We start from the raw sequence: 72,089 nt of genomic DNA, 5'->3' as shown, positions 1-72,089 counted from the left end.
TATACAAACTCTTTGTATAGGACGCCCCCGCTCGCATGTCCCCTACATGAATGATCAGAATCAGACCATTTGTGACAAGTCACAACACTTGTAACTTATCCATAAAGCGGGACGCATCCGTAGTGTTACCAGGATAAGGTTTCCCTCCTATATCCATATACTACAGACTATTTTGGTTATCACTTAAGACATGATCCACTTGTATGTCACCACATACATGCTTAAGTTACATAAAGATAAACAGGAATTTTAGTTTATTGGTTTGTGGTAAAACAAATAAAACATTCATATGAGTAAAATCAAGAAGTGAAGTAAATATTATATATTATACATCACAAGTGTTCGTACAAACTAAACTACAGGACATGATACTTTAGAGCATCAACCCCAACAATCTCCCACTTGTCCTAAAGCGAAGTGTGATGTACAAAAACAAGTACAAAACAATAAACTAGGGCATAAAAGCCCAGTACAAGAAAATCCCCCACTTGCCCTAGTCCAGCCGCGGGTGGTCCTGTAGAACCCATGCTCTGAAGGTGATCCTCAAACACTGTAGCCGTGAGAACCTTCATAAACAGGTCAGCAACATTGTGCTCCAAAGCGATCTTCGTGACGATCACGTCCCCTCGATGCACTATCTCACAGATCAAGTGATACTTCCGCTCTATGCGTTTGTCGCGCCTGTGACTCTTAGGCTCTTTGGAGTTCGCCACAGCCCCACTATTGTCACAATAGAGAGTGATTGGCCTAGACATATCTGGAACAACTTCCAGTTCTATCAAGAACTTTCTGAGCCAGATAGCCTCTTTAACAGCTTTGCAAGCCGCTACGTACTCCGCCTCCATAGCGGAGTCGGCGATGCACCCCTGCTTAATGCTTCACCAAACTACTTCTCCTCTATTAAAAGTAAAGATTGACCTTGACGTGGACTTGCGAGAGTCCCTATCAGTCTGAAAGTCAGAATCCGTGTATCCAGTAAGGATCAAATCCCTAGATTCATACATGAGCATGTAGTCCCTCGTTCTTCAAAGATACTTGAGGATGTTCTTCACTGTTGTCCAGTGACCCTAGCCTGGATTAGACTGATACATATTGACTATGCCCATAGCGTAGCAGATGTCTGGTCGAGTATAGAGCATCGCGTACATCACACTACCAACGGTAAATGCATATGGGACCCGTCTCATTTCTTTGTCCTGACTGGATGTCGTATTTTCTTCTTTAATTGTTTCTCCAAGTTCATAGCATGCAGGTGGATTTCGACATCGAGCACCCATGGCACATAAATATTGTCATTAATGTTAAGGGCTGCGAATTCTAATTTCGTAAGATTTGCTATGACAACACTATCACGAAACATTGTATTTATATTAGAAATTCTATGTACTAAATATGCAAAATAACATTTAATTTATTAATTATAATAAAGAGGAAAAAAATTGACTTACCTTTAGCAAAGGAAGTGACAAGAGCTCGTGTTGATAACATGTTGTAAAATTGAGAAGTACAACGAAAATAAGGATATAGATAAAAAATATATATATATATATATAAGAATAAAATAACTAAATTATAAAATTATGGAAATAGGAATAGTGGCAATAGAAAATTTATAAAATTCTCTTTTTATTCTCACCAATATGTATATCTTTTTAAACCTGCAAATGTCATTATTTATAGGCAATTTGACAAGTAAGATGTGGACTTACATAACAAGAAGCATGAAGAATTACAAGACACATGGACAACATGAAGAACGACACATAACTTTTAGGACACTAGGCATTAGACACTACCTTTGACGTCTACTTCCTCGTAGCTACACCTACTGCATCTCCCTCATTGTCGGCTTCCACTACTCCGTTTGTCTACGCCTTCAACTTCACTACCTCCTCTACCTTGTACTAGCCCTTCGTCTTCTTCGATTGGTTATAGACTAAAGCCTCTGACTTCTCATTCTTCATCCACTCCATCAAAGAAGTCTTCTTCATCTATATTTCAAGCGGATTTTTCGTCGAAATTGCAATTGGTGGAGTGGTAATTGTTGTACTGCTAAGTATATTATGCCTCTTTTGTATGAAGATAGTGTAATTAAGTGGGGTATTGAAAACGTGTGTCAGATGTTGTATAAAGGCAATATAATCAAGTATAACACCGGATTGAATCAAAATTTTAATTGATACCGTTACTGGTTTACATAATAACAAAATTTAGATTGATCCAAACTTTGTAACAATTACTTTTTGGCGAAAAAAAAGTGGATCTAACACAAAATATGATGTCAAGCACGATACCACAAACAATATGTATGATAAGTGGCCAATATGAAAACAAACAGAAATTAGTCATCCAATTCGGTGCAAAAACACCTACATTTGGAGGCATTGTACCTGGTGGAACGAAGCTCCACTATAAAGAGTTTAGCAATTACAACGAAAGTACTTATCTAATATACTCCCTCTTCAGTGACTCACATATAACTTCCTCTTCAATTTCAACTTAGGTTTCCCTAAGTTTGAGCTCCCCTTACTTTCACAATAATGCTTCTTCAAGTTTTGTATGAGATCCCTTCAATACAACATACTTAGACTCCCTCTAAAAGTGAGATTCCCTCACATTCATCATATTTAGGCTCCCCTAAATATGAGCTTTCATCATATTCAACGTACTAAGGCTCCCATAAATACAATATCAAATCAAACTCCTCTTGATTTCTACAATGGTTGGCAAATAAAAAAGGTCTCAATGACAAATATAAAGATATTTAATAACAATACATGGAGGTTAAGACTTAGACAAACCCTAAACTCAAAACTCTCAATACACACTTTTCTAATTAGGCATCTAACCCTAAAAATGAATAAGAGTACAATATAAATAAGACTAGCTATGGGAATATATTTCTTGAGTGAATAAATATTATCTGCAGGAAAATAAGAAAGATAGATACGAAAATCTACAAATTATGCAGACAGATATGGAAAAGATATTCTGCAGAATCTGCTGCCAGACATGTAACAATATTTATGATAATGTCTTTGACATGTTGCATGACATGTTACTCAAATTTTGTCTATAATAAAATCATCCAAGAAGTCTTATGATAATATCAGCCAATCACACTACAAACTTTATCAAATAATTTTTAAACACAATTTAGTTGCAATTTAAATCATATAACTATAAAAAAAAATAAAATAAAATACATTTTCATTGAATGTATATAAATAGGGTTGGCAAAATTCTCCACGGGGTCCCACCTCGATCGGGGCAGGGAATTCCCGGTTAGACCGTAGATGGGGTCAAATCGAGGACCCCTTTAGGGTCCCAAATTGGGGATGGAGAGGGTATCCTCGCCTTGTCCCTGTCTTTATCCCCAACCCTGCCCTGATTAAGATTTTAAATATATATATATGTATGTATTATGTATTTAACTTTTTACATTTAGCCTAATTTTTAATTTGGCCCAATCTAAATACAATAAAGTGTCCATGCCCAAAACAAATAGAATTTTAGGGGGAAATTTTTTTAAAAAAAAAAAAGAAAGAAAAAAGGAAAACGAGGAATGGGTCCCCGCGGGACCTGTTTCCCGACGGGGAATCCCTGTCCCCATTTCCGTCTTCAAATTGCAGGGACGGAGACGGGAATGGGGTAAAATCTCCCAACGGAGACGGGGACGTGGAATTCTCCCCTACTCGCCCCGTTACCCACCCTACACTTAAAAGACAAGTAAAAATAACATATTTCAAATTAAAATTGACCCAAAGGTAATATTATTTCTATCAACTTTAACTGTACTCATCTCACTTCAAATTCAAGTGGATGAAATTGAAATTTTCAGGTAAAATACGATATAATAAATTTAGATAAAAAAAAATCCCCACTTTTGTTTTATTTTTCTTTTATGATGAAGCAACTGTTTTTTTCCTTTTGTTTTGTTTTTTAGACTTAAAATTGTAAAAATTAAAATCAAGTTTAAGATTTTGGATAACTTGTTATATAATATAATAGAAACAACCGTGGATATCTTTCAAATCAAAATTATAATTAAGCTGGCTGATCTCACCTTTGAAAAAAATAAACTAATTTGTTTTGAGAATTTTTAATGATACAAATTTGACTCTATTTTTAAATAGGTTTTCTAGTTCAATAAAATAAAGTAATTCGAATCACATATCTCTTTATTGTCAACACATCTTAATGTCCATCGAGTTAGATTCATTTTAGCTTTGTAAATAGATTTCAGGTGTCCCATATATTTACTAAAATTTTTTACAACAATCTTATTATGACCATTGATCTTTAATATGGTCATCACGAAAATTTTTCTAGTATTACGAGAGTACCCATACTCTCCTTGTTCACACCATAAAGTTAATTTGTGGACTCTAATTTAATGTCATTATATTCCACCTTATTTTTAAAAGCAAAGTACTATAGAAAAAATTTTCGAGACTTTTGTATCGATAACCTCTTCTCAAGAACATTTATGATTAATAACTGACCTCAGAACAAACTCATGAAATCTAACTTTCTGCTAACGTTATAGATGACAACTTTATCTTAATCTCAACATGATGATCGTCTCAATCACGATTTATTTTTATCACTGTTTATTATGATTTTTCATGAATATAGGATGAGAAGATTAATAGATGAACATCACGATCATGTTAAAACTACGATAGACATGATCATTCTAATACATAGTCTCTGAAAAATCCAGGTCATCATACGCACGCTATTCCTTCTAGCACGTATATGTTGGAATCTTGATATTATATATAATCAACAGGTCTGTGGAGGCAGTCAACTTTGAAAAGGCAAGGTATTTTGAACGCGCAAAGTCTGTAAACAAACAAACAAACCAACCACTATATTCCAAAGTTAAAAAAAACTTAAAAAGTTACACAGAAGCAAGCCTCTGCTGGCAGTCGTTGGCCAACCCCTAATCTCCATCCTTCATAATATCCCTCTCCACTCTTCCCCAAATCCCTCAACAACAACATGAAATTCCTCTTAATTTCACTCTCCCTATTGCTTTTGGCCTATCCCATCTCTGCCCATATCTTCCCCAATGTCTCTTCAATCCCCTCTTGGCTCAACAAAACCAACTGCGCTTGGAACCAATTCCAGAAACTCAAAGGCTGCCGCCCTGGTGATCGCCTCAACGGCCTCTCTAACCTCAAAACTTACCTCAAACAGTTTGGCTACATTCCCCCTTCTCCTAATTTCACCGATCTCTTCGACCCTCTTCTTCAATCCGCCCTCCAAACTTACCAAACCAATTTCAATCTCAACGTTACCGGCCTTCTCGACGACCAAACTCTCGCTCAAATTCAGCTTCCCCGATGCGGCATCCCCGACATAATCAACAATTCCAGTTCTATGAATTCCGGCAAACCAACGGGGCATTCCGCCACTCATTTTCACTCCGTTTCTCATTACTCTTTCTTCCCTGGTCGACCCACCTGGCCGTCCCACCGTCGCCATTTGACGTATGCCTTTGCGCCGGAGAACCCTCTTTCCGATGAGGTCAAAGGGGTTTTCGCTAGGGCTTTTGCTCGTTGGGCGGCTGTTACGCCTTTGACATTCTCTCCGGTTGAGTCATTTCGTACGGCGGATATACGGATTGGATTTTACGCTGGGGATCACGGCGATGGGGAGCCGTTCGATGGGGTTTTGGGGACTTTGGCTCATGCCTTTTCGCCGCCTAGTGGGCATTTTCATTTGGATGGTGATGAGAGCTGGGTGGTTTCCGGTGACCTAAGATCGGCTCCTATGGCGGCGATTGATTTGGAATCGGTGGCGGTTCATGAGATTGGGCATTTGTTAGGGCTTGGTCATTCCTCTGTTGAAGAATCGATTATGTTTCCGACGATTACTTCCAGGACGAGGAAGGTGGATTTGGCTGCCGACGACATCAACGGAATTCAAGAATTGTACGGCGGAAACCCTGACGGAAACCTCACGCCACCATCGACGCCGTCACCTCCGTCCGTACAGGAGAGAGATATGTCTAGAAACGGAGCTGCTCCCAGGCTGTTGAGCTTCTGGTGGAGCCCACTTTTAATCGCTGCCGTTGAATTTTTCTTGATCAGATAATATTATTCCTTGTGGTTATTTATTTATTTTTATTATCATTTTTTTTTTTCACGATTCATTTTTTCTATTTTTACACTAGGCGTAGGCATACACCTATGTTTTTCAATGCCTACCAAATAACGTTAGCCTAATTTATAATGATTGTTTTTTTATTTTGTTTTCCTTTTGGGATGTATAGACATACCATTTACTTTGTACAAACTATTCTTCTTTGTTTCATTATTTTCATCCATCATCTATTTTAAATCTTATTTTGATCTTTGAATTTTGATTTTTGTTCTATTTTAGTCACTCAATCGTTTATTTATTACCTTTTGTTTTCGTTGATGGATTCATAGAATGATGATGTGAGTTATATATTTAGATCACCAGACAATTATGTAACATAGATAATTGTCAAATACACAAGTCAATATTAGATTGAAAAATTAGAACTTCAGTTTGGATCAAATATCTGTCTTAATACCAAAAATATGCATGCATTTTCAGGCCTAAACTAGGGGACCAAGCAAATTTTGATTTCAAGTTCTTTACTCACTTCTAATCTTGTTCGAACCGCGATGAGGCAAATGTAAAAAATTGTGTTTCAAAGTGAAAAAGAATCATGAAACAATTGAGAGTTAGGCTCGGTTTAAAATCTTGAGAAATTCTGAAGTATGACCAAAAGAAATGCACAATAAAAATAAATAAATTTAAAAAAAAATAAAAAAAAAAAACCAACTTGTTAGTCTCTTCACAAAAAGACAGAATAGAATTTAGAAAATTTTATTTTGTTTGTCCTTGAATTTTCATCTAGTTTCCATTTCATCCATAAATTTTTAAAAGTTGTATTTTTAATTTTTAAATTTTGAATTTTATTTTCTTAATTAGTTATTTAATAATGAAACTATATCTCGAAAGAAATGAAATGGTTGATTAGTGAAATCAAATATTTTACTTTATTAATCTCGAAGGGAAAAAGAGAAAAAGAGCATATCGAATCATTTTACAAACCAACATCATTTTATTTATTTATTTATTCTTTTTGGATTAGTATTATCCTAATTCTTATAAGCGAATTGAAAATTTCAATGTATTATTGGAAAAGTGAAAATTTATTTTCATGACCTTTTCAAGAATATTAGCAAGCTTATATGAAATATTAGATTAAATTCATTAAATGAATTATACGACATAAATATTTATACGTAATAAAATCACACATCAACTTCTATAAAAAAAAAAAAGTTATATTTTTATAATTTATAGCACGAGCATCACACGTAGTAATAAACTAATAATTTTAAGTCAATGAGTTCAATTGACAAAATGTTTATATTATTTAACGAAGCCGGTTTGATTACCCTACTCCACATATTGTAAAAAAAGCATGATAAAAATATATACATCGAGTCCTTAATCCCCATTTTCATTTACGGTCTGTTTGAATTCTTTTAATTGTTTAAATAAGTGCTTATAAGTGAAAAAAAAATATTTAAAAAGTCAATTCAAACAACCTTAAATTATTGTGGTTTTGGCTACTACAATTTTAGGAAGTTCGTGGAGGTCTTTTTAGACCAACCCATTTGTTCAAATGGTAAATTTCTTCGATCCAAATAACCCTTGAAATGAACTCAACCTAACTCAATCATGAAATATCTAGGTTGAGTTGATTCGGATTGCTTCGGTTATTTATTTAAAATTTTGTTTTAAAATGAAGTAAAATGTAAATACGTAAAAATCTAATTTAACTATTTTCATATATTAAATTAAGATTAATAACTCAATTTTAATTTATATAATAAAAATTTTCTATTCAAAATGCTAAAAAAATATTTTTAAGAATTGTTGGATAATAAATTATTAAAAAACAATAAAATTATATAAATAATTATATTATAAGTAAAAAAAAATATTTTTTAAAATTAATAATAAATTTAAATATTTTTAAATTATATTAGATGAACTCATGAACCAATTCAATTCATAAAATTTTTATTTATTTGAACACTTCTAATCTGATTCCTCTCCTTCGGATTTTGTTCGATTGCATCTGCATAAGCGCATTGCATACGTATGTTGAACTAAAAACCGCCCTAGTAGGAGAATTAAACGACCTATAATAAATGGACACGTGGCTGGCTATAATGTCCTAGCGTTGTTTAGACTGTACAGGAAAGTCTAGAAGGAAGAAAATTCAAAATGCAACCCCAATATAATTATCTAACTACTTTTTTTCATTTTTCATTTTTCTTTTAATGTTTACTTGTTCCAACTTGGGACTCTTTATTTATCACCCAACACAACTAACTAAACCAAACCAAAACAGAACACAAACATGCGTCTTCTTTTACTTAACATTCAAATCATTGGCTGCCCATCTTGGACACCTAATATATTCTTTGACTTTGACTACATCTATATTTATTATTTTGCCTTTCCAAGTCCCTCTATTCTTTAATTTGGTTACATATTCTATTTTTTTTTTTTTTAATTTTCCAATCTAATTTTTAAGTCATAGTAATCAAAACGCCGTTTGAATTAAATAATCAAATACCGTCGTACCTTATTTTTATATGACTTTTTGTATTTTGTTAATGTTTAATGTCTATTTTACCTCTATCTAAGTTTGACGATAAAACGATATACTACAAATTGAAAAATTAGTTTTTTTTTTTTTTTTTTTTGAAGTTTTAACTTTTATTTTAGTAGTTTACCTAGTTAATATTATTAACATAACACACAACTTGATTAACAAGTAATGATTTAATAAAATAGGAGTAGTTGTAATACCTCTATTGGTTTTCTTAAAAAAATCCAATTCATTATAGTATGTACATTCATAATGTTTTTTTCAAAGGCACAAATGGTAGCTCTATCTAATACAAACTTGAAACTCATATTGATGTTAAAGTTTTAGATGGGTGAATCCGACATGCGCCATATCTACGTGACCTCAACAAAAATTTTGGGAGAACACTACTTGCAAGATAAGGATACACAGTTAGTGGTGCTATACACTTTGATGCTTAAATATGTTAAAACGGAGGGGATTGGAATTCCCACAACAAAAGCAAACGAATGCCCTATGTCTCGATTTCGTTTTACATGACTTGAAATTATAGAGGTGATGGAAATAGGATAAATAAAAATAAACCTAAGCATGCTATCACCGCAAAATTAGAGTGGAGAAAGGGAAAACGAAACTAACCCTTGACGAAACACTTTCTTCATGTTTCCTCTCCATAGCAAGGAATCACGAATCAAACTCCTCCTTCTTGATCTCAAGCACCACGAACATTGATTATCGAACAGCACCACAAGAACTTCCTCGTTATTCTCTAAGTGAGAATCACAGAGAGTTATGAGTTTCTGTACATTAATTTTGATGTTAGGAAGGGAGAATTTTTCTTTGAGAGAAAAATGCAGAGGAGAAAGAAGATCTTTGAGAGAGGGAGTGCTCTTTCAAAAAAATTGATTTCATGTTCCACACTTTCCCTTTCTCTGTCTTTCACGTATATGAGAGAGAGTTGAAACAACTCCCTTCCTTAACTGAAATTAACTCCACTTGAATATATTAATATATATTAACTAATTTAATATATATCAATATTAAATCATATGTTATATCACATATAACATATAACCTATAGTTTATACTATATCACATATAATATAACCTATAGTTTATAATTCTCCCATATAGCCTATAGTATTAATATGAATCATATTCATATCAATTTTAACATGTAGTTTTTATATAAAGCACACTCATATAATTAATATTTGAATCATATTCAGATATTTATTTCTCTCATTAAAACTTTATATATAATATAACACTTACATTATATTAATTGTATCATATATAACTAATTCCTTTTAACTAATTCAAACAATTCAAATTAAACCAAAATTAATTTGATTCTCATTAATCCTTATTGAACTAATAAGGGGATCTTATGAACCTACAGATTGAAGCTCTAATTATACAAGATTAATTAATTAAACTCTTTAATTAAATTAATCCTCATTCATTAATTGCCAGTCACTCCATTAAAGATCGACAGCTGACAGCTATAGTCTTCGTGTTGTAGATATATTTTTGTGTCTATTGGATATAATCAATCAACAGCGCGATGACCCTTCATAAATTGCTCGTAAGTACAGTTGGGTCAAAATTATTGTTTTACCCCTGTAGTTACATCTAACTCCTTAAGTACCATTGATTTCTCTAATGAATAATTAGTCATAGTCCAACTATAACTGAACCCCTCTCGGGGCAGGAGAGGGTATGGCGCCACATTATTCAAGATCCGGAATCAACCCTTAAAGGAGCAATTTATCTACTTACCCCAACAATTAGTGATAAGTGAAGTTCTTCTTGTGTAGCTGTGTTCCCAACTCCCCACTAGGACAAGTCTCCAAAATGATAGGCATATTGAATTAATGAATCTAGCCACTCTCACTCATGCAAATCAAAGGGTTGCCCTCATAGGCAGGAGTTCACAACTCACTCAAGATTAAGGGTAAGTCATCTATGATCATCCTAGTGAAATGTAAGTATCTTCTAGCAATAGTGTTATAAAGAGAGACTATTCATTTTGTGGTCTGGTATCATATAAACTCTTTATATAGGATACCTTCTCTCACATGTATCCACATGAATGATCAGGATCAGATCATTTGCAACACTTCACATCAGTTGTAACAATCACAAAGCGAGTTGTATCCGTAGTGTCACAAGGATACGGTACCCAGCCTTATCCATCTACTACAGACTGTTCAAGTTATTACTTAAACATTATCCACCCATATGTCTCCACATACATGTTTGAGCTTAATCAAATACTTTAATATCTTTAGTATAGTAGAAGTAACCACCCCTTGCTCTCTTGGGATGGCCTACAAATAGACATATTTCTTGAACGAGGTTCCAATTTTTTAGGATTGGCCTCAAGCACGTGTGTTGGTCAACCCCAAATACTGAAATAGCGTAAACTACTTTTACGATCATTCCATAATTTCAAAGGTGTTTTAGAGACACTCTTAGATGAAACTTCATAACTCCAAAACAAATCAGGTAATTAAGCATAACTCATCATAGACCGAACCATGTCACATAAGGTTCTATTTCTCCTTTATGATATACCATTCTACTGAGGTATACCAAGTGCTGAGATTGGGATGCGATTCCATGTTCTATCAAATAGTCTTGGAATCTTGAATCCATATATTCTCCACCTTGATTGGTTCAAAATCTCTTAATTGTTTTACATAATGTATTCTCAACATCAACCTTATACGCCTTGAACCTTTCAAGTGTTTTAAACTTATGTTGCATTAGGTAAACATATCCATACCTAGAATAATCATCTATAAAAAACATGAAATGTTCAAACCCTTCTCTTGCCTTAACATTCATAGGACCACATAAGTCCAAATATACAAGTTCTAAGGGTTCTTTGGCTCTATGACCTTTTCTAGTAAAAAGGTCTTTTAGTAATTTTACCTTCAAGGTATGACTTATATACCGGAAAATAATCTTCTTCTAACTTATTTAGAAGTCCATTCCTAACCAACTTCTCAATTTTATTGAGATTTACGTGGCCTAATCTTAGGTGCCAAAGTTGGCCCTTTTTTTTAGGAGAAACCTTTTATCTTTTATTTTGAGTTATTGTAGTTTTGAACATTTCAGTATTAAGAAAGGCCTTAGATGCTGATAGCGTTAGCACATGAAGAATACTTTGTAAATTTTCAGAACATATTTGAACATCATGCTTGTAAATAAACACTTTATGTTAAAGTTTAAAGTATAAGATAAAGGACTGTGAGGTCCATAGCGGAAGTGGGGATCATTCCCAATTCTCAAATCTCATAGAATTAAAAAACAAAACAAAGATCTCAAATTATGAAAATTACCGAATTTTACAGGATGCATCTAAAGGAGGAATTAAGGTTAGAAATATGCTTACCCTTGAAGAACCGATTCTTTACGATAATCCTTCTCGAACAGCCACGAAAAATCTCCTCTTGATAACAAACAAGTACAGTAACCCAAAATTGCCACCATCAAGAGGTAATCCTCTGTATTCTCCATAGAGGTTGAGAATTAGCAAGAGGTGTGGGCTTTGCTAATTTTTTGGGAGAGGGAGAGAATTTGAGAGGAGAGGAAATTTTGCAGAAAAGAAATTTTGTTGGGAAAAGACACAGTAATCTTCTATGAAGAAGATGAAATGAAAATCCATACAACTCCCACTTCCACGTTTGAATGAGGAGAGAAAATAGGAGGAGGGAGTTATAACTCCCTCAAAAAATTAAATTTAATAAAAGTTTAATATATATATATATATGATAACCAACTTATCATATAATATATATCAAAATAGATGTTATATCAAATATAATACATAACCTATAGTTTTTATATTGTATCAAATACAATATAACCTATAGTTTGAATTCTCTCAATCAATCATGGTATTTAATGTAAGTCAAATTTATATTAAATTTAATTATATGAATCCAATCCATATAATTAGTATTTGAATTATATTCAAATATTTGATTTCTCTCAAAACAAATTTTATATTATAATGTAACAAATATATTAAATTAATTATAACATATATAATTAATTCTCTCAATTAATTTGAACAATTTAAATTAATCCAAAATTAATTATCAATAATCCCAGTTAAGCTATAGAGGGGACTTTATGAATATGTAGATTGAAGCTTCAATGGTACTTGAATAATTAATTAAACTTCTTTAATTAAATTACTCAACATCCATGAACTGTCAGCCACTCCACTAAAGACCAACAGCTGCACGTTTCGCACTACAGATATATTTTTGTGTCCATTATTTATAACCAGTCTATAGAGCGATGACCCTTCACAAATCGCTTGTAAGTACAGATGGGCCAAAATTATCGTTTTGCTCCTATAGTTACATCTAACTTCTTAAGTACCACCAATCCCTCTAATGAACAATAAGTCATAGTCTAACAATGACCAAATCTCTCTCGAGCTAAGAGAGGGTGTGGCACCATATTATTCAAGCCCTAGAATCAGTCTTTAAAAGAGTAATTTATCTACTTACCCCGACATTAGGGAATGAGTGAATTTCGTCTTGTGTAGTTGTGTTCCCAACTCTCTAATTAGACGAATACCCAAAATGGTATGCTTATTGAGTCGTGATCTGGTCACTCTCCCCCATGCAAATCAAAGGACCACTGTCATAAGCAGAAGTTCACAACTCTCTCAGGATTTAGGTCATGTCACCTATGGCCATCCTAGTGAAGTGTAAGTCTCTATTATTAATGACTTTGTATAATGAGACTATTCATTTCGTGGTGTGGTCTTATACAAACCCTTTTGTATAGAACATCTTCGCTCACATGTATTTACATGAATGATCAAGATCAAATCATTTGTAGAACTTTACAATAATTGTATCGTATTTGTAAATGTCACCAGAATAAGGTACCCAGCCTTATCCATCTACTACAAACTATTTAGGTTATCACTTAAACATGACCCGTACATGTTTAAGCTATAGAAGATAACCTTGTATGTTAGTTTATTAGTTTTGTGGGTTAATGCTGCTAGATATCAAATAAAATACCTCAGGTTTTATTAAATAAATAAATCATTTGTACATTACAATTACAAACTACAAAACCCATGAGATTTAGGACATCAACTCCAACATAAGATTGTTCAAGCAAACATTTTACAAAAATCAAGTTTTTCTTCAGACTAGGAACTACATATACATTATCTAATAACAAATATGATTTCTGTAACACTAATCATAGGCTCCCCATTGCCATAACTGAGACGACTTGCCCAGTTCCAACCTGCATAGTCATCTCGCTAGCCTTGAGCTACTGCTAGGAACTAATTCCTTGAAAAGAAGAACAAACATGATTAGTGGTGGTTGAATCATTATCCAGGTAGAATCATCATTCTCCATTAAGTGTAGGTTTCCAAAACTAGTAAATCATATTTACCTTATTTGGCTTTCTTTTTCTCTGCTAATTAATTGGACAGTTTTGTTCTTAGTGTCCCTTCTGGTTGTAATGGAAGCAAATTCCTTTGGCAACCTTGGTCTTCATGTCCCTTTGGACTACAACAGGGTTAGCTTTTCCCTGACCTTTGTTCTACTTCTTCCACTTTTTGGTATCGAAAGAAGAAGATACAAACTTCGCTTTAGAGGTTGAACCTTTGTGGAACTTCTTTGGGGAAGTGGCAATATTTTCCTCTTTTTCTGCTCCTTGATTTCATCAAGGACTGATAAATTTGTAATTCATTAAGGAGGGTAGTCAAGTTGTAGTCTAGCTTGTCCATAAAAATGTTACTATAGAACTGGATGAAACTCTCAGGTAAAGTCTCCAGAATGAAGTTAACCTGACTGGCTTCATCGATGAAAAACCCATTCATCTCAGTCTTACTTATATTGAGAACATGTTCTCGAACAAAGAACCCTTCTTTCGTATGAGCATTAAAGATGTATTTCATAGCTTCACGTCAGAGTTGTGTGGAGGTTATCCAAACATCTCCCTCAAAAAATCCATGATCTCACGTGTAGTGACCATGGTTTCGTGCTTCTTTACCAATACTTCAGATAAGCTGGCCAAAATGTACGCTTAGGCCTTTTCATTTTCCTTAACCCTTCTATAATATGCATCCCGAACATTTCGAGATGCTCCAATAGTGGATACTTGAGGAAATTACTCAAGAAGGACAAACCTCCAGTCATCGATAACCAACACAGTGTTTACATTGTTTTTTTAACTCGTGTAATTGTCACGTTCAGTTTGTTGGCACTTAATAGGTTTAATGTAGCACTAGTCATAATTAAAGATTGTTAAAACCATACAAATTATTTATATTAGTTATTAAAGCATTACCCATGAAAAACCAATCATGTTTTAGCAAAATTCTAATAAAACTTATGTGACATCTAATTTTGTAATGATACTTCAGTGAATCAGAATAAAAGCATCATAAGTGGTCAGTGACCCATTCACTAAATTAAGACAATCTCAACGAACCATTACACTAGAATAATTCTTATCCCTACAATGATTAGTCACCATTATTCGGTCTAGAGATCATTAACTTACTTAACAATTTCTTGTAAGTGTAACCTTACATTTTAAACTCTAGAGTGCTGCCTCAATGAGCCAACTATAGGAAAAAATCAATTAGGGAAAAAACTAAAGTTGTTCTATCCATTTCTGGAGTCTGTGTAAGAATTCAAGCAAATGTCATCTATAAGGGAACACAAACAAAGGTGCCTCGAGGTCGAACATGAAATTTTGCTACAAAATCATGAAGAAGACTGTGGGATGTGATAACACATGTCCCTCTCCCACTTACTATAAACACTCTCTCTATTTATCTTGGTATGTAGACCTATGCAAACACCATCCATAAGAGTGATAGGGATGATGCCCTAAACTCTCATTGGGTCATGTAGTTTGTAAATACCTATATTGAACAAACGCTTGTGATGTAATAATATGAGATATTTTCTTCACTGTTGTCTATAAAATATGAGATGTTTTATTTGCTTTACCACAAATCAATAAACTAAGATCCCTGGTTGTCGTTGTAACTTAAGCATGTATGTGGAGACATATAAGTGGATCATGCCTTAAGTGATAACCAAAATGGTCTGTAGTATATAGATCTAGGAGAGATACCTTATCTTGGTGATACTACGAATGCGACTGATGCTTATTTTTATGAAGTGGAAATGCAGATGATATGCATTGATGAATTTGCATTGTGCACTCAAGTTTCCTCAGCGGAATCCAAGTGTAAATTCCTCTGAGTTTCCTGGTAAGTTTAGGGTCGATCACAGGGACTTGTGAAAACAGATTGCATTGGTAATTTTTAGGAAAACCTTGCGATGGCAAAATAAATAATTTTTTGGTTTATTGTTGATTGAGTTAATGAAGAAAATAAACAAAATACTACGGATTTGAGAAAAGTCAGTTGTGTGATAGATGCACTGAGTATGCAATGAACGGGTTGAGAAGATCTTTAGCTAGCGTTACTTGGGAATGCGTCAGACTATGTGATCATGCTACCACCATGCACAGTAAGTCATTTTCCAATGGAAATGCAATGCTCCTAAGTCTAGGACGCATGTGTTGAATGCAAAAGTGTCCATAGAGTTTATCCCTAAGTCTCTACTCTTGTCCTATGCGATGATGCAAAATGCATAAAAGCAAGGTGACCACATACAATCTTATCCTATCTCTAGGATGCATGCAATGCATTGATAACAAATAGTGTTCATTCCTAACTCCTATCTCTTGATTATGTGTTCTAATCTAACTCTCCCGAGCCTAGATTCTAACCTGACCTTCCCAAGTCTAGATCCTACCTTATACTACCCTCCTGAGTATCTCTAATGGAAGAATGAAGCATACATAATATAAGATAATCGCATAGCATGAAGATTCCCTAGTTGTGATAGCTAAATGCTTCTCAACCCATTCAACTAATTTAGCTATTCATGCGTGAATAACAAAGAGTGAACAGATATAGAGAAATAGATGTCATTTCGATAAATGAGTGGAGTACAAAATGACAATGGAAGTTAAAGGTAGAGAGCCTAGTAGTAATTCCTTGTTGACCGAGGCTTTTACACTGTAATCTCTATTCAGTTCTAAAGATGTTCCCGCTTCCGCAGGCATCGACCCTCTCTCTGTCCTTGAAACTTCCGGCGCTCTCCCAAGCTTATCGGAACAATCTATCGACATAACCGTCTCTCTCGCGTCTGCCTTAAAATGAAAGAAAACTATGAACAAGGGCGTGCGAACTTGTAGAACAAAGAATAGTGAATTTGTGAACCCCTTCTCTGAAGGCTGCTTCTAGTATTTATAGACATCCAAGGTGAACGACAGCTTCTCTCTTGATTGTACAGATGGGATGACTTTAATTCCTGACTGATGTGCTGAATATTTGTCACCGAAAAGCTGAATGTACTTTGTGATTGTTATCAGCTGTCAACTTAATTCGGATTCGACTGTCATCAGCTTTTTGTCCCATCGCGATTAATTAGCCTTTTACCCAGATGCGCCCACCAAGTTGCGCTGACCAGGTTGCAGCGATCTTTCTTGGCGAATGTTTACGAGCACAATCATCACAAAGCCTTGCAGTGAAGTTGCTTTCGACCGATGATTTCTTATGATCGCAATTCTTGCATTGCATCAATGCATATTCTACACAAAAATACAAAATTCAACTGTTATAATGCGATGAATGCATGCAACCGCAATATTATGAAATTGGTGCTTAATGGACACAAATCAACATATTTCATCAATGCAATCCAAAGAACTTAGCACTATGATAACGTTCATTTCTGCCCATTATCACACCCCCAAATTTAAACAATACTTGTCCTCAAGCATAAGCTAAGGATTCTTTTAGCAAATCAACCGCAATGTTCTTTTCCTAGATTTCTCAAGGATACTTCATTTAAATCCTATATACCAAAATTTCCTTAAGTCTTATTCAAGTTTCTTCTTAAAATATTTCTAAGACCTAGGGACTGCAAGCTTAACCTTCAAAAGGACTTTACTAATTTCCAGAACATCGCATGATTTATTTCAAAAAGAAAAATTTTCCACCGGGGTGTCAAATGATTTTATCCTTGCATATTTCATGACATTATTATTTTTTTCTGACCTTGCACTAATCCAAGTGTCTTGCCTTCGTTTTGGCTTGCCCACACAGGTGTCATGCAGACATCCAAGTACGAGCAATGCACTCTTTCTTTGACTAAACTCATACCTATTTGGCAGTAGAGTTTCGGTCATTTATTTATGCATTGATCCTGGTGACTTACTTTCGTTTTGGCTTGCCTCCACGTGTGTCATGCGAACATCCAACTACGGGTAAGTGCCTTTCACAACTTAACTCTTATAAACATGGGTTTCCCATTGCGTTCATAGTGGAGTTGTTAATTTTTTTTTTTTTATAGAAAATAGCAAGGTCGAAAATTAATACCTCACCCCCAAATTTAAAATGTGGCAATGTCCTCATTCCAAAAGATTGAAATGAGTCATGCGATGTTCTTAGAATGTGTTATAAAGGGAGTTTGAATAGCAAACCCCTAACTTCTAGAAATATTTTATGAGGTGACTATCTTAAGACTAAGTTGACTCTAGTGTATACGAAAGAAATAGAAGCAAATTTTTCATCATTGAAATCATACTTGGCAAAGAAACAGTATGTGGTGACCTATTAACTTTATCTATGTCAAATGATTGCGGTAATCAAAGAGGATGCGGAGATAAGACTTTTTAAAACTAAAATGCGATGCGATAGCGCAAAATTTGAAAAAAAAAAAAAGATAAGGAAGAATACACCCCCAAATTTGCATTGTCGCCCACATTGTGTATTGATGCATTCATCTTTGCGGCAATCTCTCTTCTTTGGATTGCAGTGATAAAATGAGATAATTTGCTGCTTCAAGTAACATCTCTACAATCCTATGCCTTAATTGTTGTAAAGAAACAAAGATAGGGTCAAATGAATTTAAACAAAATATTTTTTTTAGAGAATAATAATAAGTAATATGCAGATAGATTGATGATAAAAGTGACGAAGGAATGAGAGTTCAAGAATCAAACAAAAGGTATTCCGGGTTTCTCAGCTTTACGGAGGCCTTTTTTGGCTGGAAATCACCTCCACAATATGTCTTAACTCGCTGTCCATTAACCTTAAATATCCGGCTTCCATCCTCAATGCTCACTCCACTACACCATGTGGAAATATTTCTTTAATGATGAAGGGTCCGGACCAGCGTGATTTTAGTTTTCCCAGGAAGAGTCGCAGACGTGAGTTGAAGAGTAAGACCTTTTGCCCGACTTGAAGGTTTTTACCGCATATGTGTTTGTCATGCCAATGCTTAGTGCTCTCTTTATACATCTTCACATTTTCATATGCATTGATCCTCCATTTTCTAGCTCGACTAGCTGTATTTTTCGCGCTTCTTCTGCTTTCTTCAAATCAAAGTTCAGCTTTTTTACCGCCCACAGTGCCTTATATTCCAACTCCAAAGGCAAATGACACGCTTTACCAAATATCAACGCATATGGGGACATACCTATGGGTGTTTTAAATGCAGTCTGATATGCCCATAATGCATCGTCAACCTTTGTTGCCCAATCTATTCGTGAAGGCTTTACTACCTTCTCAAGTATCAACTTAATTTCTTGATTGGACACTTTTGCCTGACCATTCATCTGCGGATGGTATGCGGTGGCCACTTTGTGGAGAATGTTATATTTACGTAGCAGTTTCTTGATATTACGATTGACAAAGTGGGACCCTTCATCACTTATGATGGCACGAGGAGTGCCAAAACAAGTGAAAATTTGTTTCTTCAGGAACTGGGAGACTACCGCCACATCACTTGCAGCACATGCTATTGCCTCTACCCACTTGGAGACATAATCGATGACTAATAAAATGTAATGTTTACCATTCAAAGGAAGGAATGGTCCCATGAAATCAATTCCCCATACGTCGAATAATTCAAGCTCCAAGATAGTGTTCATAGGCATTGCATGTTTCCATGAAATGTTACTTGTGCATTAGCACCGATCACATTTCATTACGTAGTCAGCCGCATCCTTGAATAATGTGGGCCAAAAGAATCTACTATGCAAAATTTTGGCTGCGGTGCACTGCCCTCCAAAGTGCCGACCATAAGATAAGTCGTGGCATTGCTATAATATGCGTTGTTGAGCATTATTTGGTACGCATAATCGAAAAATCTGGTATGCCCCTCTTTTATACAGATTGGCTCATCCCAATAATAATGTCTGCATTCATGTTTGAACTTCTTCTGTTGGTGGTAGGTGTAATCTTCAGGAAATTGCTCGCAAACCAAATAATTGACTATGTCCGCATACCAGGGCAATTCTTCTATATGGAACAGTTGCTCATCTGGGAATACAGTACTCACATCAGACTTGTTGCGGTCAACCTTAGGATTTTCCAGTCTGGACAAGTGATCCGCAACCTGATTCTCTGTCCCTTTCCGGTTAATTATTTCTATATTAAATTCTTGAAGGAGGAGAACCCACCTAATCAGCCTTGGCTTTGTGTCCTTCTTTGTCATTAAGTACTATATTGTCGAATGATCAGTATGGATGAGTACCTTTGTTCCCAACAGATATGTCCGAAATTTCTCCGACGCAAAAATTACTGCCAGGAGCTCTTTCTCTATGGTGGTATAATTTGTTTGAGCAGGATTTAATGTTTTACTCACGTATGCGATGGGATGCAAAATTGTTTTTCTCTTTTGTGTCAGGGTTGCTTCCATCGCATACCCGCTTGCGTCACACATGATTTCAAAAGGAAGTGTTCAATCTGACACAATCAATACGAGTGCAATAATCAGCGCATCTTTCAAAACTCTGAATGCGTTGACGTAGTTGTTGTCAAACTCAAATTTTCTATCAGCCTCTAATAACGCACTCAGTGGTCGTGCTATTTTAGAAAAGTCTTTGACAAATCGTCTATAGAATCCAGCGTGCCCCAAGAAGCTTCGTACAGCCTTCACGCTTGTTGGAGGTGGAATTTTTTCAATTGCTTCGATTTTTGCTTTGTCTACCTCCAACCCATCCCGAGAAACCTTGTGTCCCAACACTATGCCCTCCTTCACCATGAAATGACATTTTTCCCAGTTGAGCACCAAATTCGTCTCTTCGCATCTCTTCAGTATCTTCTCCAAGTTGGCTAGACAGACTTCATAATTGTTCCCATAAACAGAGAAGTCGTCCATAAAGATTTCAACAGAGTCCTCAATATAATCTGAAAAGATGGCCATCATGCACCTTTGGAACGTGTTTGGCGCATTGCAGAGGCCAAACGGCATGCGGCGAAAAGCGAAGGTCCCATATGAGCAGGTGAATGTGGTCTTGTCTTGATCTTCTAGAGCTATCATAATTTGGTTGTACCCGGCATAACCATCCAAAAAGCAGTAAAAATCATTTCCAGCTAGACGATCTAGCATTTGATCGATGAATAGCAGAGGGAAATGATCTTTCTTTGTGGCTGTATTCAGCTTGCGGTAATCCATGTAAATGTACCATCCAGTGATGGTTTTTTGCGGTATTAATTCGTTGTTTTCATTCGGGACTACCGTCATGCCGCCCTTCTTCGGCACACACTGCAAAGGACTGTCCCATGTTCTATCCACTATAGGATAGATAATGCTCGCATCTAGCCATTTAATGATCTCCTTCTTTGACCTCTTTCATCGTAGGGTTGAGTCTGCGTTGATGTTCAATTGTTGCTTTGTGGTCATCTTCAAGACGAATGTTGTGCATGCAGTACGCAGGGCTAATTCCTCTTATGTTAGCGAGCGTCCAACCAATTTCTCACACATGTTTCCTAAGAATACTCATCAACGCATTCTCCTGGTCTTCGTTGAGTGCAGAGGAAATGATAACTGGCAACTTCTCATTCTACCCCAAAAATGCATACTTCAAATGGGTTGGTAGGGTCTTCAATTCAAGTGTTGGTGGCTCCACTAGGGAAGGTTGCGTTGTTTTTCTTTCTTCTTTTTCTGTTGGCTCTTCTTCTTGCTTTGCGATCATTTCTTCTTCCTTGCTTGTTTTTGTTGTGATCGCATTACAAGCAGCAATAGATGCGCTGACATCCTCTTCTTCATTTTCTTTATCAAACTTTTCTTCTTCAATCACACTCTGGTCATCATCTGAGTCATGCGGGTCTTCTTCATCCGGAAACTTCATGGCACGAATTATGCTAAACTTGAGCTTCTGTCCGTTGATGCTTAAAGTGATTTCCCCTTTATGCACATCAATTTGAGCATGACTCGTTGATAGAAAAGGTCGCCCCAGAATGATGGACACATCTTTGTCGGCCTCATAGTCCAATATGATGAAGTCAGCTGGTAGGATAAACTTATCAATGGTTATCAGCACATCCTTCACCTTTTCCTCTGGATGCACTATAGATCTATCGGTTAGTTAGAGAATCACTGTTGTGGGCACAAGTTGCCCCATGTTCTGCTGTCTAAAGATTGACAGAGGAATCAAATTTATGCTGGCTCCCAGGTCACACAAGGCTTGCCCGATGTACAGTCCTCCTATGGAGCAAAGAATGGTAAAGCTCCCAAGATCGCTCATCTTTGGTGGAATTATTGATTTGGAACTTTGTGTCAATGCCACCTTGGCAAACTTTCTAGCTCCCCTCTTCTTAGTTACCATATCCTTCAGAAACTTGGTGTAGGCAGGCATTTCCTCAATCGCTTCACTGAAATGAGTATTAACATGTAATTGCTTTAACATAGAGAAGAAGCGTTGGTACTGTACCTCTTCGTTCTTTTTCTTCCTTAGTCTCTGTGGGAAAGGGGGTAACTGCACTTTCACAGTTCCTATCTCAGTTGGCTTTGAGGTCGACACAACCTCTGGTTCTACTGCTTCTTTTTCTCTTTCTTCTTCTTGCATCACCATAATCTCAGGTTCAGCTGCAATGGAAGTTGTTCGACTAAGCTCCTTCTTTTCTCCCTCCACAGTCTTCCCACTTCGAAATGTCACAACCTCACATTACTCTTTATCTGATCCCCCCGGGTTGCATGGAAGTTTAGTTGAACTTGGTAGAGTTCCTTGCGGTCTACTCTTTAGTTCACTCACAATCTGATCCATCTGTAATTCTAAATTGCGGATGGATGTAGCCTAACTTTGAAGCACCGTTTCGTTTTTCTCTATGTATTGCTTCAATAGGCTTTCCAAGGAAGAGGATTGCGGTGGTTGTGAGTTACTTGCTTGATTGCTCGTTTGACCATTGTTGCGTGTGAAGAATCCTAATGGCTCTTCTTTCTATGCCACAAGTTGAAAATTCTGTTGTTGAGTCTTCCAAGCAAAATTGGGGTGGTTTCTCCACCCGGGGTTGTAGGTATTCGAAAAGGGGTTATTCTTTACAAAGTAAAAAAATTGTGGATTTGTGGGCAATCTTCCATCGCATGCCCATCACCGCAAGTCGTACACCTTGCGGTGTTTTGACTGATTGCGTTGATTTGCCCATTTTGCGGTGTTGTGCTGCTGATCGCAATTCCTTGTATTAAGTTCATCAATGTGGTCATTTGGTTTTGTAATGAAGCAATAGCACCATTATTTGCATCATTGTCTTTGAGTCTCAATATCTGGTCACTCTCTCTCCAATCCTCATGGTTCTTCGAGATGCGATCCAAGATGTTCTTCACCTCGTCATACATTTTATCAAGCAGACCACCAGCGGCTGCCACATTGGCAGCGCTTTGCGAAGCGGGATTCAAACCATGATAGAAAATTTCCATTTGAAGGTAGTCTAGCAAACTGTTGTGTGGACAATACCTGACCAACCTCTTAAACCTCGCCCAGGCATCGCTGAGCGATTCGTCCATGTCTTGTTCAAAATTTGTAATCAGTTTCCTTCGTCTAGCGTTCTCAGTAGGTGGAAAGTATTTCTTCATAAACTTCTCCATGACCTGTTCCCAAGAAGTGATCTCTCCTGGTTCGAAAGAATACGCCCATTTCCTAGCCTGATCACAGAGAGAAAATGGGAACAAAGTTAGTCGAACTTCTTCGGCAGAGATGTTCAGGAACACAAAAGTATTGCAGATTTCAATAAAGCTTCGGAGGTAGGCATGCGGGTCTTCGCCACGTCTTCCTCCGAATTGTCCTGCAGTCTTGATCATCTGCAGCATCATCGGCTTCATTTCAAATCGGCTTCCGTCGAGGGCAGGCCTCATGATTCTCAGAGAGAAATCGTAGAGGTTTGGCAATTCATAGTCCCTAATGGGTCTATTGCGATCGTTTGCCAACAGGATTGGATTCGCCATGACATTGTTATCATTTGGTGCTCCATTTTCAAACTGCTCCGCCATCTCTTTTTTATCTAATTGTGGTTGTTGTTGATGGTCTCTCAGTCTCCTTCTAAATGTCCTCTCAATCTCCGGGTCATAATTCGTCAAAGATTGAGAGTCTGCAAAGAAATCGGAAAAATTATCGTTAGCACTCAATTTTGCCGAAGTCCCCGGCAACGGCGCCAAAAACTTGATGCTTATTTTTATGAAGTGGAAATGCGGATGATATGCATTGATGAATTTGCGTTGTGCACTCAAGTTTCCTCTGTGGAACCCAAGTGTAAATTTCTCTGAGTTTCTTGGTAAGTCCAGGATCGATCACAGGGACTTGTGAAAATAGATTGTGTTGGTAATTTTTAGGAAAACCTTGCGGTGGCAAAATAAATAATTTGTTGGTTTGTTGTTGATTGCGTTAATGAAGAAAAGAAATAAAATGCGATAGATTTGAGAAAAGTAAGTTGTGTGATAGATGCACTGAGTATACGATGAATGGGTTGAGAAGATCTTTAGCAAGCGTTACTTGGGAATGCATCAGACTATGCAATCATGCTACCACCATGCACAGCAAGTCATTTTCCAATGCAAATGCAATGCTCCTAAGTCTAGGATGCATGTGTTGAATGCAAAAGTGTTCATAGAGCTTATCTTTAAGTCTCTACTCTTGTCCTATGCGACGATGCAAAATGCATAAAAGCAAGGTGACTGCTTACAATCGTATCCTATCTCTAGGATGCATGCGATGCATTGATAACAAGTAATGCTCATTCCTAAGCTCCTATCTCTTGATTATGTGTTCTTATCTAACTCTCCCAAGCCTAGATTCTAGCCTGACCTTCCCAAATCTAGATCCTGTCCTTAGACTACCCTCCCAAGTATCTCTAATGGATGAATGAAGCATACGTAATACAAGATAATCCCATAGCATGAAGATTCCCTAGTTGTGCTAGCTAAATGTTTCTCAACACATTCAACTAATTTAGCTACTCATGCATGAATAACAGAGAGTGAACAGATATAGAGAAATAGATTCCATTTCAATAAATGAGTGGAGTACAAAATGACAATGGAAGTTAAAGGTTGAGAGCCTGGTAGCAATTCCTTGCTGACCGAGGCTTTTACACTGTAATCTCTATTCAATTCTAAAGATGTTCCCGCTTCTACAGGTATCGACCCTCTCTTTGTCCTTGAAACTTTCGGCGCTCTCCCAAGCTTACAAAACGATCTATCGGCACAATCTTCTCTCTCACATCTGCCTTAAAACAAAAGAAAACTATGAACAAGGGCATGCAAACTTGTAGAACAAAGAATAGTGAATTCGTGAACCCCTTCTCTGAAGGCTGCTTCTGGTATTTATAGACATCCAAGGTGAACAACGACTTCTCTCTCTTGATTGTACAGATGGGACGACTTAGCATCAAAAAGCTGAATGTACTTTGTGATCATTATCGGCTGTCATCTTAATTTGGATTCGACTATCATCAGCTTTTTGTCCCATCGCGATTAATTAGCCTTTTACCAAGATGCGCTGACCAGGTTGCGGCAATCCTTCTCGAGCAAATGTTTACGAGCACAATCATCGCAAAGCCTTGTGGTGAAGTAGCACTCGACCGATGAATTCCTATGATCGCAATTCTTGCATTGCGTCAACACATATTCTGCACAAAAATACAAAACTCTATTGTTCTAATGCAATGAACGCATACGACCGCAATATTATGAAATTGATGCTTAATGGACGCAAATTAACATATTTCATCAACGCAATCTAACATTGTTTAAGAACATAGCACTATGATAATGTGCATTTCTGCCCGTTATCAGCGATTTGCTTTGTAGATTGTTACAAGTGTTAAAACGTGCTACAGATGGTCTGATCTTGATCATTCATGTGGAGACATGCGAGCGGGGGCATCCTATACAAAGGAGTTTGTATAAGAACAGACAACGAAGGGTTTAGTCTTGTTATATAATGTCGTTCATGAAAAAAACTTGCATGGGTGTGAGTGGCCAAATTGCCAACTCAAACCTACCACTTTGAGGATTCGTCTAATTGGGAAGCTGGGAACTCAGCTACACAAGATGGAATTCACTCCTTCCCTGAAGCAGTGGTAAGTAGATAAATTGCTCCCTTAAGGGCTAATTTCAGGGCTTGAACGATGTGGTACCACACACCTTCTCATGCCCCGAGAGGTGTCCACTCATAATAGGACTATAAGATATTGTTCATTAGAGGGATCAATGGTACTTAAGGAGTTAGATGTAACTATAAGGGAAAAACGGTAAATTGACCCAGTTGTACTTACGAGAATCTGTGAAGGGTTAACATACTGTTGACTGGTTATGTTTGGTGGACATAGAAATATATCTGTGGCGAGAAGAGTGCAGTTGTCAGTCTTTAGTGGAGTGCCCGACAGTTAATGGATGGTGGATTTTGTGACTAAAGAGTTTAGTCAACTATTCACATACCGTTGGAGCTTCAAGCTACAGGTTCATAAGGTCCCCTTGGTAGCTCAATGGATTCAAGTTGCGAATCAGTTTTTGGGTCAATTTAAAATGTTCAAATTGACAAGAGGGAGTTTGATTATATATGATATGATTAAATTGGTTCAATTATATATGATATAGTTGACATGATGTATGAGATACATTAATTGGAGGAAAATGATATAAATATGATTTAAATCAAATAAAGAAGAAAAGGACTATGGTTTAAATGTTGCATATGATGTGTTATTAAAATTATAGGTTGTAAATATAATATGATAAGTTAGTTATTATATTGATTTATAAGTAAAACAATTATGAGATAATTGTTGGTGGTTTTTTCCATAACCACGCGTGAAAGTGGGAGGTTGTATTCAATTTTCATAACTGAAGGATGAAATGAAAAATGTTTTCAATTGAATGGGTATCGGATAATCACTTCACAAGAGTACACTACCTATCGTTTAGCTAACGAGAGCCTACACAACAGCCTCAAAGTGTTTCCTAAACGATCGTGTACATGCGTCCTAAACGATCGTGTATCTATTACTAAGCGATCGCGCGCGAGAGCGAGATTCATTAAACGATTAGACCTGATTTACTAAACAATTGTATACCTTTTACTAAACGATCAAGCACAACGATAGACATAAACTTCTTCCACTTGCTTGGTCATTTAGTGCGATCATTCTTTCCTCATTTCCTCTACCAAATCCAACAAAGCCCACACATCTTGGATTCTCACTCCGAGAATACCAAGGTCACTGAGTGAGGGTGTCTAAGTTGTTGCTTGTTCGTGGAGAAGTTTGTTCGTGTGCGAAGAGACAGCGAGAGATTTGGGTAGATGATCATAACGACAGCGAGAGGTTCTATTCCAAACGAGAGCGAGAGAAAGACAGAAGAAGAGTTCTTCAAAGGTATGTCTCTCGTTCCTTTGTATTTGTTTTATTGAAAGCATGCCATAATTTATTAGTAAATGCACAACTTGTTTGTTTGTTTGTGAATGCTTGTATTTCTGTTACAATGAATTTGGAACAATCTTGCTTCCATTCATAGGTTCTCTTTGATAAGATTTCCTTCAAAGAGAACACAAGCAAAGGTGTCTCAAGGCCGAGCATATATCTCACAGTATGAACCTTTTAAGGAGAAACGTGAAAGGAAATTGACATATCATATACATCATTTTTCTCCCAGTGAGTTTTTAAACCTAAAGATTATTAATTTAAAAAAATCCGACTAATAATTTAACTAAATGATTGTTAAATTTTCTCAATATAATTCCTATATTGGATAGTTTAACAATATTGATTCTTGTTTATTAAACACTTTAATAAATCTATTCATTTATTGCATGCTTATAACATATTTATCTAATTCACCTTCTATGTCAGTTTCCAGATAAGGGTATTTCGTTTCCGTCAGCTTAAATACCCCAGCCTAGATAGAACCCTCCTTAAGAAAGGTACCATATAGACAATTATGTTTTAAATTTAATCTTTTATTTAATCCAATTTAATCCTATTAAAAGAAAATTAAAAGATTAAACATATTTCTAATCATATTAGAAATATTATTAACATAGGTCTAGGTGAAATTAATTTTAAATCATTTAAAACTAATTTAACATATGTTTGCATGCAACTTTTGATTTAGATTTTAATTCTAATTTCATTAACTTATAACACTTAATAAGAATAATGAAACAATTAAAACCTATACATGCATCTAATGACATACTTAAAAATATATATAACAATTATATTATAAAGTAATGAAATGAATTACATCCAACATCCAAACTATATATTATAACAATTATAATATAAAATGATGCATGGACATGTTATATATGCATGCAATCATATAATGTAACAATTATATTAAATATGATGCATGAGCATGCTTAATTAAATCATGCGACTATATAACATCACACTTATATTAAAAATGATGCATGAATTTATGTTTATTCTGTGGTGAGATTTTTATACTATATGGCGTACATTATGCAATATAATAAATTAAATCATAAATCACATGTATAGAATAATAAACAACAACATTTGACAAAATATTGGCATACTAAACAATTAATTAAATTATTATACCTTTTATATTAATTTCATTATTTAAAAAATAATAAAATTAATTAATATTACAAATTAATTCAAAAAAAAGCAAAAATTGCTTCAACTGCCACTCGAATGCACGATCTTGAACTGCTTGACGCACACGCTAACCGTCCTTAGAGCGTAATGCGCAATGTAATTACGTTGCGTCTTAAGTTTCAAGGTAGATTGCCTTCCTCTGCCTCGTTCTCCAGTCCGTTCTTGTTCCAATGGCCACCAAACTCTTCAGGAACCCAAGCAAATGCATAAACACGAACTTACAGACTCAATAGTGAAAATTAAATACCCAAAACACCGGGCCCTTGCAACTTTAAACTCTTTTAAAGGAGTAAATCTATGCCAAATTTTGACAAATCCATGTGCAAACTATCATACATTCACAATGCGTAATGAACACCCACCAAAACTTTGATTTTAAGTTGGAAAATAAAAATTAGAGACACAACTTGACTCTGATACCAATTGAAGGGATATAAATTCCTACAATGGAAACAAAGGAATGTCTTATGTCTTGATTTTGTTTTAGATGACTTGAAATTACAGAGGCAATAGAAAAAGGATAAATAAAAATAAACCTAAGCATGCTACTAATACAAAATTAGAGAAGAGAAAGGGAAAATGAAACTAACCTTTGAAGAAACACTTTTTTCATGTTTTCTTTCCACAACAAGAAATCATGAACTGCACTCCTCCTTTCTTCATCTCAAACACCACGAACATAGCAGCTCAATGAACACCGGTTCTCGAATAAAACCACAATAACTTCTTCGTTATTCTCTAGGTGAGAATCACAGAATTGTGGGCTTCTATGGATTAATTTTGGTGTTAGGAAGGGAGAGTTTTTCTTTGAGAGAAAAATGTAGAGGAAGCAGAAGATCTCTGAGAGAGGGAGAGCTCTTTAAAAAAATGATTTCATGTTCCACACCTTCCTTTTTTGTGTGTTTCACATATATGAGAGGGAGTTAATGGAATTATCAAAATAAGTCCCTCCCATAATTGAAATTAACTCCCCTTAGGAGTCATTTTCAAAATTAAGAAATTTGAATATAACTCCTCTCTACCGTCATTTTGTAGTGATTTCTCTCCCAAAGAAAATTCTCCCAATTTTTAGAGAAAATTTCTCTAAAAAATATTCTTCCCCGTTTCCTCTCATCTTTTAAGAGCGGTTTCCACAAGCCGGATCCTTACCAAAGTCATAACAAGGAAGATCTCATAGAAAAGAAAGATTATGAGAAAAAGATTATCGATTCTAGGATAAGATTTTGTTGCATTTGTGGATCGACAAAAATATGGTGCTTAACCTTCTTCTAGTTTTTGTATTTTTAATTCTTTCAAGAAATCAAAGAACATGATCACACGCTTCCGTCGGAATTCAATTCTTTCACTTAATTTTTGATATACTAAGTGTAACATGACATTTATGGATGTTTCTAAATCGAGCATAGCCTGCATAGTTCTCCTATTCCTTATACCACGAGGTAGGGTGACAAAAATTTTTATAGGAAAAATTAAGAACAACGCTTTTGTATTCAATAACTTGTCACTGACAAACTAATGGACAAACTAAGGTGGTTAGTCAAACATTGGGGGTTACTTCGGTCACTACTTTTTGAAAATCTCAAGTCTTGGGAGGATACTCAACCTTTTGTAGAGTTTTCTTAAAATAGAGCAATATATAACACCACTCACTGTTCACCTTTGAGGTTGTGTATGACTTTAATCTATTAACTTCTTTAGATTTATCACCATTTTCCATCTAGTATATTTACTAGGGATGCAACTACTTCAAAGGCATAATACATTAAAAGTTTGCATAAAGAAATCAAACAAAGAATTGAAAAGAAGAATCAAAAGCTAGTCAATACCAAGAACCAAGGCAGAAAGAAACTATTTTTTGAACCGAGTGATTGGATTTGGGGTTCATCAACGAAAGGAAAGGTTTTCAAATTTGAGGAAGTCTAAACTTCAACCAAGCAAAGATGGTCCATTTCAAGTTATAGAGTGCATCGATAACAATGCCTATAAACTTGATCTTCGAGGTGAGTACGATGTAAGTTCTACTTTTAATGTGACTGATTTGACTCCTTTTGTTGTAGGGAATGAAGACCTTGATTTGAGAACAAAACCTCTTAAAGAAAGGGAGATGATATGAATTCAACCATTGAACAATTACATGCACTCGTAGGAACTATTACAAGAAGCAAGAGAAAGAAGATTCAAGAAGCTTTCACACTACATCTTCAAAAGCTAGCTAATTCCTAAGAAAAGAGATTTTCAAACCCAAATTTATGTATTAGTTTAATGAGTCAAGAAGGGAACGAAATGAAGATGACATGGGAAAAGTCCTTATAGGAAGATGGCAGGGAAGACAAAAGAACTGTGCAGTTTGTGAAGAAAATTTTGTCAAGTATGCACTACATTTGAATTCATGATGTCAAACCTAGTGAAACGGCACATTAAACTTTCTACCTTCTAAAGCAGTTATTTAAGACAATTTAGATCATTTATACGTTTTTAGCTTTGCATTTTGATTTATTAATTAGTATGCAATTAAGTTTAACATTCCTAAGTCTTATTTTCTACAATTCACATTTATTTGTGTTTGAATTTATAAAGACAACAAACCTCTACAATAGTATGATTTTGTCCATTTTGGTAAACCCTCATGACTTGCAAAAACCCATCCAAACCATTGAACCGAACCGAGACATGGTTTGGTTTTATTTTTTAATAAAAAAATTGGTTCTACGATTCAATAATTTAGAAAACCATTTGGTTCAGTTCAGTTAACGGTTCAAGAATTTAAAAAATCAAGATAAACCAAACTGAACTGCACTCTCTCTCTCTCTCTATATATATATATATATGTATGTATGTATGTATATATGTATGTATGTATGTATGTATGTATGTATGTATGTATGTATGTATGTATGTATATATGTATATATAGGTTATTTAAAGGGATAACGAGAAGAATAGCAGATTTTAACTTTGATGCTGGGGTATGCCCTAGTTTATTGTATATTGTACATTAGTCTCCTAAGGTATTAGAACAAGTGGGAGATTGTTGGGATTGGTGTCCTAATTCTCCCGGAGTCTCGTAGTTTGTAATCGATATACATTGTTATGAATAAAATAAAAGTTATTTTTATTTGGCATTTACTCATATCTAATAAACAAAGCTCCAGGTTATTTTATGTAAACTTAAGCATGTATATGAGATATACAAGTGGATAAGGCCTTAAGTGATAACCTAAATAGGTCTGTAGTATAAGGATTAAGGAATGATACCTGATCCTAGTGACACTACGGATACGACCCGCTTTGTAGAGGTTTACAAGTGTTATGAACTACTAAAGATGGTAGATCCTGACCATTCATGTGGAGACATGCAAGCGGGGGTGTCCTATACAAAGAGTTTGTTAAGACCGAACCACGAGATAATTTGTCTCTATATATAATGCCGTTGATACTGGAGACTTACATCTCACCTAAACGACCATAGGTGACATGACTTCAATCCTGAGTGTTTTGGGAACTTCTGCCTTTGAGGGCGGTCCTTTGATTAGTATGGGTGAGAGTGGCAAGATTGCTAACTCAACATGCCTACCTTTTTGGGGACTTGTCTGATTTGGGATCTGGGAACTCAGTTACACAAGATGGAATTCACTGCTTTCTCGAAGCACGGGTTAGTAGATAGATTGCTCCTTTAAGGGCTAATTCCGGGGCTTGAACATAGTGGCCAGAGCTTTTCTTTGAAAGAGAGAACTCAGTCATAGTAGGACTATGACTTATGTTCATTAGAGGGATCAGTGGTACTTAAGGAGTTAAATGTAACTATATGGGCATAACGATTATTGGCTCAACTGTACTTACGAACGATCTGTGAAGGGTTATCATACTGTTGATTGGTTGATATGGACACATAATATATCTGTGGTAAGGAGAGTTCAGTTGTCGGTCTTTAGAGTGTCTGGCAGTTAACAGATGGTGGATCTCGTGACTAAAGAGTTTAGTCAGTTATTCACGTTATGTTGGAGCTTCGAGCTACAGGTCTATAAGGTCCCCTTGGTAGCTCAATGGATTCAAGTTGAAAATCAGTTCTTGGTGTTGATTTAAAAATTTTAAATTGACAAGAGGAAATTCGATCATATATGATATGATCAATGTGATGTATGAGATACATCAAGTAGAGGATTAATGTAAATGAGATTTACATTAAGTACCATGAAATAGAAAAAGAATTATGGTTTATATGTTTCATGAGATGAAATATTAAAACTGTAGGTTATAAATATACTATGGTAAGTTGGTTATCATATATATTTATAATAATATTAATTATTGGATAATTATATCTTTTTCTCTAATAACCAATTGAGTGGGAGGTTATTAGTAGTTTCGTGGTAACCGTGAGATAAAAGGAAAATTTTTTTCCTAAATTTAGTATTAAAGTGAGAGTTTTTATTCTCGGTAAGTTCTCACAGAAAGGCTGTCAAGTGGATTAGATTCAATAAACGATAGCTGAAAAGAGACTAAAGATCATGGAGTGACACTACTAAATGAACTCTTATGAAAGAGCACCTCTGAACGGAAGGAGATCGTTCCAAACTCATTGTGACAGAATTACCGCATTCACAATCAAACAAAATACATATGCATTTAACAACTAATTACAGACATGCTTTCAAACTTAAATGACAAAGAAAACGAAATACGTACCAATTGAAGAACCTTTCTTCACCTAAAACTCATTCTCGCCAAGGATTGCTCCTCTCGCTCTCGCTAAGCATGTCTAAGCAATCGTCCACCAAATCGTCTACCCATGAACGACCTTCTCACAAACACAGCAAAAAGGCAAACACTACCACTTAGAACCCTCGGTATTTTTTATGTGAGAATTCAGGAGGTGTGGGCTCTGTTGGATTTGGTAGAGTGGAAGAGGAAGAGAAGATCGTATACCACGACCAAGCAAGTGGGAGAATAGATGATGCTTGATTTTTTAGGAAGAGGTATACGATCATTTAGTAAATAGGTCGTGATCGTTTAGTAAACGCTCGGGCGTGCGATCATTTAGGAAAGAGCTAGACGATCATTTAGCAAATCCTATGCGATTGTTTAGTAGAACGCGTGCGTGTATACAATCGTTTAGAAACTTTGAGCTATCGTATAGGCTCTTGGTTTACTATGCGATAGACAGTATACACTAAATATGAGTGAATGTCTGATCTCTTTGCAAAATGAAAATGATTTTCATTTTATCCTTCAGTTACGAAAACTAAAAGCAACCTCCCACTATCACATGGTTACGGAGAAAATGGCAGCACAATTATCCAATAATTGTCCAAAAATAAATAATAAATATAATCATATTATATTCATTAATCTATGGTTTAATATCACAACAAATGCAACATATGAACTATCGTCTTTTCTCCTTCACTAGATATAAATCATATTTATATCATTTTCCTTAAAATAATGTATCTCATACATAATGTCAGTCATATCATATATAATTAACTAGTTCAATCATGTCATATATAATCAAACTCCCTCTTGTCAATTTGAAAACTTTAAACTGATCCAAAAACTGATTCTCAACTTGAATCCATTGAGCTACCAAGGGGACCTTATAGACCTATGGATCAAAGTTCCAACGGTACGTGAATACCTGACTAAACTCTTTAGCCACGAGATCCACCATCCGTTAACTACCAGAAGTTTCACTAAAGATTGATAGCTGCATTCTTCTCACTATAGATATATTTTTGTGTCCATCGGATATAACCAAACAACAGTAAGATAACTCATCATAGATGCTCGTAAGTACAGTTGGGCCAATTTACCGTTTTGGCCCTGTAGTTACATCTAACTCCTTAAGTACCACTTATCCCTCTAATGAACAATACAACATAGTCCTACTATGTGTGGACACCTATCGAGCCATGAGAAGGTGTGTGGTGCCACATCGTTCAAGCCCCAGAATTAGTCCTTAAGGGAGCAATTTATCTACTTACCCCTGCTTTGGGGAAGGAGTGAATTCCATCTTATGTAGTTGGGTTCCCAGCTCCCAAATCAGGCGAATTCCTAAAGTGGTAGGTTTGAGACGGCGATCTGGCCACTCGCACCCATGCAAATCAAAAAACCACCTTCAAAGGTAGGAGTTCCCAACTCACTCAAGATTGAGGTCATGTTACCTATGGTCATCCTAGTGAAGTGAAGTCTCTGTCATGAACGACGTTATATAATGAGACTATAAAACTTCGTGGTCCGGCCTTATACAAACTCCTTTGTATAGGACGCCCCCGCTCGCATGTCTTCACATGAATGATCAGGATCAGACCATCTGTAGCAAGTCATACACTTGTAACTATTCTACAAAGCGGGCCGCATCCATAGCATTACCAAGATAAGGTTTCCCTCCTAGCTTAGCCACGTTAATATAAATCCTCAGGTGTTCGAAGAAAAATGTAGTGCAGCATCAAAAGTAGTCATATTATGGTCCATGATTAAACTCTATTGGATAGGAGGTATGCTCTGGTGAAAAGGAGTTTGTCTAGATAAGAGTTAAATTGATGAATAGTTACTTGAGGGAGGGGGTTGGTCCTTTGTTTGAGGGGAGAAATGTTGGAAATGCGACCAAAGTCCTGTTGGGGTTGATGCCTTGAATCTCGCAAGGTCTTATAGTTTGTAATTATATTGTACAAACAGTTTATTTATCTAATAAAATATGTGATGTTTTATTTGACATTTAGTTGCATTAAACTCATAAACCAATAGACTAACATCCAAGGTTATTTTGTAGCTTAAACATGTATGTAGAGACATACGAGTGGATCATGTTTAAGTGATAACCTAAATGATCTGTAGTAGATGGATAAGGTTGGATATCTTATTGTTAGAGTAAGATAACATGCAGCAGAAGTATCAAGGATCCATAAGAATTCACATTCACTAATTTTGGTAGAAACTAAAGCATGCTCATCTAAATAAGAGGGTTTTAGATCGTACCTTTATAGAACTCTTCAAGAACTTGATTAATCAGCAGCAGTCTTCACCAAAGATCACCGTGAACCACCTCAAGATCTTCCCCACTATCTTCTTGGAGCTTTAAACTGAGTTGTAGGACTCAAGAACAGTTGAAACGATGAAGAACAGAGAAATGCTCACAGTAGCACACTTCGAAGAACCTTTTCTTCTCACTGAAATTTTCTCTCAAAATTTCTGTGTTATGCATGCCTTCAATTCACTCCAATCTTCTTTATTTATTGCAGATGAACACGCAAAGAAGAGATATGCATGGCTTGCAGCTCATGCTTGGAATATTAATGAAGAAGAAGAAGTGGACTTTGTGTGAGCATGAAAAAGATGATATTGGAAAATCAAGTTTTTCCATTTTGGTGCATGCAAATCGATTTTTCCCATTTTTCTTTTAAAACCAAAATCTTGATTTCAATATTCAATTTTGATTTCAATAACTGAAAAATCATTTTCTAAAATTAATTTCATAAATTAATTTTAAATATTAATTAATTAATTTAATATCAAATACTAAATTAATTTTTGCACAATAATCATCTTCATATATTTAAATCATATTTAAATATATATTCTCCTATTCCGTTTAATTTGAACATTTCAAATTAATTTCTCAAGCTACTCTAAAGCTTAACTATTTATGAGCTAGTAGGGGGACCTCGCAAACCTACAGATCATGGGCTCCAACGATTCGAGATTAATCGGCTAAACTCATTAGTCTAATCTAACCCCCATTCGTTAACTAATGGGACCTCCACTATAGCCCACAGTTGAACTCCCCTTATTATAGATATATTATGTCCACTTTATAACCATAATCAGTAAATCGATCATTCACAGGTTATTCGTAATCACAGCTAGGTCAAAATTACCGTTTTACCCCTATAAATACATCTTGTTCCTTAAGTTTCTACTGACCCTCTAATGAACAATTCTAATTCATAATCTCTATGAATCAAATCCTTTCTCTATCATGAGAAGGCGGAGCCTCGATTGTTCAAGACCTGGAATTAGTACTTAAGGGAATAACCTATCTACTAATCCTAAACCGGGTAGGAGTGACTTCCGTCTTGCAAGGCTATGTCCCCAGCTATTCATCCAGTCTTATCCCCAAAATGGGAAGTTTATTGAGCAGTGCTGTTGGACTATTCTCACTGTTTGCAGATCAAAGGATAATCCCAAACAAACAGGAGTTCATAGCTAACTCAGGATTAGGATCGAGTGAACCTAGGTTATTTGATAAATGAAATAGTTAGTTTTAACAGTAAACGGTCGTTAAAAAGAAAACTGGCTATTTTCGTGGTCCAGTCTATATGCAAACTCATTGCATAGGATGCCCCCACTCACATGTCTTAATATGAACGATTTGTGGATCACGTCATTTGTAGCACTTTATAACTTCTTGTAACAACTACAGAGTAAGCCGCATCCAATAGTGTTACTAGGATGAGATACCCAATTTCATCCATATACTTATTAGACCATTTAGGCTATATACTATCAACTTAATCCTATTTATGTCACAACATAAAGTTACAGTATTCAGACTATAGCCAAGGATATGTTTATTAGATTTTCATAATAAGATGAAAAATCAACAAGTTATTATTATTGATAAATAGAATGTTTAACACAAACTGTGAGTTCTAGAACATTCCCAACAATCCTGTTGTCACTACGAGTATGACCCGCTTTATAAATGTTCCAATTTTTGTAAAATGCTACAAATGATCTAATCCTGATCATTCATGTGGAGACATGTGAGCGAGGATATTCTATATAAAGAAGTTTGTATAAGACCAGACCATGAAATGACTAGTCTTATTATATAACGTTGTTCATAGTAGAGACTTACATTTCACCAAGATGACCATAGGTAACATGACCTGAATCCTGAGTGAGTTGTGAACTCCTTGCTATGAAGGCGGTCCTTTGATTTATATAGGTGAGAGTGGCCAGATCGCCGACTCAATAAGCCCACCATTTTAGGATTCGTCTAATTGAGGAGTTGGAACACAGCTACACAAGATGAAATTCACTCGTTCCCCAAGGTAAGGGAAAGTAGATAAATTGCTCCCTTAAGGGCTGACTTTGAGACTTGAACAATGTGGCGCCACACCCTCTACTGGCCCGAAAGGGGTTTGGTCATAGTTAGACTATGATTTATTGTTCATTAGAGGGATCAATGGTACTTAAGAAGCTAGATGTAACTATAAGGGCAAAACGGTAATTTTGGCTTAACTATACTTACAAGCAATTTGTGAAGGTTCATCAAACTGTTGACTGGTTATATCCAATGGACACAGAAATATATATGTAGTGTGAAGAGTATAATTGTCAGTCTTTAGTGGAGAGTCCAATAGTTAAAGGATGGTGAATACTTTAATTAAAAGAGTTTAATTAATTATTCACATACCATTAGAGATTCAAGCTACAGGTCCATGAGGTCCCCTTTATAACTCAACGGGAAATAATAAGAATCAATTTTTGGATTAATTTGAAATGTTCAAATTGATTGAGGGAATTAATTAATTAATTAATTGTATGTGATATAATTAATTTGATCTAATTATATATGATATAATTAATATAACGTATTTAATACACTATAATATAAAGTTTATTTGAGAGGAAATTAAATATTTGAATATAAATCAAATATTAATTATGTGAATTGAATTCATATAATTAAATTTACTATAAATGAGATTTATATTAAATATCATTGTTGAGAGAATTCAACTATATGTTATATTGTATTAGATACAATATTAAACTATAGGTTATATGTTATATTGATATAATATATAGTTTAATATATATTATATGATAAAGTAGTTATCATATAAATATATATTAAAGTTTTATTAAAATTAATTTGATTTATTAATTTTAATTTTTGAAAAATATTTTTAGGCACTCCCTCTTTTTCTCTCTACTATGTTAATGGGAATAGGGGATTGAATCAGTTCATCCTCTTCTTCCTATTATGGCTTTCACATAAATGATAACAGAGAAATCAAAGAAAGATTTTGTGATTTCTTCCCTAACTTCTCCTCCTCTCTACTCTCTAAAAATCCCTTTCTTCCAAAATAGTCATATCCCGCACTCCTCCTGGATTTTCATCCAGAGAATACAAAGGTCTCCATCGTAGTGGTGTTCTTTTCGGTTCGAGGGTTTTTCATTTGAAGATTGGTCTTCAAAGGTAAAGGTTTCTGAACTCATTTTTTTCTTCTCTACGATTTCACCAAGCATGTTGTGTTTTTCAATTAAATGCATAACATTTTGTATGTTATTCTGTAAAATTTACATTTTGTAAATTTTGGGTTTTTGGGTCCTGTTTTCTCTCAAGAGCTTCCAATGGTTCCTTCAAGTCCCACATTGGTTAGATAAGAAGATGCTCATAGATACATTTTTATATAATTTCAATTTATTGAAAGTATAAAGTCCTTGTTTTATTGAGCCTATCTAGAATCATGGAAAGAGAAATTGAAAATTGAACGATTTAGTAAAACTTCTTAAAGGAAAAAAAGCCTTAATAGCATTAGTATAATACATTAAATGGATGTAAAAAATTCATTTCTCAATGGTGACCTAGCTTCCAAATAATTGTGTAATTAGAACTTTAATGGTACACTAGTAAATATCCATTGATACATGTGTTTACTCAAAGTTGTTTGAGCTAATTGTGTGATTAGATGTTTGTACGCTGATAATATGCTTATTTTTGGACAAACGTAGATGTAACCAATAATACCAAGTTGTTATCCTGTCACATTTTGAAATGAATTATATAAAGGAGAGCCGACATAATACTTGATGTTAAGCTTAGAAAAATTGAGAACGGATTTTATTTGGATCAATCACACTACATTGGAAAACTATTAAAGAGATTTGATAGTCATGATGATGCTCCTGTAAGAACACCTTATGATGCTAGTATGAGCCTTAAGAAAAATAAAAGAGATAATGTTTCTCAATCTGAAAATGCAAAGATTATAGGAAGTGTTATGTTTTTTATGAATTATAATAGAGCTATTATTGCATATGTTGTGAGAAGATCGAGTAGATATACACATAATCATTCTTCGTCGTTTATAAAAGTATCTTAATGGTACAGTGGATTATTGTTTGCATTTTAATAATTTTTGCCATATTAGAAGGGTAATGTATGCAAACTGGGTAACTTAGAATGACGAAGTAAGCTTTACTAGTGGATGTGTTCTTATTGGGTAGAGGAGCTATTTCATGGAAATTTGTAAAACAGACTTGTACAGCAAGATTCACCATGGAATCTGAATTTATTGCCCTAGAATTAGCAAGAAAAAATGTTAAGGGCTTAGAAGTCTATTGGAAAATGCATCATTGTGGGGGGTATCAGTATGAGTGGCTTAAAAGTCTATTGGGAGATGTACCATTGTAGGTGGACATTAGTACCAGTCTCTTTGCACTATGATTCACACAATGCCACAGGAATTGTCAAGAATAGTGTGTATGATGGCAATAAGAGGAATATACGCCTTAGGCATGGAGCTATGAAACAATTACTGAAAGAAGGATTATTTCATTGCAAGGTTTGAGAGGAATTTTGTAGATCCTCTCACTAAAGGCCTAACAAGGAGAGTAATTGTAGAATTTTCAATAAGCATGGGACTCAAACCATTATAGTGGTCTATAGCCCTTTATCTAGGTGGTCTATTGCGATAGACTTGATGGTCCATAGCCCTTTATCTGAGTAGTCTATTGTGATAGACTCGTGTTAGTTTCAACGAGCATATAGCGGAAGAAAACAAAATAATTAAGCACTATAATTCATCAATTTTAGCTTCAAATTAAGCATGTTCTTTAAAATAAAAGAGGGTTTCAACAATATATGTTAAGACTCTATTCAATCCATGAAATCAACTGCAATCTTCTCCTCTTCTGGTCGTGAACCACCACAAGGCCTTCCATACTATCCTTTAAGAACCTTAGATTGAGTTGTGGGACTCAAAATAAGCTGAATCAAGGGAATTTTTTAGGAGAAAATGATTGGTTTTTCACAGATATTGAAGAATTTTTTTTTTTCAACAAAGCTTTGAGCAGAACCACCTTTTGCATGCCCTTAATCTCAGCACAAAGCTGAAATTTTATATCAAGGCATCATGCAATCTAATTGCATCTTCATAATGTTGTGTTTTATGTCCTAAAACTTGTGGTTTGTAAACAATAAAACATTTTGAAAATTCAATAAAGTTGTTATTGAATATATGAATTATTTATTTCATTTTAGAAATAAATCTAAAAAATTAAAAGATCCATGACTATCACATGAGTACTTGAACTTTATGTGGAGACATAAAAGTGGATCAGGTTCGAGTAAATAGTCAAAATGATCTATAGTATATGAATAAGATTGGGTGCCTTATTCTGGTAACACTATAGGATGCAGTCCACTTTGTGGTTGTTACAAAGAATTGTGAAGTGCTACAGATGAAATGATCCTGATTCGTACATGTAATGACATGAGGAGTGTGGGCGTCCTGTGCAATGAGTTTGCACAAGATCGAACCACGTTGTTTACTATTTAAGACTGACTATTTCAAAGTGATGACCTAAGTAATTTAACCTGAATCCTAAGCTAACTCTGAACTCCTGTTTATTCAGGATTATCCTTAGATTTTCATAGACGAAGGTGACTCAACAACGTTGACTCAATAAGCCTACCATTTCAGGGGTAAGACCGGATAGATAGTTGGGGACATAGGGTGCAAAATGAAATTCACTCTTACCCACTTTTAGGGATAGTAGAGAGGTTGTTCCTTTAAGTGTTGACTACAGGTCTTGAGCAAGAGGCCCCACCCTCTCATTGGCCTGAGAGGGACTTGGTTTGATGATCAGATCGCAAACCAATTGTTCATTAGAGGATTAGTGGGACTTAAGGAACAAGAGGTAAACTCGAGGGTAAAACAGCCATTTACTCTAGCCGTTATTACGAAAAACCTGTGAAGGGTTAACTTACTAATCATGCTTATATCGAGTGGACATAATATATCTACAGTGAGGGGAGTGCAACTTTGGGCTTTAATGGAGTGACCCAATAGTTAACGAATGGGAGTTAATTCGGTGTAAAGAGTTTAGTCAATTAATCTCGGATCGTTGGAGCCCATGATCTGTAGGTCCACGAGGTCCCCTACTAGCTCACAAATGGATTAGCCTTAGAATAGCATGATAAGTTAATTTGAAACGTTCGAATTAGAATTAAGGAAATTAGTAATTATATGTGATATAATCACGCGTTTAATTTTGGAATTAAACAAAATTAGAAAATTAATTAATATTTAAATATGATTTATATATTAAATTCATGAATAGGAATTCATGATGGTGAAATTAGTGTTAAATTAATTTAATATTTGATATTAAATTAATTAAATTATTTAATTAATTATTAATTATTAAATTTATTAAAAAATTAATTTTGAATTAATTTTTGTAAAATTAAATATAATTTCAGTTTTAATTATTGAATTAAAAACTGAGATTAAGTTTTAGTTTGAAAATTTTCAAATTAAAAGAAAAAAGAAGAAATTTGGAAATGGAAAAGTTGGAATTTTCCACTTCCATTTCCAACTAGCTCAATCACTCTTCCATTTTAAATTCTCAATCAAATTCATAGTGGGAGGTGTAATACATGCATGATTTCTCTTTGTATAAATGTCATGCAATATATACTTCATTTTTTGAGTGGAATTGAGGCATGCAAACTCAGAAATTAGGCTGAGATTTGAAGTTGGAAGAATGGTTATTCCAAGTGAAAAACCAGAAACCTGTTCTCCATTGTTCCTTCAATTCAAGCTTATTTTGAGTTTCACAACTCAATCCAAGGTACCAAGAGAATAGTAGGGAAGATCTTGTGGTGGTTCACAAGCTGATTTGAAGAAGATTTGCAGTTGAGGATCGTGATTAAAGTGTTTATTCAAATATATAACTTGAAACCCTCTTGTTAGTTTATGAGCATGCTTGATTTAAAGCCAAAATTAATGAATTAGAATGCTTAATGATTCGTTTTCTTTTCGCTGCATGTTTTTAACTCTAACACATAAGCCAGCTCCTACTTAGGAGAATTTGGTGGAGTTAAGTGGGATTATGACTCAATTTAGAAAAACCCACTAAATGGGTTTTTTCCAATTTTCAATTCAATTTAAAATTTTCAAATTCTCAAAAAATTAATTCTTTTTTTAAATGATTTAAAATCAATTATTTGAATTTTCTCTAAAATTCAATTTTAACTTAATTTTCCAAAAATCAAATTAGACAAAATTGATTTTCTAATTTTGAATTTTCACAAAATTCAAATTTTCAATTTTAATTTAATTGAATTAATTAATTAAATAATTCAATTAATTCTATTAATTTAATATCAAATATTAAATTAATTTAACACCAATTCCACAACCATAAATCTCTATTAATGTAATATGATATTTAAATCATATTTAAATATTAACCTATTCTCCAATTTCGTTTAATTCTATAATTAAACGCGTAATTATATCGCATATAATTATTAATTCCCTTAATTCGAAATTAAACGTTTTAAATTAACTCATCACGCTATCCTAAGTTATTCCATTTGTGAGCTATTAGGGGACCTTATGGGCCTATATGTCATGGGCTTCAATGATCCGAGATTAATTGGCTAAACTCTTTAAACCAAATTAACCTCATTCTTTAACTATTGGATCACTCCACTAAAGCCTAGTAGTTGCACTGCCCTCACTGTAGATATATTGTGTCCACTCGATATAACAATGATTAGTAAATTAACACTTCACAGGTTGTTCATAATAACGACTGGGTCAAATAGTTGTTTTACCCATGAGATTACCTCTTGTTCCTTAAGACTCACTAATCCTCTAGTGAACAGAGGGTAGGGCCCCTTGTTCAAGACCAAGAGTCAGCACTTAAGGGAACAACCTCTCTACTAACCCTAAAAGCAGATAGGAGTGAATTCCATCTTACACCCTATGTCTCTAGCTATCTACCCGGTCTTACCCTAGAAATGGGAGGCTTATTGAGCCAGTGCTTGTCACACCCCGCCCCATATCACCCTCTTAGCCTAGAGAAGGGCGTGACTGCAGCAGTTATCAACCCTTAGGCTGACACTTACTGCCTAAAAACTCTTGCGGAATAACTTTGATACCAAATACAAATTATATGCAACGGGATGACTATAGGCCCACAATTTATTAACTTAGAAACTTAATATGTTTAGAGTATTTACAACATTAGATTTACAAGTTCCAAAACCCACAAACCCTAGTCCCTATATGAACAATAGTAACATGTGTATAATATTAACTGTAATCACCTAGCAAACCGTTACAAGTCTTTTCGTCCTTTAGTGGCAGAGCAGATAATGAACTATCTTTAGAGGATTTGACCGCTACCTGTGGGGGGAAAAACAAAACATTTGAAAACGGGGTGAGTTTACGCCCAGTGAGTGACCGAAAAAACATAGTAAATTCTCATGCATAATTTCAGAAGATAGTTTTATCTGAAATATAGTTTAATGCAGCATAAACAATTTCCAAGCGTAATGTATATAAAACTGTTTTAAACATAAAACAGTAAAATCATTTCTCAAATCAAAGTACTGTATAACTGGTAAAATAATCCCAACACCAACTACTAATCCAAAGAGAACCCTTTTGCTCAATCTCTAACTTTATTCACCTGTGGCCACATTAGGTAGTACTGCTCAAATACCTTCTCCTTGTACTTCAGTATCGAGCTATTAGGATACCTTCTCCAACGTACTTCAGTATCCCATTGGCTTGGTACCTTCTCAAACGTACTTCAGTACCAATAGATACCTTCTCCTTGTACTTCAGTATCTAGTTGGGTGGATGTCTTCTCCTTGTACTTCGGCATCGCATTCTACCAAAATTATTTATAAACAACTTTTCTCTTTAAAGCATGTACAGTATAACACATATACAACATGGCTTTAAAGATGGTAACACATGCTGGATAAAATCAATACATATACATATGTAAATAGTTTTTCAACAATATGCATGCGTTTCAAATCATAATTCAGATCTTGCTTGGAAATCACTTTATAAAAGTAGTAGGCATGAGAATTATTTTCGCAAACATGCTTTCTGTAAAACGTTTGTAATCAAAACAGTTTAAAAACGTTTTAGTTCAAAAACATTTTAGTCAGTCACCTCGAACTCTTAGGAAATTTTCACTCTAGTAGCTCATCGGGTCCCATTTTCACCCCTAGAATCCATATTCATATTTCAACTTAGATTACTCATAGTTCCAAACCTTATGTGAAAATACTTTCTTCTAAAAACTTATTCTAAAATGTCTTAGGAATCTTACCCTAAACTTTCAGCTCAGAATTCCTCGTGGTTTGGCCGGAATCTCAAAATCTTCAAGACTGGCCTAGACTGATCTAATAGTTTGACCCTTCTATATTCTTCTCAACCTCCAGCCTAGTTCCTTTGAGCCTTTTCCTCCAACAACTCTACTCTGAAAACTAGACTTTCAGAGCTTTCAGATGGCTTTGGAATCATTCCAAACGCACGAGTAGATTGAAAGATCTCCTCGTCCAAAATTGACACATTCCTCTAAACCCTCACTGCCCTCTACTTCCTCTACGAAATTTATGATTTTTGTGTGATTTGAAAATGAAATCCAAACTCCCTATTTATAGGCATTCAAATTGCTCGTGGGATTGACAACACCTACTTGGCTGCATGACCAAATCTTTAATCCTCCCTTTATCAATGTAAGCTGACTTCACCTTGGTTCAATGTGTTCTTCCCAAACGCATCCAACACAATTTCTTAAGGTTTAAGAATTTCTCTTAATCGGACACCTAAATTTTAGTTGACGTTTGCCCTTACGTCTTCAAGCTTTGTTTGTATTCAAATTAGGGTTTTTAAATGCATAATCCACCCCAACGCGTCCAAATACATCGCCCAGAAGCTTGCTCGGTCGTTCAATGCATAGGCGAGACGTTCGAATGCAGCACCAGACAAGGCGTGGCTGACGCACAGGCCGCTCTCGCTCTCTCCCACTGTCTCGCTGGTCTTGCTCTCTCCACTCTCGCTCTCTCCCACTTTCTCGCTCTCTCCAACTTTCTAGCTCAAAATCTCGCTCTCTCTACTCTCGCTCTCTCCAACTTTCTCGCTGGTCTCGCTACCTCCCATCTTCTATCCAATCTCGCTCTCTCCCATTTCCTCTCCAATCTCGCTAGTCTCAATCTCAATGATCTCGCTGATCTCACTCTCAACGATCTTGCTCTTAGCTACTGCGAATCGTTTGTCTCCGTGCAACTTCTACACGTTTTTTCCAGATTTTTCCCAAAATAATTTTCCATATTTTTCTCAGTTCTTCAATCCTTTCTTCAGCCATAACGCATTTCACATAACTTTTCTATACTTAGCCGAAATTCCCCAAACTCAATTTTCATATTTTTCTTTTTCAAATTCCCATTCCTTCTTCACCATTTCACACTAACTTTCTCATCAACCTACTTATTATACAAATTTCATTACAATTTCACCAATTAAAACTCAACTTATTTATACAAAATTTAAATAGAGACACACAATTAAGTGGAAAATTAAGACAATTTAAATAAGAAAACACACTTAAGTGTAAAATTGGGATTCGGGGTTCATAGTGCTATTGAATCAACCCTCACCCATGCAAATCTAAGGATAATCCCAAAAAAACAAGAGTTCATAGTTAGCTCAGGATTAAGGTTAAGTTACCTAGGTCATTGCTTTGAAATAGTCAGTCTTAAACAGTAAACAATGTTTATAAAGTAAGAATGACTTATTTCTTGGTCCGATCTTATGCAAACTCATTGCACAGGACACCCCTACTCCTCATGTCACCACATGAACGAATCAGGATCACTTTGTTTGTAGCACTTTATAATAAATTGTAACAACTACAGAGTGGGTCACATCCGATAGTTTTACCAGAATAAGAAACCTAACCTTATTCATATACTATAAATCATTTTGACTATTTACTTCAACCTAATCCACTCTTATTTATCCACATAAAGTTCAAGTACTCATGTAATAGCCATAAATCTTTTAGTTTATTGGATTTATTTCTAAAACGAAAAAAACAATTCATGTACTTAATAACAACTTTATTGAATCAAACTTCAATAACAATTTTGTTGATTTAGAAAATAAGTTTATGATTTACAAACCACGAGTTTGAGGACATAAAACCCAACAACTTGATGATCCATAGCTAGAGATGTCCAATTTTCCTATGGGGATGGGCCCCGCGGGGATTCCCCGATTAGGCCAGGAATGGGGGAGGGGGTGGGGAAAAAATCCCCATGAGCTAAACAAGGACCCGCCCCCAACCCCAGCCTCGGCCCTGCCCCATTCCCCATCCCCGTCCCGATTAGCTTTTACATATTTATTTAGTATAGTTATTTAATGTTATGTTATATAAATATTACATTTAAATCTCAAATTTGATTATTTATTGGGAAAGATAATGAATTTGTTTAAATTTAGATTAAATATATGAATAATTTGATTCATATTTATTTCTTTCTATTAAAAAATTAATTAGCTTTTTTAGGATAAAATTTGAGTAATTTATCTTTAAATTCAAATTATCATTTAAAACTAACCATAATAAACAATTTAGTGATAAAGTTAATTATTTAATTAAAATTTGCTCACATTAATGATTTAAATTAATTGGCTTTTTACAAAAAAAAAAAAAGGTAACGGGAAAAAATTCCCCACGGGGAACCCAATCCCCGCAAATTCCCCGTGGGAAATCCCCACCTCGATCCCCATGGGGAATTTCACGGGGATGGAGAATGAAATGGGGAAGGGGACGGGGATGGGGAATGACATCCTCAGCTCCGCCCCGCCCCGTGGACATCTCTATCCATAACCTTTCATTTGGGTGGTCCTAGTAAAAACTTGATGGACAGAACTAAAACCTTTAAAAATACCATAGCCCTTCCTTTGGGTGGTCTTGGTATAGACTTGATAGATAATTGTAAAATTTTCATAGCTTAGTTTTTGAGTGGTTTGTCTTTGACAGACTTAATGGAGTTGCTCCTGGTATAGACTAGATGTGAAGTCTTCATAGCTTAGTTTTGAGTGGTCTATTACGATAGATTTGATGAAATAATTAACGTGATTGTGAAAGTGTGGGTGCCTTCCATGGAAAATTTTAAGGGTCTTTTTCTAGAGCTTTCACGTTGACTTGAGGTTCTATGTGCATGGTCTTAAAAAGCACGCTTTTATCACATAATCGATGAAAATTTAAGGAGTAAAACTTGTTGTGGGATCAACCATAGTTATTGAAAGTTCAAGAGGTAACTCGCTCTCTCTAATCAAGTTGTTGCCCCATTTCACTATGCATCAAATCAAATCGAAAGATATTGATGTTTAAGTTTATTCTCCTATCTTTACTCAGATAAATTATTTATTATTTTTTTAAATTTTTAGTCATTCGTAGAGGGTTATTGGGAATGATAGTCAATTAGTCATTTCCTAGAATGACTTGTAATAAAATTAGCCAAAGACTTCTAAATGTATTCTCATAATTAATTTAAATTCGAAAACGATTTTATGTATTTAAATTATATATGAAACGTTTTCTACATTTAATTTAGAAAAACGTTTTTGTTGGATTCTTATAAAATGGTTGTTTTGGTCCACAAGAGTGAAATTTGAGTTTGCATGATATTTCTCTCTACTAAAAATGATTCAATTATGAGCAAAGTTTCCACTTGATTTCAGTCCTTCTTTGACAAGTGCACGCTTGAGAATGGCATTGTGTTAACCTTGGGGAGTAACCGACTTCTGGCGATTTAGCACCGAGGTTGCACCAATTTTGCTTTCAAAGCAGTGGATCTTTCATAGCACAATAATGATTAAGATCCGAAATTGACGACGATTAACAGACAACAATGGTTATAATTGAACTGAACCAACATGAAGAAGGGTGGTTTAGTCCAAAAACTAAAATCGATACACTTCTGGTTTTCTCGATTCAATGATGTTAAAAAACGAGAATCTCGGTTCGGTCCATGGTTTGGCCCAAAACTGGACCAAATTGAATCGTGCACACCCCTACCTCAAACAAATTACCATTTTTAAGCCTCCCCTCCAATGGATCCATCCACTTCCAATCATGAGAGCTTGCTCTAAATCCCAAGGCACGTCCGATTCATCTTGACCTATTGACCTTAGGTTTCTTTTTCTTTAGGTGAAGATTTTTTGGGAAATTTGTACGGATGACCCATTTTCTAAAAAAAATGTCAATTGACCCTTTGCTGACATCATCGTCATACTAGATTACATAAATGCCCTCACTTCTTTGTCTTCTTACCCTTCTACTCGTGTCGATTGTGTCTCAAAATGATCGGTAATGGGGATAGGGTAGGTCATTATGGGGTTTAGAAATCCTGTGAACCTATGATTTTTTTTGTTTTTTTGATTTTTGATGCATTCTGAGGTTGAAGACGAGTAGAAAGAGAGAATGTGAGTGAGATAAGTGAGAGTGAAATCGGCGAGAGCGACACTAGAGAGAGCGAGACTCACGAGAGCGATAGCGGAGAGAGTGAGACAATGTCTAAAGAAAATCTTTCTCTTCGAAAGGGAGAGAGAGCGAGAGAGAGAGAAAGGGAGAGAGAGCGAGAGATTCATGTAATGGGTGTGTGGGACGAGAGATTCATGTAATGGGCAAGAGATTCATGTGTTTTGAGCTCTGTTTTAATTGTTATAGAAAAATTTGATGTATGTTATTGTTTGGAGCAATTTATTAAACTATTTTGCCTCTGCTTGCTGCAATTTGTAATCCCGTTACACATTGTTACATTTAGAATGTAGAAGTTTGGATTTCTAAGTGCCAATTTATTTATCGAGAAATTCAATGTATAAACTTGTTTTATTTGTTATTTCCTTTTATTCAGCTTATAAATTCAATGGATTTCTAAGAGAGCGAGAGAGAGAAAAAAATAGTTAACAAAATGTTTATCTCTCGCTCTCTCTCTTTCTCTCTCTCATTCTCTCTCATTCTCTCTCTCACTCTCTCTCTTTCTCTCTTTCTCTTTCGCTTTCTCTCCCTTTCCAAGAGAAAGTCTCGCTAGTCTCGCTCTCTCTGATATTGCTCTCGCGAGTCTCGCTCTCTCTAGTGTCGCTCTCGCTGGTGTCGCTCTTGCCGATTTCACTCTCACTTATCTCACTCACATTCTCTCTTTCTACTCGTCTTCAACCTCATAACACATTGAAAACAAAACAAAAAATCATAGATTCACAATATTTCTAAACCCCAGAACGACCCACTCTATCCCTATTACTGATCAGTTTAAGACACAACCGACACAAGTAAAAGGGTAAGAAGATAAAGATGTGAGGGTATTTATATAATCTGGTATGACGATGATGTCTATAGAAAGTCAATTGACATTGTTTTTGAAAAATGGATGATTTGATATTTTGGGTAAAAAAAGTGAATCATCTTACAAATTTCCGAGATTTTTGCCGTATTTAAACCTTTACACTGAAAATGAACTATCTATGAAAAAGGATTGTATTTAAACCTTTAATATTTTATCCTTGCGAAAAAAGAAAATCTAAATTATCGAAAGAAGTAGCTAAAGCCGAAGTCTGGAGTCATGGCGTCTCCCGCCATTAACGTTTACTCCATCTCTCCCCAACATCTCTGGCCGCCGTTATCTCATCCTCTCCCGTCGTTCATATGTCCTCACTATTCTTCACCTCCGATTCAGGTCTCCAGGTTTTGCCGCCATAAACCTGTCGCCTTTTACTCTACCTATCCACTTCGATTTCGACCTTCTTTCCCATCTCCGAGGTCCATTCTCTCTCAAAAATCCCAACTCTCCGATGTCGACGAAGACGAGGATGAAGATGAGGATGAAGATGAGGATGAAGATGACGACGACGACGTTGCAGCCGAGGAGTACGACAGCGATGCATTGGGAGGATTCGAGCAGAGCTACGATGAAGTGGAATTGTCGATGGAAGCTACAGAAATCTCCAGTGCGCCCGAGGAGTTCAAATGGCAGAAAGTCGAAAAGCTTCTCGGAGAAGTTAGAGAGTTTGGAGAAGGAATTATCGATGTCGATGAGCTTGCTTCAGTTTATAATTTCCGCATCGACAAGTTTCAGGTAAATTCTACATTTATTTGTAATTTGAAAAATGTTATGACATATCTTCGCGTAGACTTTACCGACTGTACTCTTGAAATTTTATCATCCTTCGTTAGCGGCTAGCCATACAAGCATTCTTGAGAGGATCATCGGTGGTGGTATCGGCACCTACCAGCAGTGGCAAGACTTTGATTGCGGAGGCTGCGGCCGTCGCCACAGTAGCCAGGAAGAGACGATTGTTTTACACGACTCCACTGAAAGCATTGTCGAATCAGAAGTTTCGCGAGTTTCGGTAAACAATTTCAGCATTTTTGCTACTTATTGCAGTTTTTACATCGATTAGTTTCTGTTAAATCAATATCCTTCTATTGTTTCAGTGAGACGTTTGGAGACAGCAACGTTGGGCTTTTAACGGGAGATTCTGCAGTTAATAAAGATGCACCGGTTTTAATCATGACTACAGAAATTTTGCGCAACATGTTGTATCAGAGGTAAGATATCAACGTGTTCTAGTTACGATTGCAAGTTATGCACGAACTTGTCAACGACCTCCAATCAAGTGGCAAAAGCCTAGCATGGGGTTCCGTCAAAGTAGCTCATTTTATCTACGATTTGTTTCCTTTCTTCTTCTTTTAAAATCGCATGGAGAATTTCTTTTAATTACTTATTTTCATGTCAGAAAAGAAGAAAAAAACTAGCCTGAAAAAAGCAGCCCACGACAGCAAAACCAAAGCAGTTACTGGAAGTGACTCCAATTAGTTAGAACTGAAAATTACAGGAAAATTTTGTAGAGTCTAAGGAGGTATTGAAGTGAGACATGCTCTAAACCTCCTTTTTAGATCCCTTTTGTACCTTGAAGATTCTTTTATATTTCTGTAGTATAATGTTCCAGATAATGATAACACCGTCTACCAGTACCAGGGAAGTTCTCTATCACAAAAGGAGGGATGCATGTCCCTTAATGATGTCCCAACAACCTCCGCTAGGTGCCAAACTGACAACAGATCCCATGCAATGTTGTTGAGGTGAGCCCAGGTGCTCACATATGGCGAGAAGCAAGGCGAGGTGTCAACGCCTCGGAGGTATACAAGGCAAGTGGCTTCGATAGGGCGCTTGCCTCATTGTGCCATCTTTCGCCATTTTGTGTCATCACCTACAATGGAAGCTAGCGCCTATTAGAATCACCTTAGTGTTGAATATCTTTCGTGAGACAAATCCTCCTCAAAAATCTTCACTGGAAAGTGGCATCTTCAATGATTTTAAAAACTTGTAGATCCTATCAAGGTACACAAAGGACTCTGTTTACTAGGATATAAGAAAATAGTCTCTTCAACAAATTGTAGGTGTGTAATAAGTTAATAACAATTTTGTCCCTTCTCACAACCAACCCTTCGTCTAAACTAAATCTCTATCCGTGCTTCTAAAAATAAGTCTACAAAGAATGTCTACCTCCACCACATAAAAAAAAAAGCAGACGAAGGAATTCCGTGCTTCCCTCTAGCAGCCAGAATCCTGCCACTAGGCTTATATATACCACAATGGAAAAACAATTTATGACACAATTACAAATTTGTGCTCTCTATTCAATGTCAAAGCCTTTTTCTATAACATTTTATCTAAGAAGTCCCAATCTCTATGGTCCCAAGCCCATTTTAACTAGATCATAATAATTAATAAATAACCTAAAATATTCACTTACTGAATGCGGAAAGTTTTTTTTTTAAAAAATTATTATTTAATTTATTGCAGTGTTGGAATGGCCTCATCTGCAAGTGGACTGTTTCATGTGGATGTGATTGTTTTGGATGAAGTTCATTACCTCAGTGATATTTCTCGGGGCACAGTGTGGGAAGAGATTGTAAGTTTTTGTTACTGGGGATTCTTGTTTGGTCTAACTTAGTAACGCTTGTTCTATTAATCAGATAGTGAATATTTCAGGTTATTTATTGCCCAAAAGAAGTGCAGCTTATTTGTCTCTCTGCAACAGTTGCAAATCCAGATGAGCTGGCTGGCTGGATTGGTCAGGTAGTGTTTTCTATAAGCACCTGAGCCTGTAAAACAACCACAATTGGTGTCTCGTCTTATTAATTTGTATTTATATATCATTATTGTTTTGGCACCTATCTTGGATATCATGTTCAATAGTTGACCTTTTGGATTTCTTCCTTCTAATACAAGGGTCACAGAACTGGAACATCCCTACATTTTTCTCGATCTCCTCATTTTGTGTCACCTCTTCCATGAAAGAAAAGAGATCCTTTGGAAGAATTGTGCTCGGCCTTTTCTATGGTCGATTTGGATGGAACGAAATATATATATATATATATAAGCCTGTAAAACAACCATGATTGGTGTCTCTTTTTATTAATTTGTATTTATATATCATTATTGTTTTGGCACCTGTCTTGGAAATCGTGTTCAATAGTTGACCTTTTGGATTTCTTCCTTCTAATACGAGGGTCATAGAATTGGAACATCCCTACATTTTTCTTAATCTCCTCATTTTGGCTCACCTCTTCCATGAAAGCAAAGAGATCCTTTGGATGAATCTTGTTCGGCCTTTTCTATGGTCATCTTGGATGGAATGAAAACAATAAATTTATACCCTTAAACTTTAGAAATTGTATCAATTGAAACCTCAAACTAATAATTGGATAAATTGAAACCATATACTTTCATAGGTTGATCAATTTAAACCATATGTTAGTGATTTATATCTATTTTCACTTGATTTCATTTATAATCAGATCATGATCACCTAAATAAAATTATTCTTATCCAAATATCCCTCCAGAGTAGCAAAAAGAATTGTTATTTCAAAATAAATTGAAAAAATTGAAAGATGAGTAATTGAAAATCACTCACATTTAATGTAAAACCACTACTATTTATTTCATTCCTTGTATTTCTCTCTAGTTTACACTAATTCTTGCATTTAAAGAAGTTTTAATCACATGTGAAAGTTATTCATTTACGGTTTAATTTAGGGTTTAAATTGATATGATTCTTAGTTTGAGGTTTTAATTGATACAACCTCCAAAATTTAGTGTTTAAATTGAATGTTTTCCATCATAAAAGTACAATCTATACCTACTTAAAATAGTTCAATGGTATGCATATCTATGTTCTGAATATCACATTTGTTTCCTTTTCCTTTTCTGCTGCTTGTTATTCTTGTTTCTTTTCATGTTTCTTGACGATTGCCAGGAGTTTTTTTTTTTCTTTTTTAATTTTTTTAATGTTAAATTTGTTGAAAGTATGTATGCTGTGAATGTTAATCACTTTTTCTTTCTTTTCACTTCTTAAGATTCATGGGAAAACTGAGTTAGTAACATCATCGAAGCGTCCAGTACCATTGACTTGGCATTTCTCTACAAAGACCTCTTTACTTCCTCTCCTTGATGAGAAAGGAGCGCGCATGAATAGGTATTGTTTAATTTCTGTAAAACTTATTGGCATAAATTTGATATTATTTAGCTTAGTGTGGCTTCTTGTTGTGCTATGATAAAAAGATTAACGTTTTTGTGAAGCCTTTATTTATAGGGTTTGATTTTAAAGTAAGTCTCATATTTGTAGTTTCTTTTCCTTATAAAAAAATGTTTGTAGTTATTTTCCTTCTTTGAGAGATCTATTTAGTATCTGAGAAAGTTGTAGCATGGCCTGCTGGTAAATAATAATAATAAAAGACTAAGAGGGAATAGTCATTTTCCATCTAATTTAATGTTCTATGAGTTGCCATAGAAAACAAATATTGTACGGCCAAGCAGTTTTCCCGTAAAAATAGTTGAGTGCGTGCTTCCAAACACTTGCAGATATCAAAAAATAAAAGTTAAAGTTTAGTTTCTTCGCTAAAATAAAAAAAGTAGTAGCTAACAAGTATAAAAAATAATAAAAAATACACATGCAATGATGTAGTAACAATCACTATTTGCTTGCAGCTGATATGTTAATCATATTTAGTATTACTCCTGCCTCCTTTATTCAACTTCATGGTGGAATTCTGGAATAACTTTAAAACTTCATATTTTTTTGGAACAGGCTTTGTGTGTTTATCGTAAATTTTGTTTTTGGTTGGTCCGTTAGTATTATATAACATGTTAATGATAGCTATCTATAACTTCTACTGTAGTTCTTAGTTCTATCAGTGAAATTTTTTTGTTTCCCTTGTGTATTGTGTGCGCGTGTATGAATGGGCCATTTGAAATAATTTACCAGTATACGCTATCTTTTTTCATCTTTTCCCTCTTTCCAAATTGGAGCAGGAAGCTGTCGCTCAATTATCTTCAGCTTCATGCTTCAGGAGCTAAATTGTATAAGGATGATGGATCAAGAAGAAGAAACCCAAAAAGGCGTGGGAATGAGATCAGCTATGACAATATTAGCAGCATGTCTAGACAAGCTACACTTTCAAAGAATGACATAAACTCAATCCGCCGTTCAAATGTATTTGGTGAACCAGCCTCTCTATCTCCCTTCAACTTCTGCAATATTATTATGCTAAACTCAATCAAAGATTGTTTTAACAGGTTGCTTTATTATCATTCCAGGTTCCTCAGGTGATTGATACATTGTGGCAACTTAAGTCAAAAGATATGCTGCCTGCAGTTTGGTTTATATTTAGCAGGAAAGGATGTGATGCTGCTGTTCAGTACATTGAAGGCAGCAACCTCTTAGATGATTGTGAGAGGAGTGAAGTCGAACTTGCATTGAGGAAATTCCGTATTCAATTTCCAGATGCTGTCCGGGAATCAGCAGTGAAAGGACTTCTCCAAGGAGTTGCTGCACATCATGCTGGCTGTCTGCCTCTGTGGAAGTCATTCATTGAAGAGTTGTTTCAGAGGGGACTTGTGAAGGTTGTCTTCGCAACAGAAACATTAGCTGCTGGAATCAACATGCCAGCTAGGACAGCAGTTATTGCATCCCTGAGCAAAAGAAGCAATAATGGTCGTACCCAGTTAAGCCCAAATGAACTGCTTCAAATGGCAGGGCGTGCTGGACGTCGAGGCATTGATAAAAAAGGTCATGTTGTGCTTCTTCAAACTCCATATGAAGGTGCTGAAGAGTGCTGCAAGCTCCTGTTTGCTGGCATTGAACCACTTGTTTCTCAGTTCACAGCTTCATATGGAATGGTACTGAATCTTCTCGCTGGTGCAAAGGTTACTCATACAAGCGAAATGGATGAGACGAAAGCTTTCCAAGCTGGGCGAACACTAGAAGAAGCTAGGAAGTTGGTTGAGCAAAGTTTTGGAAACTATGTTGGGAGCAACGTCATGCTTGCAGCAAAGGAAGAGCTTGTTAAAATAGAAAAAGAGATTGAAATGCTCAACTTAGAAATAACTGATGAAGCTATTGATAGAAAAAGCAGGAAGTTCTTGTCAGATGTGGCATATAACGAGATAGCACAGCTGCAGGAGGAACTACGATCAGAGAAACGTCACAGGACGGAACTGCGAAAAGAGATGGAAGCACAAAGAGTTTTTGCCCTCAATTCTCTGTTACGAAATTTAGGAGATGGACAGTTACCCTTTTTGTGTTTGCAATACAAAGATTCTGAAGGAGTCCAACATTCAATTCCTGCAGTTCTCCTTGGAAACATGGACTCATCAAAACTTGTTAACATGTTTCCTGCTGATAATTCTTTGAATGGTACAGAATCTAATCTTGGTATCAACCTGGAGCCAGGTGCTGAATCATCTTATTATGTGGCTCTAGGTTCAGATAATTCTTGGTATCTATTTACTGAGAAATGGATCAAAACTGTTTATAAAACTGGATTTCCTAATGTTGCTTTAACCAAAGGCGATGCTTTACCTCGGGAGATTATGAGGAGTCTTCTTGATAAAGAGGGAATGAAATGGGAGAAGCTTGCTGATTCTGAGCTTGGCAGTTTAGCATGTATGGAAGGATCTCTGGAAACATGGTCATGGAGTTTAAACGTGCCAGTTCTGAATAGTCTTTCCGAAAATGACGAACTCTTGCAAATGTCTCAGTCGTACATGGAATCTTTAGAAAGGTACAAGGAGCAAAGAAATAAGGTTGCACGATTGAAGAAAAAGATCGGTAGAACAGAAGGATTCAGAGAGTACAAGAAGATTTTAGATATGGCCAGTATTATAGAGGACAAGATTAGGCAATTGAAGACTAGATATAAACGGCTAAGTAATCGAATTCAGCAAATCGAACCATCAGGATGGAAGGAGTTTTTGCAGATCAGCAATGTGATACATGAAATCAGAGCACTGGATATAAATACTCATGTAATGTTTCCACTTGGAGAAACTGCAGCCGCTATCCGAGGTGAAAATGAGCTGTGGATTGCCATGGTTCTAAGAAACAAATTCTTAGTACAGCTAAAGCCTACAGAGCTTGCTGGTGTTTGTGCAAGTTTAGTTTCTGAGGGCATCAAAGTGCGCCCCGGAAGAAATAACAGTTACATATTCGAACCATCAAGAACGGTAATCAATATGATCAATTTCCTAGAAGAGCAGAGAAATTCTCTTGAAGAGTTTCAAGAAAAGCATGGAGTGAACATATCATGCTGTTTGGACAGCCAATTTTCAGGAATGGTTGAGGCTTGGGCCTCTGGTTTGACTTGGAGAGAAATGATGATGGATTGTGCAATGGATGAGGGAGATCTGGCACGCCTCTTGCGACGAACAATCGACTTGTTGGCTCAAATTCCAAAATTGCCTGATATTGATCCATCTTTGCAAAGCAATGCATCAACTGCTTCTAATGTCATGAATCGTCCACCCATAAGCGAATTGGCTGGATAACCTTGTCTGAAAACGGTAAGCTTAACTTCTTTGACACCAAAATATTGTAGGTTCATGATCAAGTGGGTTATCCTGTAAGATTAATCAAGCTGTGCGTAATCTAGCCTAGACATTTACGTATGGTTTGTTTCTAATAACTTTTCCCTGTATAGATGAATCTGTCTATTCTTCCTGCTGCATTTTGGCAAGCCAAATTAACAGTGATGGGACATGTTCTTACGAGGTCGTTTAGCTGTTGGCTCAAAGTGAGCAAAGCACATCTAAGAAGCTGCTTTAAGGTGCGAATACCTCGTTTGTATTCGATTTCTTGTCACTTGAAAAAATCATTTGTAAAATGATAGCATAGTATTAATAGATATTTTGAACCAATTTTTTCTAGTTAAATTACGATTTGCCATATATATATATATATATATATTTTATAGGAAATCGAATCAACGAGTTTTGGAATTAACTTGTGTTTTATCTATTAAATTTAAGTTAATACTCGGATTGATAACTTACTGTGAAGTTAAACTTTTGCTTATTACTCATAGGTTATATTTTTAATTTTATTTTTGATTTTTTTGCAGTTATTTAATTAAAATTCCTACGTTTGAAACTACTTTTTTTTTTTTAATTGAAATAACTCATTCTATGAAGACAGTGATCTGATTACTCAAGTCAAGGAATAAATGACTAATAGATCAAGGGTTCAATTCATGTTGGTCATCTATTTAGGAATTAATTTTCTATGAGATTTTTTGACACCAAAATGTTGTAGGGTTAGACGGGTTGTCCTGTGAGATTAATCGAGGTACACATCAATTGGTTTAGACATTTATGGATATCAAAAAGAAAAAAAAAACATTAAACTTTTTTTTCCTTCGACACAGTGGTAAGAAAGCAAGGAGCATTCAATTTACAAGAGATGACAACTAACCAAAAAAAGAGAGAGAGAGAGAGAGAGAGAGAGAGAGAGAGAGAGAGAGATTGAGTATTAATTAGATGTCCATTGATACTCATTCTCTCCATAGGCCTCACTTCTACTTGATTCGATCGATGTAGTTTTGAGACTCCAACTATCAATTCTAATTTTAGAATTTTAAACTTGTTGGTTACTCCATTGTAACTCTATAAATATAGATTGTGTAAAGTTTTGGAAAGACAACCCTAAGAATTCAGAATAAGAATTGCTCTATACTTTACTAGATAAACATCTCTTTTGTGTTGTTATTCTTGTTAGTGTTCTTTTTTTTACATGTTATTAGCAAAAAATTTTACTCTTTTTGTTGAGCTAATCGTAAGGTTTGTTTTATACTCATTATTTGTGACAAATGTCTTTTATATGTTTTATATACAGTGTATATGTATAATATACCTAAAATATATAATATGTATTGAACGTTGATGACATATAGTTTATATATGATTTATAAACGACCAACATGTTAATTGTTATTTTACATGCTATGATCTGTAAGTATTATTTGTTCGTGATGATACTATGTTTATATAAATCTTTTCTTTCAAGACCGTTTGAATTAACTTTAATTGTTTATGATTAATCTAATTTTACATTTTGGGCTTGATATATATATATAAATATTTCAAATGCTCCTATTTTATTTCCTTGTTCTCATGAATTGTTTGATAGATTTAAGGCGTTACGTCGAAATTTTATTTTATGTGCTAATGTTACTGTTAACTAAGTTTCTTTCAATGAATTGTTTAGTTATCTTTTTTATATTTTCGAGTTATTTATTGGCAAAGTTTGAAAAATGTATATGATGTGTTTTGATATATGCAATGGTTAAATGCTCTATGATGTCTTCAAGAATGAATTGTTTTGCCTAATTAAATCCAAGTATAAATCTAACTAGGCGCTTGGTGAGTCCAAGGTCGAATACAGGGATTGCTTGCTATTGATCTGATGACACTATATTTTTTTTTTTTATCTTGATGCTAATTTGTTGTTAAATAAAGACGATAGTTTATGTTCCTAAGTGTTGAAATGAAAGATGATGAATGCGTTGGAAATTACAATCGTAACGGAAGAAGCTTATGCAATGCGAGGGAGTTTTCCAAGAGATGAATTAGGGTTGAGGCACATAATCACTAACATTCCCTAAGTAAATGCACAAACCAAGCGTTCAAACAAATTGCTTGCAAATCATAACTACACTTCTCATTGTATTTAGCCACATTGTTCTATTTTTAGGATGCATGCGATGAGCTTTTAATGTAAGAGATATTTCTTTATTTGTAAAGGTAATCTCTTCTTAGACAAATAGCTTACAAAGCATTCATAAAACATGTTGAACACATGATCAGACTTTACTTAGTTTATGTTAGTTGCAATGAGTCTTAACCCATATAGAAATTAGTTACTCATGGATAAAGATGAAGAGATAGATGAATAATAAAATGTGAATACATTCATATTGATCAAATGAGTTTTTCAATATTTTACACAAAATGAACAACTGTAGTAAAAAGAAGATATCGAGATAGAGATAGAAAGTCAAGTCATAGGTGACTATTTCTTGCTCTTTCCGGCTCTCTAAACAACTGCTTCTTGAGGATTGTGTTGAAGATGATAGCTTCCCTTATGCTCCAAGAGAGCTCTTTCACTCAAGGTTTTATGAAGGCCCAAAAGAAATATGTGAAGTAAAGATTTTTGCAGAGTTTTTCCAACGTTTCCTTACTCTCTTTTGCACGAAAATCTTGTGGGATATTTATAGGTGTCACGAGGTAACTTTTCCATTTCTCACTAATCATTATTCTGACGACATGCATTAAATTCCATACCTTGACGCACCATCTACTTCATGTCAGAAGTTCATTGGTTCTGTCGTGAACCTTTCTTGTTAGCTACCAACTTGGTCTTTGATTTGACTTTCACCGCCTATGCGTCATGTCATCTTCCCTTTCTTCTATTGCATGAGTTTGTGCGTCTCCAGCTATGCGGTGTTAATGTTGGTGTTAGAAATTTTCTCCACGATGAACTGTTGATCACGTGACAGGATTTCTGCATTGCAAAAAGCACACTTTTATAACTTTTAAGGGTTACGAAATGTTGTACACATGCAATCACATAATATAATGCAATCATGACTTTCTTACCAATTATGTCGCATTGTCCATGATTTTTTTTAATTGTTTTAGACAAAAGAGGCAAAATAACTTGTATTTCTACAAGTAATCAGTGTACTAGTAATTAATCTTCCAATTTTGATTAGATTCACTTGAAGTTTCATAAATCAATAAATGCCCGTTTTGAAAATGAAGCGCATGAAGCTGCATGATTTTATATCAATGATTGCTCCGTTTAATTATAACACAAGTGATTGCATGATTTTTAGTCAATAAATGATTGATTTTTAATCATGAGTACAAACTAATCTGATCGCTTGTGCCCATCTGTAAGAAAGCTCCCAATACAATACTACACTTAATTTGGAAGTGCAAACTATATCAAGAGCTGTGAAGACACTTCTTTAATCCTAATGTCTCTAATGTTTCATCAAGGAATACTGGATGCAAAGTTAAATAACTTGAATTCTGCTTGTTCTTCCTTTGGGGATGCCTTCAAGAGGTTGTGACAATCTTATGGAAGGCCAAAGTCCCTCCCAAGGCTACCATTTTCTGTTGGAAAATTATTCATGACATCTTTTCAACCAAAACCAATCTTGTTAAGAAAGGTGTCATGATTGACCTAATGTGTGCGTTTTGCAGGAATCATATGGAAATTGTAGTCTACCTGATGTGCATTGTCAGGTTTCCAAGGAGATCCTCTTTATCATGGTAGGGCTTCGTGGAATTATCAAGATTATTAGCACTGGATCTATGACCGTATCTCCTCCATGGAATAAGATAAAGTAGTGATCATTGTCTGGAAAATTTGATAGGCAAGGAAAAAGATGTTCCAGATCCCGCTGGTAGATCCTAAGTCCATTTGTGAGTTGATTAGCCAGCATATGCAGAAGAGAAGCAGTATTGTGGTGGGGTCCGATGAGAAAGATACGTTGGTGATCGTCCACATTCACTACTCTTACTGTAGGTTGGCAGCTACCTTAGGAGACATTTTGGAAGGTGAACACTAATGCTACTTGGAGCCTGTTTCTAATGGGGGAGACCTAGGGTGAGTGCTTCGAGATCATCTAGGTCATGTCTGATTTGTGGGATCATAGTTCATTCCTAAATGTGGTGAGGTTAAGACATTTGAAGTGATGATAATTTGTTTGGGCATGGAGAGCATTTACCAAATTCTTCACTCGAACCTCTTGGTTGAATTTGCTTAGAGGTGATCAACTTGCTAAATAACACTTAAGATGATATCACAGAGGTCTCTTAGTTTATCAAGGAGGCAAATACTTGGGGATGTGTTTTGGATGTTATCTCTTTCTTTCATTTTCGTCAATGCCAAAATGTTCTAGCGTATTCTCTTGCGTTTAAAGCTTTAGAGAAGCGTAAGTCTTCCATTCTTGCTATTCTTTACACCGAGTGGTTTTCTATACTTATTTTGTTGGGCTTTATGCCCTAAAACTCGTAGATAGTGAATGTAATTAAATGACCGTCATTAATAAATAATTACTAATATTTTTATCAATGTTATTGATGTTTTATTAATTTTGTCTTATTAATCCTAAAATTCAATAAACTAGCATCCTAGGTTGTCTTTTGAGTCTTGAACTATCATATAGGGATCAATGTTCAAGATACAGCCTAAAGAGTCTATAGTATAGGGATAAAGTGGGTACCTTATCCTGGTAACACTATGGATATAGACCACTTTGTATTTCATCCAAATGCAGTGATCCAACGCGTTCATGTATGAGACACACGAGTGGGGGTATCCTATGCAATGAGTTTGCACAAGATCGAATAGCGAAATAACTAGTAGATGTAACTCCGTTGACTAGTTAGGTTTCTATTTCAATAAGATAACCTACGTAACTTAGTCTTACTTCTGAGTATATTATGAACTCCTGTTCACGAAGGATTGTCCCCTGATTTGTATGGGTAAGAGTGGCCAGTTCACGGACTCAATATGCCTACCGATTTGGGGATAAGACCGAGTGGGTAGTTGGGAACATAATCATACAAGATGGATTTCACTCCTTCCGACTTCTGGGTAAGTAGATGAGTGTTCCTTTAAGTGGTGTTTCCGGGACTTGAATAGAGAGCCCTACCCTCCTACTGGTCCAAGAGACATTTTTATTTAATGGTTGGACCATAAATAGGTTGTTCATTAAAGAAGCACTGGTACTTAAGGATGTAGAGGTAACTCAGGAGTAAAACGATAATTTGATCCAGGTGGTATTACGAACACTCGTGAAGGACTAACTTCCTGTTATTAATTTATATCTGTGGACACAGAAACATATCTGTAGTGAGAAGAGTGCAGCTGTGGGTATTTATTGAAGTGTATCCACAGTTAACCAATATTGATTAATTTGGTTAATGAGTTTAGCCAATTAATCTTACATCATTGGAGCTTCTGATCTACAAGTCCATTAGGTCCCATTCCTAGCTTGTAAAGGGTATTGAGGTAATTTGTCATTAAATTAAATTTGAAATGTCAAATTCAGAATTGTGAATTTTTCAATGTATTTTGATACATTTTAATATAAAGTTTAATTTTAGGCTTTATTATTAATTTTGGATATGATTTAAAATTAATAAAGAGATAACAAAATATTTGAAAGGAGTTCAAATATTAATTTAATATGAATAAGATTCATATTGAAAACTATAGATTAAAAATAATGTGCATTAGATGTGCATTAAAACTATAGATTAAACGAGAAAAATGTTTTTTAATATGATTCAAATGGGAAATTAAACTAAATATGTAATACTTAATTAGATGATTAATTAGTTGAAGAATTAATTAATTAAATTAAATTAAATTTTGAATTTAATTAAATTGATTAAATCAAAACTATAGGTTAAATTTAATGTACATTAGATGCACATCAAAATTATAGGTTATGTGAGAGGAAGTCATTTAAATATGATTTAAATGATCATTTAATTAAATATGATTTAATTAATAAATTTAATTTAATTTAATTTAATTTAAACAAATTAACTCTCCGTTAGGAAAGTTACGAGAAAACGTGGAATCAATACTACATTTTTCTCTCTCTCACCATCTCGGTTTTGTTTTGCAGAGGAGGAGAAGGCTCTCAAGCTTAAAGAAATTGTTTTGTGATATTCCCATATCCCATAAGAGAGAATCTCACATTTCTCTATTACCTCAATTCCCTACAAGAACATGGAGATTTCCAAGTGGTGGTGCCTAATTCCAATTCAACAGAATAATTTTACAAAATTGTCAAAAGGTTTGCATGATAGGGTTTCTTCCACGTTATAATTAGTCTTTTTGGGAATAACATGCTTAATCATTATTACCTTTTATTCTAATGCAAAATTTTTTTGATTTTAAATGCTATTTTTTTTATAAAAAAAACGAAATGATTATGTGTTTTGGCTTCAGTTGTGCCTTAGTTTTCTACCCTTCAATTAGTATCATAGCCAAATAGTATTATCAATTTGGTCATTAATTTTTTTTTTCATTGATTTGGTGGAATTTACTACATTATGAATGTTATGGTTTGCAATTGAAAATTTTCTACAATATTTGGTCTTAGATTTACAATTTTGATATGATCAATGTAAAGACCTATGTGTTTTTTGGACATTATTGTTGTAAATCGTTTCTCTGTAAGTATGGGTCTAAAATTAGGGTTCTTGTGAATGAAGATTGAGACCAATTTGGCCAAAAAATCACAATTCAATATTCGCACAATTCTGTAGAGAATTAGAGTTAGCAAAGCAGGTTCAGTTGGTAATCCGATTCGGTTGGGTTGGCTTGGTTTGCAAGTTGGTGATTCGGTTCAGGTTGATCTAGTCTACTTCTAGAGCGGCAGGAGAAATTTTAGGATAAAATTAGCTAAATTAGTGTAATTTACTGCTTTATTTTATCTTAGGGGCTAAAATTGCAGGTTCATTTGTTATTTAAATGTTTTATGGATGTCATTTAAATAAATCTTACCTTAGGTTAAGCATGTTCGTGCATTTTTTGTATATTATAAGTGTTATAATGTATGATTTGAAATGCATGATTTATAATTTCAAGGTTTATTTAATGTATGTGATATGTTAAATATATGAAATTGGATAAGCATGTTGCATGACATTAATTATAAAATATAATTAGTTCTATTTATTAATGTATATGAATATGCTTGGCTGATTTTCATAATATTATATAAGTGTTATATTTAATTGAAAATCAATATGCATCGAGCATGACACATCCAAAACTTAATATAATGGTTATATTAAAGTAATGAAATACATGTAATATGGTTTATTTTTTTAGTTAGAATTTAAGATTGTTAATTAATTAAAATCATAGTGAGCATGTTATAGGACTAATCCTTAAAATTTGTAATAATTATAAAAATTAATGATTAGCAACCATTAACCTATAACAAAGAGATGCACGCAAACATAGGATCTTAGGAAAAATATATTAATTTTAAATGGTTTAAAATTAATTAGACCTAAGATCACATTTGTAATTAGATTAGAATAATTACTTAGTTTCTTTTAAAATAGTTTTAAAATTGACTAAGTAGGAAAAATAAGATTAAGGTTATAAGGGAACTCAACCGATACAGTTCTGTCTAGACTGGAGGTATTTAAGTTGACAGTTTACGTAAAACCTCTTGTTGGGATTGGTGTGCTAATTCTCCCAGAGTCTCGTTGTTTGTAATGATACACATTGTTTGATGAATAAAATAAATGTTATTTCATTTTGGCATTTACTCATATCCAATAAACAAAGCTCCATGGTTATCTTATGTAAACTTAAGCATGTATATGTGATATACAAGTGGATCATGCCTTAAGTGATAACCTAAATAGGTCTGTAGTATAAGGATTAAGGTGGGATACCTGATCCTGGTAACACTACGGATACGACCCGCTTTGTAGAGGTTTGTAAGTGTTGTAAACTACTACAGATGGTAGATCCTGACCATTCATGTGGAGACGTGCAAGTGAGGGTATCCTATACAAAGAGTTTGTATAAGACAGGACCATGAGATGACTAGACTCTGTATATAACACCGTTGATACTAGAGATTTACATCTCACTAAACGACCATAGGTGACACGACCTCAATCCTGAGTGTTTTAGGAACTCTTGCCTTTGAGGAGGGTCCTTTGATTAGTGTGGGTGAGAGTGGTCAGATTGCTAACTCAACAAGCCTACCTTTTCTAGGACTTGTCTGATTTGGGATCTAGAAACTCAATCCACAAGATGGAATTCACTTCTTTCCCGAAGCAGGGATAAATAGAGAGATTGCTCCCTTAAGGGCTGATTCCGAGGCTTGAACATAGCGACCACAGCTTCTCTTTGGAAGAGAAGACTCAGTTATTGTAGAACTATGACTTATATTCATTAAAGGGATCAGTGGTACTTAAGGAGTTAGATGTAACTACAGGGGCATAACGGTTATTGGTCGAGCTGTACTTATGAGTGATCGGTGAAAGGTTGTCGCACTACTGATTGGTTAAGATGGACACATAATATATCTGTGGTAAGGAGAGTTCAACTGCCGGTCTTTACTAGAGTGTCTGGCAGTTAACAGATGGTGGATCCTGTGACTAAAGAGTTTAGTCAGTTATTCACATATTGTTGGAGCTTCGAGCTACAGGTCCATAAGGTCCCTTGGTAACTCAATGGATTTAGTTGAGGATCAGTTCTTGGTATTGATTTGAAATGTCCAAATTAACAAGAGGTAATTCGATTATATATGATATGATCGGTATGATGTATGAGATACATCTAGTGGAGGATTAATGTAAATGAGATTTACATTAAGTGCCATGGAATAGAAAAAGAGCTATAGTTTATATGTTTCATAAGATGAAATATTAAAATTATAGGTTATAAATATAGTATGATAAGTTGGTTATCATTTATATTTATAATAATATTAGTTATTGGATAATTAAATCTTTTTCTTTAATAACCAATTGAGTGTGAGGTTATTGGTGGTTTCATGGTAATCGTGAGATAAAAAGGAAAATTGTTTTCCTAATTTAAGTAAGTTTTTTACAAGGTTGAATTTTTTTTTTTTTTTTTTGTGAGATTTACTCTCTCGGAAAATAAACTCACGGAAGTTGTCAAGTAAATAGGATTTAATAAGCGACAACTTGGAGCGAGCTAAACGATCGTGTAGTGTTTGTAGGCGTCTGACATGCAGCTAAGCGATGAGCTAAATGATCACTTAGCTTTTGCTAGATGATCGCTTAGCTCTTGCTAAGCTAAGCAATTTGGCATCGACCTATACGATAGGTTCAGTCTTCTTCCACTTGCTCAATCGTTTACACGATTGTTGTTTCCTCCATCTTCTACCTCAAACCAAGTCCACACAAAGCCCATCCTCTAGATTCTCACACCAAGAATACCAAGGTAGCCTTCTTGGTAGTGTTATACTCAACTCGACACCGTTGAAGTTCTGTGGAGGCCATTCATGCTGTTGGAGTGTTCGTGACCGAGGCAATCACTGAGTTTGAATGCGTGGTGTTCGTGTTATGTAGCGATCGTGTTGGACAAGCGTTTAAGGTTGCTGTATTCGAGCGTTCGTGAATAAGGACCTTGGTGATGAGTCTACAAATGTGTGTAGCATTGCTCCTTGTTCATTTGTATTATCATATTGTAATTTTTGTATTGAATGCATAACCGTAAGTTTTTGTTTATGATTGTAATTGTAAAAGTTCATACATGATTGTAATTTGGAATGATCTTTCCACTACTCATGGAAATCCTCATGGTCGATTTCCTTCAATTGGTATCAGAGCCAGGTTGTTCTGATATTCCAAATTACAATTCTGTTTTGAACTTCATTTTATAGTCTCGGTGGGTTTCTGCATTTGTGTTTAATTGTTAAGTGCATTTGTGGATGGAGTTGATGAATGTTTCGGGTTTAATTGCCTTTAGTTAAAGCTTTCTTCAATTACAAAGTGTTAATTTGTAAGGGCCCCTGTGTTTTTTGGGTATAATTAACTTGAAATCGAGTCTGTAATTCAAATAGTTTGAGTTAGTCGAGTCGTTCGTGATGAAGTTTTGAAGCATAGAGATGCGGTTCTCAACGAAGAAGAAGACCAAGCGTTGGTCGTATCGTGTAGCATAAGGTAAACAATCATTAGGATTTAACTAAGCGATCGTGTAGATTTTTCTATACGATCATGTAGTATTTACTAAACGATCATTTAGATAATGCTAAGCGATGGAGTAAATCGTTTACTGTATCGCCTAGCGTTGGTTGCCCAATCGTGTAGGCGTTGGAGGTAGACGATCGTAGTGGGAGCATGTGATGCACATTGTTTAGTAAAAGGTGCGCGCTAGATCGTGTGGTCAATAAGCCTCATCGCTTAGTTACTACCTACACGATCGAACGCATACGATACAGAGGCACTAACTAAGCAATCGTTTAGGCGATGGTGCTTTGCCGCATCGTAGTCGTTTAGGCAATCACATAAGGCGGGCGTTATGCAGAGCGCGCTAAGCGATTGTGTACCTTAGGCTTCATCGCTTCGAAAAAGGTACACAATCATGTAGTATTTGCTAAATGATCGTTTAGCTCTGGGAGCATTGGTAAGCGATAGAACGAAGCGTTTGTTTTATCGTTTAGACGATTGCGGGGAGTTTAGTATGCGATGGTTGGAGACACGTTGCTTCAACCGAACAGTTCAAGACCCGGTTCACCTATTTGAACCGAAGACTCCTTGTTTTTGTAATAGTTAGCTTTAATTTTGTGATTTTAAGGCAATTTTACCTGATTCATCAACATTTATTTTTTATTCATGTGATGTATGGTGCTTATATGCCAAAGTGTTTGACATATAGTTTAAAACCCACCTTAGGTTGTGCAATTATTCATGCATCATGTACTATAAATATTATAATCAACCATGAAGAAATTACTTGAAAGCATGTGCATGCATCATGAAATATATGAGTTATATTTTGCATGCAGTGAGCATTATCATGCATCATCCTTTTATTGTAGGTGTTATAGTCTAAGGGTGAATGGAAGCATGTTTTGCTTGTTTCATTGTTGTTTTGTATAAGTGTTATATAAAAAAAGTAGCAATGAATGAGCAATGCATTGAGCATGACACTTAGGCTGTTTATAAGCATTATCAATGTCTTGCATGTGTTAGCTTAGCATTGTGGTGTTGGTTTCCATTTATAAGTGTTATAAAGGAAATTAGACCTAAAATCAATAAGAAAGAGTTGTATGCAGACTTAGAGTGAACTCAGTTTTTTTAAAAGGGTTTTAAAATTGGATTGAGATAGACCTAAGTTCAAGTGATTCTAAAGAGTTTAGTAACCTAGATTAATCTTTTAAAATCGGTTTAATAGGATTAAATTGGCTAGCATAAAAGATTAAATTTGTTTTAAATCTATCTATAAGGGATCTTTTGTCTAAGGTAGATTCTAGCTAGGCGGGGATTCTTAACTTGACAGAAACATAACACCCTTACGTAGGAACCTACTTGGAAAGGTGAATTAGATAGATTTTCAACAAGCATGTATTCGTTGATTTTGTGATTCGAGCTTAGGAGTGTATTGTATAAAGTAATTGGAAAAATAAGTGCAAATGTGAATGATGCGTCGATGCGTTAGTGACGCGTTGATGTGTTAATGATGTGCAACAGGACGCATGACACTCCTCTATAGACGTTCAAGTTTTCCTGACTCAGATCCAAGAATAAATCCAACTCAGGTTCCTGGTAAGTCCAGGGTCGAACTCAGGGATTTAGATTTAAAGCTAACGCAGACCTTGCGTTGTAACTATTGTAGAAATATCCTAAGTGTATGTAGAAATGAGTTATTTACACTAAGTTGTTTTGTGTGTGTGCAAGAAGATACAAAAAGGTCGAGTAGAGAATGATGGGTCGTGTGAAAATGGAGTTTAATGCAAGTGATATGCGTCAATCTAAGTTAGATGTACACAAACAAGAATATGATGCGAATGAGATGACTTGTTTATCTCCGTTATGCGTTAGACACTATTCGGCACTTCTCAATGCGAATATCATACAATACCTATCTCTAGGATGTATGCGTCAGACATAAGATGCAATGAAACACCAGTGCATCTATTTTTAGATGTACTAAGAGTTTCTAACTTGATGCTAGCTTACTTATTCTCTCAAATAATTTAAGCTAAAGCTGCTTTTATAAATTGATTTAGTTGGTTTAAGCGTTTCGAAATAGAATTTTGCATGAAGTTATAGATGCATCTGACATAAACAAAAAATAAACAGTGGCAAAATATGATAGATCAAATATGTGAATTTATAAAGAAACTGATTGTCTTTACAAAACCAAAACTTAATCAAATGAGAAGATGAAAACGATAAGTAAGATGAAATGAAAGGAGTCAAGTTGCAGAGTACAATCTCTTGTCCTCTTTGCCTCAATTCTGGTTCGTGTACAACCACTTGTGGAAGAATTAGAAGAAATGTCTCTCTCGAGCTCAGTTTCCTCCGCTCCCTGATCGGCGATGATGGTGGTTCTCTTCCCTCTTATTCTTCTCGTCACCACAACAAAACTCTACAGTCTCTAAATTTCAGAATTATGCAGTGCTAAAGATCAAAGATTAAGCTTTTTCATTTGGTGGGATTTCTTCTATCTCCAACTTGATGATGGGCAGCATTAAATTCCATACCCTGGTCAGCCACCTGACACTCAGATGCTTTTTAGACGCTACCCACTGCAGATGTCCCTGCTTGCAAGTAGTGATTTGACACAAACAACCTCAATCAATGAATCTTCCCTGCATTGAATCCCTCCTACGCATGCCCCATGCGTTAGACTTTTCCTGCGACACCTTTCTTAATCATGCGTTAGAATTTGTTGAGATCCTGCAATATCATGCGTTAGTGCCGCAATATTTTAGCAATAAACATTCTTTTGCATGAGTTTGATAGTGTTCGAGTAATTCCATGCATTTTCTCTAAAAATGAGGAGATTTTATCATTAAAGACCCTAATTGTTCCAATTTTTGAGCCACAATAACTTGTATTTCTACAAGTTATCACACCCCCAAATTTGAACAATGCTTGTCCTCGAGCATTTCACAAATAATTATTTGTTATCTTCATTGTCTTTAGTGTGCAGGGTTCACCTCTCATCATATTCACTTATAAGCTTGAGATTGGAGTTTGGAAAATGTAACATAGATTAATTCTTTTCTAAAAGGAAGAATGTTTTATTTCAGGTGCAGCAAGATTTTCGTCAACAACTCCTTTCGTTTCTCAAAACATTCTCATTTTTTCTAAACCAGCAATGCGTTAAATGCTTTTTTAAAATAGATGTCGGTTAAAAGAAGAAGTATAAATTTTCGGTTACCCATGTGTTGTTCCAGGTGTCCCACTTTCTTTTTGGCTTGCCCCCACGAGTGTCATGCGAGCATCCAACTACAGGTGAGAGCCCTTCACAACTAAACTCATATCTAGTGTAACACGGTGATTAAGATGATACACAATGATGCATGCAAGATCTAAGTCCATGCGATACTACTTCTAGATATGCGTTAATGATAACTGATCTTGTAGTACGCTGTGCGTTGTCACAAGTTTCCTTGCGTTGGAACCAAGTATAATTCCACCACAAGTTTCTTGGTGTGATCCGAGGTCGAACACAGGGACTGTTTGAGGTTATTTCGTTATATTTTTTATACATGCAACCAAGGGTTTTTTTCCAATTTATAAAAGAGTTTTGTGTACAAGTAATTAAACATGCGATAAAGTAAGGTAAAGCGTTAAAGATGCGGTAATAAAATAAATTGCAATAAAGTAAACTTAAGCTAAGATGATACAAGATACAGGTTTCATGTACAAGATACCGAGGTCAAGACTAGCTGTGAAGATTATACAAAAATCGTGTAATGTGGTGGTAAGTCTTATGTGTGAAGCAGAAATAGAAAAGATAGTTAATATAAACAGCGCAAGTTCCTTAATCACGTTAAAGCTATAAGTGCAGTTTCACTTTCCCTTAGCGTACATCTCTCGATGATCGGCCGCGTTCCCACATCTCTGTGGTGAAACAGAGACGAACGTAATGAACGCAAGGTTACTTCCATTTCTAGAAGTACTTCTCGCTTTAGTTAATACATTCTTCTAACCTTCTCTCGACTGATCAGAATGGCATCTTCACTTCTGCTCTCACAGGTGAAGATGTCATCTAGCATGCTTTAGCCAAACACATTTATCTCTTTAGCACATATTAAGTTACTCGTTTAATCCATAGTAATTACCAAGGGATAAATAAAACTTCATGGAGAAAACGATTAATGGAGGAACGAAAGTAGACAAAGAAGTGGAAATGGAAATGATCAAGACATTCAATAATACTATTTAGCGTCTGATACATGATTTGTGAATGAAAAGATTAAGAAGGTGAAATACAGTTGA

At 35.3% G+C, this 72,089-nt stretch overlaps 2 protein-coding genes and 1 non-coding gene across 4 annotated transcripts; all 3 read left to right on the top strand.

Annotated features, from left to right (window-relative positions):
- Positions 1-4,768: 4,768 nt before the first annotated feature.
- Positions 4,769-6,370, top strand: MMP (matrix metalloproteinase). Its single transcript, XM_039033570.2, has one exon. The coding sequence runs from the start codon at positions 5,008-5,010 to the stop codon at positions 6,103-6,105; it is 1,098 nt and encodes a 365-aa protein (XP_038889498.1). The 5' UTR covers positions 4,769-5,007; the 3' UTR covers positions 6,106-6,370.
- Positions 6,371-23,461: 17,091 nt separating this feature from the next.
- On the top strand, positions 23,462-23,568 carry LOC120080684 (small nucleolar RNA R71). The gene has a single exon (XR_005482633.1). It is a non-coding gene; the product is annotated as a small nucleolar RNA R71 (small nucleolar RNA).
- A 26,662-nt stretch (positions 23,569-50,230) lies between these two features.
- Positions 50,231-62,190, top strand: EMB25 (DEAD/DEAH box helicase). Of its 2 annotated transcripts, XR_005482286.2 has the most exons (10): positions 50,231-50,841; positions 50,940-51,115; positions 51,201-51,314; positions 52,573-52,681; positions 52,762-52,848; positions 54,131-54,249; positions 55,086-55,266; positions 55,371-57,614; positions 57,752-57,877; positions 61,317-62,190. XR_005482286.2 is itself a non-coding variant. In XM_039033860.2 (9 exons), exons 1-8 carry the CDS (start codon positions 50,329-50,331, stop codon positions 57,597-57,599), a joined length of 3,528 nt encoding a protein of 1,175 aa, XP_038889788.1. In that variant the 5' UTR covers positions 50,231-50,328; the 3' UTR covers positions 57,600-57,614; positions 57,752-58,028. The 2 variants fall into 2 exon arrangements, 1 of the variants encoding a protein (XP_038889788.1); XM_039033860.2 differs by lacking the exon at positions 61,317-62,190 and having other exon boundaries at positions 57,752-58,028.
- The last annotated feature ends 9,899 nt before the right edge of the window (positions 62,191-72,089 follow it).

This window comes from Benincasa hispida, chromosome 6, assembly GCF_027475165.1.
Source record: "Benincasa hispida cultivar pf3 chromosome 6, pf3_genome.v1.1, whole genome shotgun sequence".
Lineage (NCBI taxonomy): Eukaryota > Viridiplantae > Streptophyta > Magnoliopsida > Cucurbitales > Cucurbitaceae > Benincasa > Benincasa hispida.
The sequence above is the reverse complement of the archived record's forward strand: the minus strand, read 5'-3'. Positions and strand labels throughout refer to the sequence as shown.

Excerpts from the sequence above, each read along its gene's own strand:
- MMP (XM_039033570.2), top strand. The coding sequence starts at position 5,008 with ATGAAATTCCTCTTAATTTCACTCTCCCTATTGCTTTTGGCCTATCCC.
- EMB25 (XM_039033860.2), top strand. The coding sequence starts at position 50,329 with ATGGCGTCTCCCGCCATTAACGTTTACTCCATCTCTCCCCAACATCTC. Across the intron at positions 50,842-50,939 it reads TCCGCATCGACAAGTTTCAG|CGGCTAGCCATACAAGCATT; the intron begins GTAAATTCTACA and ends ATCCTTCGTTAG. Across the intron at positions 51,315-52,572 it reads CGCAACATGTTGTATCAGAG|TGTTGGAATGGCCTCATCTG; the intron begins GTAAGATATCAA and ends AATTTATTGCAG.